Source organism: Vicia villosa, linkage group LG1 (genome assembly GCF_029867415.1).
Source record: "Vicia villosa cultivar HV-30 ecotype Madison, WI linkage group LG1, Vvil1.0, whole genome shotgun sequence".
NCBI classification, from domain to species: domain Eukaryota; kingdom Viridiplantae; phylum Streptophyta; class Magnoliopsida; order Fabales; family Fabaceae; genus Vicia; species Vicia villosa.
The window spans coordinates 185,648,009-185,713,362 of NC_081180.1; the positions used below are offsets into that span (position 1 = coordinate 185,648,009).

Below are 65,354 nucleotides of genomic sequence, written 5' to 3' on the forward strand. Positions count from 1 at the left end.
TCAATACTTCCATACATATTAATTATTGGACTGAATAATGAGTCCCTTTGAGATTCCACCCTTTTAATTATTTTTTTTTTGTTTTACAATATCTTAGCATCTGACTATAAATGAATCTCAAAAAATAAAAATTGCTCTCATTTATTTGGACGAGTTATGCTTTTGTTCCATTCCATTTGTAGTGGTTTATGCTTTTTTTTTCCTTGCCACATCATCTTATTTACATGTCCATGGTGTAAAACTAAAAAGTGATATATTTATAGGATGACTAATACATTTGATTATGAAAAAGTTTGGCTAAAATCTAACTCCCAATAGGTTACTATATCTTTTAAATCTCCAAACATTATCCCGTGAAAAATTAAACTTAGATTTTGTCGGTCATGACATTTTAGATTTTGTTAGTTATGAATTTTTTTAAGTTTGTTGTATGCTACTACACTATTTTCCCTTTAATCATGGTTTTATTTCACTGAGTTTTATGGTAAGATTTTGAATGAGGTATTTGTTGTATAACCTCTTGTCTGTTGTCTGATGTGGTGTAAATCGCATGTATACAAATCACGTCAGAGTATACAAAAGATTATCGTTCCCACATAGATCAAATGTCAATCTATCGATTTCTATTGTTAAGGTGTTTATCTAAGGCAAATCAAATCAATATTTGAATGCATAAAAAGAAAGCAGGTAAAAAGGTGTGAAAATACAAGTAAAAGAATAGGCTCGAATGTAATTCACAACAGTCGGACAATACTCCTTTAGTCTCTAATAGAATTACTTATGGGGTAATATTTTCTACTCTTGAAAATGAATCAACTTAATGGGAACTTGTCGCTTTCGCGTACTAAGAACCAAACTCAGTCTCTAATTAATGTCTTTATTTGTCACTTATAAAAGGTGTGTATTGCGTTAAAGTAGTAAGTCTAATTTTAAGAAATTGATTTCCTAACTTAGTAGAAATTTATGTTAACTTGGAATATTTAACTTAAAAGAGGTTCATGACTTTTGCTAAGTGAATCGGATTTCAAACCCACAAATGCGTCCGAAAATAGTTTCAAAATCGTTTTCTAAAAGTGTTAAAGATTCCTAAGTAACTAGCCAAAATACTCTCTCTTTTTGAAAAGTCAAAGATAACCAAGTTTAACTTTAAAGGTTGGACGACTTTCGATCTTATCCAAAACGATTTAGTACAAAAAACTTGTGTTAAAAGTTAAAACAACCCCTAAAGTATTTCTACAGATACATTGACCGGAGTATCAACGTGACGATGATCCTTACATCCTAACCTTTAAAATTTTAGCCACACATGTAAACAGAAATAAGCATGTTAAAGTTCAACATATCAAATTAGCAATAAAAGCGATAAGAAAATAAATTAGAACTTAGAATAAGACAGATAACAAGTAAAATGTGAAAACAAACTTAAATATAAAAACCTGCTCCGAATGGAGACTTGAATCTTGTACAACTGAAAGTAAATTCAACTGGAATGAAAATGGCGGCAAGATTAAAAGTGCTCCAACCTAATCAACAACTAAATGTGCAACAATCCTTTGACGTGAAGAATTATTGCTTTTACAGATGGTAAGTATAGGCTTAGTGTTGTGAACTAAGTTGAATCCTCAACAAATGAAACTAAAACTCCTATTTATAGATGTTCTTCAAGTCGTGCTTTTACAGGAGTGCCCTCCAACTCCTTTTGGGCGGGAGTTGGATTTGTGAAGACGGTGGCCGCCAAGGGGGGTCCGCGCCCGCCATGTGTGAAAAATGAAAGATCGTGGAGGACATGGGAGTTATCTCTTGGGTGAAAGCAGACACGTCATGACCTCTCCTAAAGCGGCCGCCAAGCTGAACTCCATGAGTACAGTTTCACTTAAAAATTCAATTTATGGGCCTTTAAGCTCTGTTTCTTCAAGGAGAGGTTCAAATGATCATGGCACCTAAAAGTAAGATGAAAACAATCATAACACGAGAAAATAATACTAAAAACTATAAGAAACAGGTGCAATCCGAGTCAAATACATAGTGTGTTTCAACGTTATCAAATTCTCCCAAACTTAAACCCTTGGTTGTACTCAAGCAAAACTCTTAGTAGTAGATGAAAGAGAAACAATGTTTACAAGATTTGAGTAAAAAGGGCTTCTAAGTTCAAGTAAGGATGATTTTATAGGTACTAACTAATCGAACTAAGGATATTGTGATAACACTTTCCGCACAAAATGCGGGCATAAACTTCATTCCTTGAAAAACTAATCCATATTAGTCCACTATGCCTAAGCTTCCTTTTTGTAAGGTCGTTTTTCATTCATGCGCAATCACATTAAGCTCGTTATCCGTACGTACTCATAGTAGAGTGACCGATTAGTGACTCTGATCTCAAGCATGGGATTCTGGTACATGAATTGGTGTAACCCCTTTATTTACCCAATTGTGGTTGTGAGGGATCGAACCGTAATCTGCCCTACCAAGTCCAGCACCAAATACCTTTGAACCAACAAACAATGGGCATAAACCTTCTATTTACTTTGTTTCTTTTGCAAATTTTTACAACAATTTGAGTTACGTGACCGTGTGAGAGTCACCTAACCCGGAGTTGCATTTTTCATTTAAATAGCAGAAACAAAGATCATTCACTTATTTTCATCGGTCCCCTACGTAGAGCATGCTTAGGCCGGAGCCGACTGCTAGGATAAACTACTAAAAGACCTTGTTACAATAAATAAAGGCACATCATAGGGGTAACAGGATCATTTTTCATATTTACAAAGTTTATGGTGCTAAAACGATATCTATTTTTCAAAAAGAATTCCTAAGTCAAACACATCCTATCTTGAACCTGTCTTATAACTCAAATTTTTAAAACACACTGTTTTCTTTAACACGATTTTTTTTTTTGGTATGGCTAAAAGTGGTGGGGAAATGAGGCCACACTACACAAAATGACTCGTCAAGCACATGATTTTTATTTAAAGCAACAAAATAAAGTACTAGAAAGCAAACAAAGGAAAAACAATAAACATCTCCTCCCACACTTAAACCGGACAATGTCCCCAATGTTCTGATAAAAGATGGGTCAGAGGAACCTGGATGAAGCTAGTGCGGGCCATTGGTACCCTCGCCATCCTGGGTGGGATTCCCTGGGTGATGACTCCTGCTACGATGACGACCCTCCCGAGAAAGCTTAAGTCGCTCAACTCTAGCAGATAATGTGTTGTTTCCTTCCTGCAATTGTTTGGAGCGACCAAGTAGGGAGACTTGAGTGACTTCCATCAAGGTGAAATACCTCTGGAAGTAGGCCTCCTGACGCTGCTGAGCAGATGTGATCGCATGTTGTGACTCCATGATAGTACGCAAGGAGCGGGCATTTTGTTGTTGAGACGCCTGCATATAAGCCATGTTGTCCCATATCTGTCTTTGCATGGAGGTAAGGAGGGTATCCCGCCTTTCCTCTCAAGCCAGATGGTCTCGCCACATCTCCTCCGTGATATTGTACATGGAGCTTTAGCAGATGGTGGTGTGTGTAACGCCCGTATAATTTTAATATTAATTTAATTTTATTATTGAATTAATAATTAGAATTATTAAAGAAATTGTGGAAATAATGATTAAATAAGGTTTTTGGTTTTTAGGCCATATGTGGAAATAGTAAAAGAAGGGGGGGTGATTCTGTAAACCTTTTACTAATTTTATTATTATTTCATAACATTGGGAATTGGGAACAAAGAAAGAGCGTGAAAGAAAGAAGTCTGAGGAATGAGGAACGTGAAGGAGAACGGTAGAGGGAGAGACCAAGAATCAAGAATTGTCTAAGGTAAGGGGGGACTTGTCTGATTATCATCTATTATCGGGTTAGGGGTTGATAATGCTGAATAGATGTAGAATTCGGATCGATTTGGTCATATGATAGGTTTAGGGATTGTGTCAATTGTATGATGTTGTGATCTCTATGTGTGAATCTATGATGTTTGTGTTGTTATAGTCTCAATTGATGCGTAATTGATGCATTGTGAGACGTAATTTGTGTTGTTTTGGGCAATCTATGTATCTATGTTCGCACTGGTATGTCTTGGGGGTGTTTGGAATGCATAGAATGCTGTTTTCTGCAGGTTGGGGTTTCTGAAATCGCCGGTTCGCGCCGCGTACATAGGGTTGGTGCCGCGAACATGAAGGCAGAATGTTAGGAAGTGGTGATATGCTCAGGTCGCGCCGCGAAGGCGTAACTTTTTCTTGTTTCGCGTCGCGTGTGGATGTGTGCGCCGCGAACTGCTTGGCAGAGAGCCAATGAATTTTTGGGACGCTCAGTTCGCGACGCGAACTGGAGATAGCGCCGCGTGCTGTTGGTGTTTTTGAGATATTTTCTAAAAAGTTCAAAGATGCATAACTTTTTAACCGTTGGTCCGTTTAATGTGCCGTTTTGAGCTAAACGAACCTTATAGGATAATCTATATGATGATGATTGATTGTTTTTAGAATGATGATGATACATGTGTGCTATTTCTTATTGGTGATGATGATTGGTGCAGATACATGTATGTTTTCTATATGATGATGATAGAATTGTGATTGAATGGTGTTAATATATATGAACATACTTGATGATGATGATGATATTGATGATAATGATGATGATGGTATAAGTATGTTATATATGTTGCATTCATTCACATTCATTGATGATACTGTATCCATAAGGGTGTGTTGGATCAGTGAAGGGCATGATTCCCATTGTGTGGAATCTGTGCTGGCAGGGCCGTATCTTGATGATGTTGGATCGGTCATGGGTTATTCCCATTGGATGATGTTGGTACCACATGCATAGTGTCAGTCCATTCATATGCATAATTTATAACATGATTGGAGGTATTCCAGTGTTGTAAATGTTGATGATGTGTTGGTTGTTATTTGATTTGTTTTGATTGTCTGTTTATGAAACAATTGGGTGAATGATGCAACTGTGACGTGTTATTGCTTTATAACCTTATAACATTTGTTAATTATGACGAGACTCACCCTTACATGTTGTCATTTTCAGATTGAGGATAGCAGCTGTTCGACTCGGTGAGGATTAGCTCATGAGTCAGTGTTTTAGTTAGCGTCAGGTGTCATGCTCTGATAGTTGTAACACTGGGAACGCTTGTTTGTAGTTTGATTGTAACTCTATATTTATTTGTTTTGGTTGAAGTCTGATACATTAGTGATAATGTTGACTTGATGAAGTATTTCCGCTGCGTAGAACATGGTTTTGATTAATGAATGATGATTTCAGGTGTTTTCAGTAATGCATGACTTATACTGACGTGTGTTTTCATTATTTATGAATTGTGATGCCTCTCTACATGTTACTCTGATTTAATAATTGTTTATTTACCGCGGGTTATTAGAGGGGTGTTACAATAGTGGTATCAGAGCATAGTCGGTCGTTGTGACCAGAGTCTTAGTGTCAGTGTCGGTCTTTCTGTGTATACGACTAATACGAGTTATTTGTCGATACTTTTGTTCTGACTGGATTGTTGTATTTAAGCAGAACAAATGGCTGGAATAGGAGGAAGAAACGATGATGCTCTTGCTGAGGCTCTGGGCATGATTGCTGGTGTGCTTGGAGGAGGGACTGTAGGAGCAGGGATTGGTGCTGATAGGCAACTGGGGAATTTTCAGAGGAACAATCCTCCATTGTTCAAAGGCACGCACGATCCTGAGGGTGCTCAAAAATGGCTCAAGGAGATCGAGAGGATTTTCCGAGTCATGGATTGTGCTGAGAATCTCAAGGTGAGGTTTGGTACTCACATGTTGTCTGAAGAGGCTGATGACTGGTGGTTGACAACCAAAGCTGAACTGGATGCCGGCGGTACAACGGTTACTTGGGCTATATTCAAAAGGGAATTTCTGAGGAGGTATTTTCCTGAGGATGTCAGGGGCAGAAAAGAAGTGGAATTTTTGGAGTTGGTTCAAGGTAACATGACTGTACCAGAGTATGCTGCCAAGTTTGTGGAACTGGCAAAGTACTATGTGCACTACAACAACGACGAAGCCAGTGAATTCTCGAAATGTGTCAAGTTTGAGAATGGTCTTCGTAATGAGATTAAACAGGGTATCAGGTACCAGAGAATCCGGAGATTTGTTGACCTGGTGGATTGTAGCAGGATTTTTGAGGAAGATAGCATCAAGCTGAAGTCATCCCACTCTCGCGAGTTGGTTGACAGAAAAGGGAAGAAGCCTATGGACAGAGGTAAACCATATGGTAGAGGTAAACCGGTTGATTGGAAGAAACCCAGTGGGGGAGATTCCAGTGCTCGCATCAGATGCTACAATTGTGGTGAGATGGGACATCGTAGGAATGAGTGTAAGCTGAACCAGAAGAAGTGCTTCAAGTGTGAGGAAGTGGGTCATGTTGCGGCTGATTGTAAGAAGAGGGTTGTGACTTGTTACAACTGTGGTGAAGAGGGTCACATCAGTCCTAATTGTCCTAAGCCAAAGAAGAACCAATCGGGAGGAAAAGTTTTTGCTTTGACCGGGTCAGAGACTACTCCAGAGGACAGATTGATTAAAGGTACGTGTTTCATTCATGGCACACCTTTAGTTGCGATTATTGATACTGGAGCAACTCATTCTTTTATTTCTTTGGACTGTGCTACGAGGTTAAATCTTGAGATATCTGACATAAATGGAAGTATGATTATTGACACTCCTGCGTCGGGTTCAGTAACTACTTCGTCTGCATGCTTGAATTGTCCGGTTGACATTTTTGGTAGAGAATTCGGAATGGACTTAGTGTGCCTTCCGTTGAAAGAACTTGATGTAATCCTGGGAATGAACTGGTTGGAGTTCAACCGTGTTCATATCAACTATTTTGAGAAGACGGTAATTTTTCCTGAAGAGGTTAGTGCTGATAATCTAGAAATGACAGCTAGGCAGGTGAATGAGGCTATCGGAGATGATGCAACAGTATTTATGTTGTTCGCATTGATGAATGTGAAAGAAAAAGTGGCGAGTAGCGAATTACCTGTGGTGTGTGAATTTCCAGAAGTTTTTCCCGAAGATGTGAATGAATTACCACCGGAAAGAGAAGTGGAGTTTTCTATTGATTTAATTCCGAGAACTAGTCCAGTGTCGATGGCACCGTACCGTATGTCGCCGTCTGAGTTGGCCGAACTGAAGAAGCAGTTAGAAGAATTGCTGGAGAAGAAATTTATTCGTCCTAGTGTTTCTCCGTGGGGTGCGCCTGTGTTACTAGTAAAGAAGAAAGAGGGTTCGATGAGGCTGTGCGTAGATTACAGACAATTGAACAAGGTTACTATCAAGAATCGGTATCCATTGCCGAGGATTGATGATTTGATGGATCAGTTGGTTGGAGCGCGGGTATTTAGTAAAATTGATCTGAGGTCTGGGTATCACCAGATACGTGTGAAAGATGATGACATTCAGAAGACTACTTTTCGAACAAGGTATGGACATTATGAGTATTCTGTAATTCCGTTTGGAGTTACTAACGCACCGGATGTTTTTATGGAGTATATGAACAGAATATTTCATCCTTATCTCGACAAGTTTGTGGTGGTATTTATAGACGATATCCTGATATATTCTAAGAATGAGGGAGAACATGCCGAACACCTCAGAACTGTGTTAGAACTGTTGAAAGAGAAGCAGCTTTTTGCCAAACTGTCGAAGTGTGAATTCTGGTTAGAAGAAGTTAGTTTTCTTGGACATGTGATTTCTAAGAATGGTATTGTTGTTGATCCTACAAAGATAGAAGCTGTATCTCAGTGGGAAGCTCTGAAGTCAGTGTCAGAGATTCGTAGTTTTCTTGGCCTTGCAGGTTATTACAGGAAGTTTATTGAAGGATTTGCAAAGTTAGCATTGCCATTAACTAAACTAACCAGGAAGGGACAAGCTTTTATTTGGGATGCAAAGTGTGAAGAAGGATTCCAAGATCTGAAGAGAAGGTTGACTAGTGCTCCTATCTTGATTTTGCCGAATCCGACAGAATCATTTGTGATTTATTGTGATGCGTCACTAATGGGTTTAGGTGGTGTATTAATGCAAAATCAACAAGTAGTTGCTTATGCGTCGAGACAACTTAAAGTACATGAGAGGAATTATCCGACTCATGATTTGGAGTTGGCAGCTGTAGTCTTTGTTTTGAAGTTGTGGCGACACTATTTGTATGGTTCGAGGTTTGAGGTATTCAGTGATCATAAGAGCCTGAAGTATCTCTTTGACCAGAAATAGTTGAATATGAGGCAGAGAAGATGGTTAGAATTCCTGAAAGATTATGATTTTGGTTTGAACTACCATCCGGGTAAGGCAAACGTTGTTGCTGATGCATTGAGTAGGAAAACCTTGCATATGTCTATGCTAATGGTGAAGGAATTGGATTTGATTGAACAATTCAGAGACTTGAGTTTGGTATGTGAAGGTACTCCTACTAGTGTCAAATTGGGTATGTTGAAGCTGACTAGTGGCATTCTTGAAGAGATCAGAGAGGGTCAGAAAGATGATGTTGAGTTAATAGATAAGTTGACTTTGATTAATCAAGGCAAGGGTGGTGAATTTAGAATTGATGGAAATGGTATACTAAGGTTTGGTGACCGAGTTTGTGTCCCTGATATTACTGAACTCCGGAAACGCATTTTAGAGGAAGGACACCGTAGCGGATTGAGTATTCATCCTGGTGCTACTAAGATGTATCATGATTTGAAAAAGTTGTTTTGGTGGCCGAGAATGAAGAAAGAAATTGCCGAGTTTGCGTACTCATGTTTAATTTGCCAGAAGTCAAAGATTGAGCATCAGAAACCGTCTGGGTTTATGCAACCGATGTTTATTCCTAAGTGGAAGTGGGATAGCATATCAATAGATTTTGTGTCGGGTTTGCCGAGGACTGGCAAGAATTGTGAAGCTATCTGGGTCGTGGTAGACAGATTGACGAAGTCTGCACATTTTATACCGGTGAGAATGGATTATCCGATGGAGAAGCTAGCTGAGTTGTATATCGAGAAGATAGTTAGTCTTCATGGTATTCCTTCAAGTATCGTGTCAGACAGAGATCCGAGGTTTACGTCTAAGTTCTGGGAAGGTTTGCAGAAGGCTTTAGGTACTAGACTGAGGTTGAGTTCTGCTTATCATCCGCAGACGGATGGACAGACTGAGAGGACAATTCAGTCGTTAGAAGATTTGTTACGTGCTTGTGTGTTGGAAAAAGGAGGTACTTGGGATAGCTATCTGCCTTTGATCGAGTTTACCTATAACAATAGTTATCATTCGAGTATTGGTATGGCTCCGTTTGAGGCTTTGTATGGTAGGAGATGTAGGACGCCGTTGTGTTGGTATGAATCTGGTGAGAGTGCTGTGATTGGACCAGAAATAGTACAACAGACTACGGAGAAGATTAAGATGATTCAGGAGAAGATGAGAGCTTCTCAGAGTCGTCAGAAGAGTTACTATGATAAAAGAAGGAAGACACTTGAGTTCCAAGAGGGAGATCATGTGTTTATGAGAGTTACTCCTATGCCAGGAATTGGTCGGGCATTGAAGTCAAGGAAGTTGACTCCGCGTTTTATTGGACCGTTCCAAATTTCTGAAAAGGTGGGAGAATTGGCATATCGTATCGCTTTGCCGCCGATGCTTGCAAACTTGCACGACGTGTTCCATGTGTCTCAATTGAGGAAGTACATTTCAGATCCGTCTCATGTGATCCAAGTAGATGATGTACAGGTAAAAGACAACTTAACGGTTGAAACATTGCCTGTGAGGATTGAGGATAGAAGACTGAAGCAATTGCGTGGCAAAGAAATAGCTTTAGTCAGAGTAGCTTGGGGAGGACCGGCTGAAGGAAATGTTACCTGGGAGCTAGAGAGCCAGATGAAAGATTCCTATCCGGAACTCTTTGCTTAAGGTATGTTTTCGAGGACGAAAACTCTTTTAGTGGGGGAGAGTTGTAACGCCCGTATAATTTTAATATTAATTTAATTTTATTATTGAATTAATAATTAGAATTATTAAAGAAATTGTGGAAATAATGAATAAATAAGGTTTTTGGTTTTTAGGCCATATGTGGAAATAGTAAAAGAAGGGGGAGTGATTCTGTAAACCTTTTACTAATTTTATTATTATTTCATAACATTGGGAATTGGGAACAAAGAAAGAGCGTGAAAGAAAGAAGTCTGAGGAACGAGGAACGTGAAGGAGAACGGTAGAGGGAGAGACCAAGAATCAAGAATTGTCTAAGGTAAGGGGGGACTTGTCTGATTATCATCTATTATCGGGTTAGGGGTTGATAATGCTGAATAGATGTAGAATTCGGATCGATTGAGTCATATGATAGGTTTAGGGATTGTGTCAATTGTATGATGTTGTGATCTCTATGTGTGAATCTATGATGTTTGTGTTGTTATAGTCTCAATTGATGCGTAATTGATGCATTGCGAGACGTAATTTGTGTTGTTTTGGGCAATCTATGTATCTATGTTCGCACTGGTATGTCTTGGGGGTGTTTGGAATGCATAGAATGTTGTTTTCTGCAGGTTGGGGTTTCTGAAATCACTGGTTCGCGCCGCGTACATAGGGTTGGCGCCGCGAACATGAAGGCAGAATGTTAGGAAGTGGTGATACGCTCAGGTCGCGCCGCGTACCTGTGTTCGCGCCGCGAAGGCGTAACTTTTTCTCGTTCTGCGCCGCATGTGGATGTGTGCGCCGCGAACTGCTTGGCAGAGAGCCAATGAATTTTTGGGACGCTCAGTTCGCGACGCGAACTGGAGATAGCGCCGCGTGCTGTTGGTGTTTTTGAGATATTTTCTAAAAAGTTCAAAGATGCATAACTTTTTAACCGTTGGTCCGTTTAATGTGCCGTTTTGAGCTAAACGAACCTTATAGGATAATCTATATGATGATGATTGATTGTTTTTAGAATGATGATGATACATGTGTGCTATTTCTTATTGGTGATGATGATTGGTGCAGATACATGTATGTTTTCTATATGATGATGATAGAATTGTGATTGAATGGTGTTAATATATATGAACATACTTGATGATGATGATGATATTGATGATAATGATGATGATGGTATAAGTATGTTATATATGTTGCATTCATTCACATTCATTGATGATACTGTATCCATAAGGGTGTGTTGGATCAGTGAAGGGCATGATTCCCATTGTGTGGAATCTGTGCTGGCAGGGCCGTATCTTGATGATGTTGGATCGGTCATGGGTTATTCCCATTGGATGATGTTGGTACCACATGCATAGTGTCAGTCCATTCATATGCATAATTTATAACATGATTGGAGGTATTCCAGTGTTGTAAATGTTGATGATGTGTTGGTTGTTATTTGATTTGTTTTGATTGTCTGTTTATGAAACAATTGGGTGAATGATGCAACTGTGACGTGTTATTGCTTTATAACCTTATAACATTTGTTAATTATGACGAGACTCACCCTTACATGTTGTCATTTTCAGATTGAGGATAGCGGCTGTTCGACTCGGTGAGGATTAGCTCATGAGTCAGTGTTTTAGTTAGCGTCAGGTGTCATGCTCTGATAGTTGTAACACTGGGAACGCTTGTTTGTAGTTTGATTGTAACTCTATATTTATTTGTTTTGGTTGAAGTCTGATACATTAGTGATAATGTTGACTTGATGAAGTATTTCCGCTGCGTAGAACATGGTTTTGATTAATGAATGATGATTTCAGGTGTTTTCAGTAATGCATGACTTATACTGACGTGTGTTTTCATTATTTATGAATTGTGATGCCTCTCTACATGTTACTCTGATTTAATAATTGTTTATTTACCGTGGCTTCAAGCGGCTAAGAGCTTTGAGATGTTATGTGGAGAAACTTCTCCTTATGCCTCAGAACTTGTGTTATGGTCATATGAAGAAACAATGTCATTCATTAACTGTTTTGACAAATTTGTTAAATGCACAACAGAAGTTAGTGTTGGGTTGTCCTCCGCCATAAAGGCTGCGAAGTTTGCGTTTTCATATTGCTCTTTACTAGGGAAAAATCAGAAACTAGTGCTGCTGCCATACCTGGTAGAGCATCTCTACCCTTGCATGGAAGAGGTTTTGAATACACACATAAACCACTCTAAGAAAGTGATTCCTATATTCTCAGTAAGTGATTCTTGGATTTTAGAGAATTACATTGTGTCTCGAGTGTTTGATGGAGATGGATCTTTGACAGAACAACCTGATTATTGCATGCTAACTTCCAGTGGCAGGAAGGTTCAGACACTATTGCAGGTTTGTTCAATGACCATATATTATGTAACTAACATAAATTCTTTTGAAAAATGTATCCTCGTGCATTGCACGTGTTCACAATACTAGTATTAGTACATAACACATTTGAGTGTCTCTAATCAGGCGATTGCAGAGGATATTTCTCCTTTAGTTACCCTTGAAATGGAAAATCTCGTCACTAGTGGACTCAAGAACCTCTTCACTGAGTATATTATCATACTTGAAAGCGCCCTTACTTATGAAACAAATAAAATGGAGCAAGATAGTCCTAGAATCAAGTTAGCTGAGTCACTGACACAACAGGTTTCTATATTGGCCAATTTGTCAACATTAGTGCAGTTTCTCTCTACTATGGTTAAAGGTATCTTTAGCAGCAGAAGCAGTAATCACATGGATTCACAAGTAGTGAAGAACCATTCAATTGTTCATCGGCATCAAGAACTTGATGATTTCCTGTTTTTTATCGAAGAGAGCTCCATTAAGTTGAGAAATGTGTTCTGCCAGCAATTAATTCTCAGAATGCTGTCTACTTACAGCAACCATGAAATATTTTCAGCTATTCACTACAATGACCAGTTTGATGCTAACTCAATCCACAATCCAATGCCCTCTGCAATATTTCAGGTATAGTTTCCACAAATAAAAAGATGGAGCAAATACCTGTGAGCAAATAGTTGCTTCTGATTTTGCATCCATATATGCTTCTGATTTTCTCTGTCATGGACAGGTTTTATTTCTAGAACTGAGGAAAATTGAAAAACTTGAAGAAGAAAATGTGCTTGAAGTGAATTGGTTGATGGAATTACTGAGGGAGGTGATGGTGTGTATGTTTATTTTGGTTTCGAAGAAAAAAGAGATCGATGAAACACCAGAAGAGTATGTTATCTTACAAACTAATGAGGCCAAACAGGTTTCTAATTTTCCTCCCGTCTGTCTATTCTTTTGGCCTTCATTATGACAGATTAAAAGCAACATTGCAACTAATTTGCACAATGTGTGATCAAATTCATATAGCTAAATGATTTGGTGCCAATATTCATGATTTTATCTATCTAAAGTGATTCTGTATCTTTATTCCTTGAGCAGTTTATTTTGGATGTGCAATTCCTAGTGGAAATTGGAATGTATGGCGGATACCTCTCCACTGATCCTTTGCTCCTTCTAACAGTCATGAAATCAACATTTAACTCAGCTGGACTTGACCCTTTCAAGTAATGCATAATATGCTTTCTAATTTCAGAATTTGTTTTTATTCTTGGTATTGTTTTAAGAACCGAACTGGCAAGTCTTGATTCTTAAACCGTTCGGTTTGGTTTTTAAAATCACGAGTCGTAGTTCTGTTAACAGTTTGATCATAATCTCAAAGCTATTCTACATGACTAATTTCAGAGATGCAGATAGTGATGATTGGGCTATAGATGTTGCTACAAAAACAATTCAAAATCTGTTGGAGATTGAGGAAACAAGTTTACACCCAAAAGAGCCTATACATACCATCAAAGACGAGTTGCATGAACACGAAGACCAAATTAAGCAATCCACATATGAGTGTAATTTTTCAGAGGTAGATGATAAAAATTCTTTGGAGGATAAAGTAGAGTCGGAGGAGCATGAGTCAGAAGTTGCTATTGATGCAGAAACAGATTATTCATCAACATTTAGTTCTAGGGAGGGATCCTTAGCAGAAAGAGATTGTGTTGATATAGAGAAAGTAAATATGAGACAACTTAGTATCAGCTATGTGCAATTAGAGAATACTGATGTTGAAAAGATAACAGATGCAGGAAATGATGAATTGACTCTCATGCCTTCATTGGGTGTGGTAGGACAGAACTCTGATCAAACTGATTCAAAATCATAGAAGTGACCTATAATTGTGTATATATATAATATTAGATTTCAGCTACTTTTTAAAGTTAAATCTAGTTTTTCACTTTGGTTTAAAGCCTATTTGATATATTTTATGCCTTCGTGCTAATAAAGATATGTGCATCACATCTAATCTCACAACTCAATACCTCTAGCAGGACAAGGACAAGTCTAACACACCCCAAAATAATTGTTACAGAATTTTGACTTGTATTTTCAGTACTTGAAAGTATCATAATGCAATTTACAAACATATATTTCCAACAACAATTTCTAAAACGACAGTGTAAATGGTGTTGTGCACCTCAAAATAAAGGTATCCCTAATCTTCAAATAGCCGCAGAAAAGCTTTACCCCTGCTTAGTTATTGATGCTGAACTATGGGGTGTCTTTAACAGTTAAAGTATTGCTTAGAGTAGAGGATTTCAAAACATTCAGGTTTACTGATTCTTCCACATGTAGCACCAGCTTTTTTCTGTTTCAGTTTCTAAAATATTAATAGGAAGCTTTCATCATGCTGCAAAGTTAAATAAAGCTTGCATAAACAATCCATTGAACTGTAATATTGTCTCAACCACTTCTCATGTTCATATTTCTTAGTAATTAAAAGTCTTCAGGGAGTTATCTGTGAAAATAAGTAATACCTGAATATACAGCCAAAGGAACACGAGGTTTGAGGATTATTGACTTTAAAAGCATGGGCTATGATGTTGTGCTTTCCAACCTGCAGAAATTACAAGAACCGCCTATTTTGTTGCTGAGACGCCTGCATATAAGCCATGTTGTCGCATATCTGTCTTTGCATGGAGGTAAAGAGGGTATCCCGCCTCTCCTCTCGAGCCAGATGGTCTCGCCACATCTCCTCCGTCATATTGTACATGGAGCATTAGCAGATGGTGGTGTGAATCTAATGTTAACTCTTCCATTGGAAGATCTGTGCATCTCTAGACTAACTTATGTGTTAAATGATTATTATACTTTTTTAATTCTATAGATATTCAATTCTATAGATATTCAGTATGCATAGGTGACAGAATGCAAGTATTCTGCATCAGTACCAACTTGTTACTACTACTAGGGTATAGTATATTGTTCCCTTTTTTCCCTTAAATTTTTGTTTTGTTATTACTTATGTTCAATCGAGTTGTAACTTTCCAGCAACCATGAGAATGATGATTAGTGTAGTGAATGAAGATACTAATTCTTAATTTGAACAGCTTATGTTTGGGGCTTTCATTTTGAACTCACTCAAGTTGCCTGATTCTATTTAATCAAATGAAAGTCAGTATAACTATATCTATAATTATCAGCCGTATGATAATGCCAAACTTGATATTGAATCCATCACTGGAAGGGTACATACTTTCATTATATATTTTCATGATTATCATCACTGCAACATGTTTCATGATATGACACCCCTCATCTCTCTATCTGTCTACTAATACTCCCTCTCATTAACTAACTTCCATTGGCCCCATATTCTTCTAGCGTGTCCTATCATACACCTTTGGATATACACTTTTTTTTCTCAATCTCCAACAGCTTTTGAACTATGAAAAATAAACAGCAGTTTAGATAGGTATAAATCATGTGATAAACACATATGCCTCGTATTTTAGGAGGATTTTACAGCCAATAAGAATAGCAGAAAATTAAATACAATGGTAAGATTTATGTGTACTATTGCATGATGAATATTGCCAATGTTGCTAATTAGCTGCAATGTTGCTTTTACTCTCTGAATATGAACCCGAAAGAATAAACAGAAGGGAGGGAAATCAGAAACCTGTTTGACCTCATCAGCTTGTAAGCTGACCTGTTGCATTGATCTCTTTGTTCTTTGAAACCCAAATAAACATAAACACCATTACCTCTATCAGAAATCACACCAACCAATTCAATTCAAGAAATGATAAAATCTGCCCATGATGGAGATAAAACTTTACATTAAATATAAAATCTTGCATAGGCATTACAGGAAGCAAAATCTGAAGTAACTATTTATCCATATGTATTTGCAGTTTTGCACCAACTTTTTTCTGTGACAGTTTCTAAAATATTAATAGGAGGCTTTAATCATGATGCGCAGTTAAATAAAACTTGAGCATAAACAATCCAAAGGAGAACACCAGCTTTGAGTATTATTGGCTTTAAAATCTCGGGCTATGATGTTGTGCTTTCCAACCTGCGGAAAAAACAAGGAACGCCTATTTGGCAATAATTAGACAACTTTCACTGATGTTAACAAAAAGATGACATGAAATCTTCAGAGGAGAATTAGTCAGAAGTTGCTATTGATGCATAAACGGGTATTATCAAGCACAAGCAGGAACAGACTAAAAAATCTGGAGACTAGAGTCCAAACTCAAGCCATCCTTTGCTAAACTATTAGCTACCTAGTTAGCCTCTCTGTGTATAGTGTCCGCAAAACTCACCAACAGAAATCAAATTGATGAACACGCTAAATCTCTTTAATGTAATGATAATACTTCCCCACCAGCTGGACTGTGGATGTCTGAGAGACAAAGCTTAGGGACTGGTGATTTGACTTTGCAGAAGTTGGACGTAGGTTTGTGGAAAGTAAAGCGGAAATCTTCAAATAGAAAATGGAGCCATTCCCGCTCACAAGTAAGGTTTGTTCATGAAAATTATTGATCTTCTGGACTTTATCTAGAGAGCATAGATTGCTTCAATTATTTCAAGGAGATTAGATATGGTCCAATAAAGGTACAGTAGCCAGTATAAGACTTTCTAAAAGTAGGGACAGTAGCCCAATTAAAATCTGCAACAACAGAAAATATATAATCTTTACGCGAGAGTGGCGTATTGAACTACGAGGTTCATTCATAACCTCTTCTAAATTATAGTTACTGTTGAAATTTGAAGTGAAAGTTATGTAATTATGTATGTATTGTGCAGGAAGCTAGAGCGCTGTTAGGGAGATATGAGTATCAGAAAGGAAATCTAGTAGCTGCTTTACATGTATTTGAGGGAATAGATATAGCTGTTGTGACTCCGAAGATCAAAATCGCGCTTTCGAGAAATGGAGAACGGCGAAAGAGGCATTCTCATAATCATGGTGAACCGGAAATGTCTATACATTCTGTTGGATTATTGTTGGAAGCACTTTTCCTAAAAACTAAATCTTTGCAGGCTCTTGAGAGGTTTAAAGGTAACCTTTTTGGTTGTTTGATTCTTAGTTTTGCGCTTAATTTCGCAACATTTTTAGCCTGTGCAATGGTAGATCTTTCACCTGTGATCCACATTATTTTACAAGTATAATTAGAGTCTGTTTGGATTGACTTATTTGAACTTGTATGCTAAGGCAAACGCCTGGGACACTGTTTGGAAGAGCTTATGGAATCATTGTATGACATATCCATAAATTGTTTTCAGTATTTTCATAAGCTCTCCAAGGTAGATTATAAAAACAACTTATAACTTATGTGAAAACATATTGACTTTATTTATCGTTTTTTAATTATACATAAGCACTTACAGGATAAGTGCTTATGCTATAATAACTTAGCTAAGTTGTTTGTCCAAACAAACCCTTAGTATATGTATTTGATTTCAACTGCTATGTGTCTTTAGGTTATGAAATTTCTTTTGAATACTATCTATTTTGTTGCATAAGACCAGCGCAGAAAAGTATGCATAAGTTATTATAAAATTGGTTTCAATTACAGTAGGACATTAGTCAAAGTGTAATCTAATAGTTCCAATCATTCTTGCAGAAGCTGCTCAATCTTGCAAAGTTATTATGGACATAGTGGAATCTTCATTACCTGAAGGCTTGCCTGATAACTTTGGTGCTGAATGTAAATTGCAGGAGACCGTGAGCAAGGCAGTCGAGCTGCTTCCGGAGTTGTGGAAGCTTGCTGATTGTCCGCGCGAAGCTACTTTGTCTTACCGGAGAGCACTCCTTTATCAATGGAATCTTGATGCAGGGACTACAGCTAAGATTCAAAAGGAATTTGTTGTTTTTCTTCTATATAGTGGAGGAGAAGTAATGCCCCCTAATCTGCGTTCCCAAATGGACGGCTCGTTTGTACCAGGAAACAACATAGAAGAGGCCATACTTCTTTTAATGATTTTGCTAAGAAAAGTCTCTCTCAATAGAATTGAGTGGGATCCTTCAATTTTGGACCACCTTTCGTTTGCACTGTCTATTTCGGGAGGCCTATCAAGTTTAGCCGATCATTTGGAAGAATTGCTCCCCGGGACTATTCATCGAAGTGAAAGATTCTATGATCTAGCTCTTTGTTATTATGGGGCAGATAAGGACACAACGGCACTTGATCTACTAGGAAAATTGTTGCATGGTAGAGAAAGGCCAAAACATGTTCCTGGTTTGTTAATGGCTTCTAAGATTTGTTGTGAGAATCCTCCGCTTGCAGAAGAAGGGGTAAGCTTTGCTCAGAGAGCGGTCGAGAGCTTAGATGGAAAATGTACGCAGTTAGAAAATGTTGCCAAATTATATCTTGGTGTTTCATTATCGGCACATTCGAAATTGGCCGTTTCTGATTCTGAGAAGTTTGAGAGGCAATCTGAGGCACTTCAAGCCTTGGAAACTGCTGGTAGAATGACCAGAATGATAGACCCGTTAGTACTATACCATCTTAGCCTAGAATATGCAGAACAAAGGAAGTTGGATGACGCGCTTCATTATGCAAAGTACGTCGTAAAACTGGAAGGTGGTTCTAATGTTAAAGGATGGTTACTATTGGCACGGATATTATCTGCTAAAAAACAGTTCTTGGATGCGGAATCTATTATTAACGCTGCTTTGGATCAGACTGGGAAATGGGATCAAGGTGATTTGTTGCGAACAAAAGCTAAAATTCAAATTGCACAGAACCAGTTAAAGAATGCCATTGAGACATATACTCAGCTTCTTGCAGTTCTTCAAATTCAAAGAAAGAGTTTTGGTTCTTGGAAGAAGTTATATAAGGTTTGTTGTTCTAACCACCTCGTCTTATTCCTGGAAGAAGTTATATAATCGTTAAAGGTATTATTTTTTGTGTTCTAGTACTTACGCTTTTATTAATACTATTTGTGATAGGACAACCGAGATCGTGCTAGGAACTTGGAAGTGGAAATATGGCATGATCTTGCTCATGTATATATCAGTCTGTCCCAATGGCATGATGCAGAGACATGTCTTTCAAAATCTAAGGCCATCAAACCATACTCTGCTTCTAGATGTCATGCTCTAGGTAAACATATACTCCATTTAATTTTTCTTTTTGAGATTGAAATGATACTAACAGATTATTATCACTTGAAATAATTGGCCGCTTAATATAGAAACCATTCTTAATGTTTAATTACTTTTTCGGTCTCTTAACCGTTCTCTTCAAATTATACAGGTATAATGTATGAAGCAAAGGGCCTTTACAAAGAAGCTCTAAAAGCTTTTGGTGATGCTTTAAACATTGACCCTGGCCATGTTCTGAGCTTAATCTCCACTGCTAAAGTACTTCGACATTGCAGTAATAAATCAAATCCCGCAGTCAGAAGTTTTTTGACGGATGCACTACGACACGATAGATTGAATGCTTCTGCTTGGTATAATCTTGGTCTCTTTCACAAAGCTGAGGGTACAATATCATCATTGGTTGAAGCTGCAGAATGTTTTCAAGCAGCACAGTCTCTTGAAGAATCTGCTCCACTTGAACCTTTCAGATGACAGATTCTAAAAAACCTCAAGGTGGATTAAACAAGCAGTTTTGTGATGTCACCATTTAATTTACATCAAGTATATTCATGTATAATTATCAAAAGTCAATCTAGAAAACAAAAAAAAAGGAGAAAAATAATAAGGTGGTCCACCATAGCATTTGTCAAATATTTTTAAGCAAACAATTTTATATAAGTGCCAAAGAAATATAAAATTTTGTTTGTGGAATATTTAAAGTAATAGAAAAGCAAATTGCAACTATAACTTTCCATCAAAATTGCATGATTGTGGTCCCATTACATGATATCAAGGTAAACTAAAGGCTTCAAAGGTGGCATGAAAGAGAAGTATTACCAATTAACAATGACAAGTTTAACTATTTATTTGATGGAAGACAGAGCAAACTTGAAATAATTTAATAAGTGAAGAAAAGTAGGTACTCATTAAAATTTTTAGCAAGAAAAAATATATTCATATAAAAAATGTGCTCCTATTTTCATGCATTTCTCATAAATATTGGAACAATTACAGAGTTTTAGGTCCACATGGCTTATATGGACCATACAGTATGACTGTTCTGTGATGAATTTTCCAGAACTACTTTTCCCTACTCTAATGTTTTCCCCCCTTGAACTTACCATCAAGCATAAAGTGAAATTAATATTTTAATAATTATACAATTTGTGTCCTTTTTTTCAAACTCATGTCGGTTAAGATGCGAATTCTATGATATTTCACTTATTCATTTTGAAATGATAAAATCCGATCATTATACTATTAAACAAAAAAATTAAACTTCTAGAATTGTTTCATTTTCATTTTCAAATATAAAAAAGTGTCTTACTTTACAATATATTTGGCATTAAGACAATGGTAGAAGTCTATTGTGACCATGATGAAGTTTGATTGATTTATTACTTTATCTGTTGAATCAAGAATATACTCAGTAGTGCGAATAATATCACTCGGAACAATTTCAGGCCAAAACAAATGCAAAGTTGATTTTTCTTCTTACAATATGAATAGTGATGTGACAAAAGAAGCAAAGGGAAAAAGAAGACAGGGTGTGGTTTTTGGATTATTAAGAATATGTTTTGACATTCTTGTATTTTTATTTATAATAATTGTTCTTTTGTACGGAAACAATCTCTTCCAAGAGTTTGAAGATTCCTGGTGTGTTTTGAAAAAACTATTCCATATAGAAAAAGAATAAAATCTTATTTTAGATTCTTCAAAACAATTGAATGTATAACTTACGTTTGAAATTTGTTTTGTAGAGAATCAAAAAATAATATACTTTGAGATCGGTTCTTGAAAGGTAAGGATCCGTGAACTTTGAGCAGGAAGAAAATAGCACCTTTTATCGCTTGCACTTCTAACCTTATCACTACGCCACTAATGCTGTCAGTTGCCACCACATACACGACATAATCAACCATAAATATCAATTAAACAGGAAAAACAAATGATGTTGTCTATGGTCTATTTTGGATATGAGATATGATATAGAATGTACTATTTTTTAAAATTATTACTCAAATATTCTTGTAAGTTAAATGGGAGAGAGATGGTAAAATGAGTAATGATGAGAATATACATATAAACGTTAAGTAATGTATAAGAATTGCAGATAGAACCACCTAATGCTTATTGTTTCACGTCATGCGATGCGGGGACCGTCTGATTATATGTAACAATGGGCGATCATCTAGATGAAAAGATTGGATGGAGGTCTCATGATTGCAGGTGTACGGGATCTTTAGCACCTTAATGGGTGCACTACAAAACTGGATCTTCTTGTGATTGAGCATCTCCTTCATTGGGCCTATAACCGGTCTACGGTCTAGAACAATTGTCCCCAAATTCTTTAATTACATAGTAATGTGAAGATTTTAGAGTACGAGGTCGCTACCGCGGTCTTCACGACAAACTCTTGCTTTGTAGAAGTGGAAGAGGTTTGGCGAAAGGGAGTAAGTGACCTTGAAAATTAGCACTTAAGCACCCTAAAGTGCAACCTCACACCCTACCTAGGATCATTCTTACATCTGGTTTTAGGTAGGATGTGAGGTTGCACTTTAGGGTGCTTAAGTGCACTCGAGTGTCGCTGTGATCTCTAGGTGAATTCATTTGTCGACTTTTCGTCTTCCTACCTTTCTTTGTTTTGGACCGTCGATTTCCCTACCATGCTCCATTATATAAAAGTTATTTCTTCTTTCAGGTTGCATTTTCACTCTTTGTACAGAGTGTCTATTCTCTCTCTCTCTCTCTCACCAAGTGTCTATTCTCTCTCTCTCTCTCTCTCTCTCTCTCTCTCTCTCTCTCTCTCTCTCTCTCTCTCTCTCTCTCTCTCTCTCTCTCTCTCTCTCTGTCTCACCAACTCCGATCTTCCTTCCACGAGCTTCGAGGATATCTTGTTCTACTAGTTTGTTTTCTTTTCCAAAATTTTCAATTCACTTGATCTCTCGCGTTTTTTAGTGATATTTCATCATATCCTCCTTATCTTTATATCTCAAGTTTTTCTAGATACCATTTCTATCTCTCTTGTTTACTGGTGTTGTTTCCTTCTCTTTCTTCTTCAAAATGGCCAACTTAGGAGATGGATATGCAAATTTTATAGATATATCCAATGGCAACATTGTAGGCGACGTCTTATCTCACACAAAGATAGTAGACTATAATTATTGAATGTCATTCATTCCTTTGGTAGTTATCTGCATCCTGCAAATCTCATAGTGCTCAGTGAGAACTCTGAATCTAAGGGAAGTTCCATATTAAATGGCGGTGATCCCATGAACCTCAGTTTGGGTTGAAATGTGGTGTTTCCCTCTCTTATTATCCTGAAGCATTGGTCCCGTTGGTGCTTTCGACTCTTGCGGACTCACCAACAGTGGTATCAGAGTCGTGGTTCAGCTTGGTGAGGGAGCGGGAGCTGGATCCGGTGTTGGATCCTATTTTGGTGGACTAGTCCGACTGAGATATGAATAAAGATATTGATTTCGGAAAGTCAACTTTGGGCTACTTGATTAAATTTGCATGGGAATTATGAGATGAAAATCAAGGTTTCATAGTGGTCCCAAACAAATTGATATAAGATATCATTGGATACATGATGTATTGGATGCTAAGTTATTGGCGTGAGCTTAAATTCATAGCGAGGATAATGGTTTTGTTATGATGACTAAAGCGCTACCAAAAGTGAATTTGAAACTTGTTGTGATATCACCGTTTTAGTGATTACCTTCGCATAGGTGTGACAGAGAGCTCCCTTCCTATGTAAATAAAGATCTAAATTTGTTAGCTCATATGTGTCTCACTTATCCTAAATAAAGAGTCATTCTCTCTGTGTGGAGAGAGAGAACCAATTACTAGTGAAAAAATTCATTCTTGTTTTTCTCAAAATAGCCTAAGAAAAATAAATATTCCAAATTTGTTAATCGTTGGATCAGACTAATGTTTATGCTTGAGATTCTTAAGACATGGTGCTACATTTTCACCATTGCATTCGTCGAGATAAGGTCTAAGAATAAAGATATTACATTCGCATTGCATCAGATTTTTGAGAATTTTTTGTTTTCTCATTCTTTTCCTGCTCTTTGTTGTTTTGTATGATTGTTGACACTATTTTCTGTTGGGACAATTTGAGAGGATCAACACGAGGAAGCCTTTTAATTTGAGGTATCTTTTTTTAAGAGCAACATATTTTGTGAGAGACACACCAGATACTGACCCAAAATTTTACGGTGATAGGTGTGTGAGTTCTCTCATTTATAATTACTAAGTTTCCACGTTTTTAACTAATACGGGACTTTCTCACACTATTCACACTTGTAATTCTTTTTCAATTTTAACCTCATAATAAAACTATTTCTTTTGTCTTGATGACCGAATTTTTTTATCATTAGTTCCAAAGGTTCCTGGCAGTAATAATTTATTGTTTTTACAAGCTTTCAATTGCTAAATTTTGCTGCGTATTAGTTGTTACTCAAAGATTTTTTTTTTTTTGTAAGTTCAGATATTTCTATCCCCTATAAGTGATTTGATTTTTTTTTTTAAAAAAATCTTAGGTGTGTAATGAATGAGAATAATTTAAAATTGGGTTAATACCTATTTCTCCTTGTCATATAGGGCTCTTTTGAAAAATCTGCTCGTTTGAAAATCTCCTGCAAAAAAAAGTTGCATGAATTTCTTTACCATTTGAAGAATTTCTCGTTTTAAACCTTATAAAAAATTTGTTTTTAAAACCAATCTTGCCATTTGAAGATTTGGTCATTTTAAACCCTATAAACTTGAAGATTATGTCATTTTAAACCTTCTGCAATATGACGGGCAATGTTGGTTTTACTAAAATAATAATTTACATGGTTCAAAATGTTAGAGTCTTTCAAGTGTCAAGGTTGGTTTTGAAAATAAAAATTTTACAAAATTTAATATGAGGAAATTCATGCAACCTTTTTTTATACAGGAAGATTTTTCAAACGAGTCTTATATGACTGGAAAAATAGGTATTAACCCTTTAAAATTTTCACAACTATCTAGGACGGATAAGTTAATTTACGAACTAACACCACAAATTTACAAGGAAAAAAAGTTGATATTTTGTTGGTAAACGACAAAAATGCTGATTTACTCTAGCAGAAAATCTTCTGAAGTTTCTTCGGACTAACTTATCAAACATTCCATATATCCTCATGCAGACAAACAATGAGACAGACGCATGACTAGAGTACAAAATGCAACGTAAAATAAAACAAAGAACAATAACAGTGGTAGAGGCCGAAGCAGATTCTGTGGAATCAAAAAACAAAAACACAGTTTATTGGCGAACATATCAATGAAGCAGGTTTCACAACCATTGTTCTAGATGAATAAACGACTAAGCCTCAGCGGAAATTCCCATGTCCAAAACAACCTAGTATCATAAAAAAAACTATATATTAATGAATGAACAAATTTGTTTCATCACTTCATTACCAATATGCAAATGGAATCTTCTTCTGCTACCAAGTTCCGTTTCCGAGACCACTCACTCCCGGTCTCTCGAAACTCGATACACTCTTCCGAGCCGAGCTCAGACGACGTTGTTTCCGTCGTCTCACTCTCTAATTCTATCATCTCCAATCAGCCGGACGAGAATGCAAAACTTGATATTGAATCCATCACTGGAAGGGTACTTCCATTCACACACTCTCTTCAATTCATTTTATATTTTCATGACATTCATCACTGCAACATGTTTCATCATATGTTTTGACTTCATGATATGATAGGGCATCAAACATTTGTGTGATGAACTTCAAGAACTCAAGGAAGCAGCAAATTTGGATTTACACAAAAATATATGTGCTAACTATTCATCATTCCTTAGGTAAGGTAATTTATTAAGTTCTATAATCTATTTTTACAAAATTTAGCTTATTATTTTCTCCCTCATATGTGTAGAATACTAGAGGAAGTGACAGGAGTGGAAAATGAGCTTCTGCAACTAGAAAACCACTTTTTATCACATCAAATGTTGGTCAAGGATCTTAAAGATCGCATATATCCTAAGATATTGTCTATAAACTTAACCATGGAAGAATCTTTAGATTTTGTTGTACCATCCCCGCCGAGCGAGTTAGAAGCTCATATCAATGATGTTTCAGAAAAGCTGGATATTCTTATGTCAGAAAACAAAGTAGATGAAGCCCTTAAAGTTCTAGAATCTGTATATGAAGATGAAGCCCTCTCTAATAGTTATGATGAGATACAGTTATATAACACGATGATTTCGGAGAAAAAGTCCGTGATTATACAAGAGTTGATACAGATAGTTGAGAATAAAAGAATAGAAGGGCCCGAACTAAAAAGTGCACTAACTACACTTTGCAGGCTTGGTGATACTCAACTTGCTATTCATCTATTGCTTAAATATTACCATCTGCGTATTGTAACTGGAACAAATAATCTGCAGTGGTCAACTTCATTGTTAAATGAGATATATATCAGAAAGCTAGCAAAGTTTGTGTTTTCGATGATCTCACAAGCGGCTAAGAGCTTTGAGATGTTATGCGGAGAAACTTCTCCTTATGCCTCAGAACTTGTGTTATGGTCATATGAAGAAACAATGTCATTTATTAACTGTTTTGATAAATTTGTTAAATGCACATCAGAAGCTAGTGTTGGATTGTCCTCCGCCATAAAGGCTGCGAAATTTGCATTTTCGTATTGTTCTTTACTCGGTAAAAACCAGAAACTAGTGCTGCTGCCATACCTGGTAGAGCATCTCTACCCTTGCATGGAAGAGGTTTTGAATACACACATAAACCACTTTAAGAAAGTGATTCCTATATTCTCAGTAAATGATTCTTGGATTTTAGAGAATTACATTGTGTCTCGAGTGTTTGGTGGAGATGGATCTTCGACAGAACAACCTGATTATTGCATGCTAACTTCCAGTGGCAGGAAGGTTCAGACACTATTGCAGGTTTGTTCAATGACCATATATTGTGTAACTAACATAAATTCTTTTGAAAAATGTATCCTCGTGCATTGCACGTGTTCACAATACTAGTATTAGTACATAACACATTTGAGTGTCTCTAATCAGGCGATTGCAGAGGATATTTCTCCATTAGTTACCCTTGAAATGGAAAATCTCGTCACTAGTGGACTCAAGAACCTCTTCACTGAGTATATTATCATACTTGAAAGCGCCCTTACTTATGAAACAAATGAAATGGAGCAAGATAGTCCTAGAATCAAGTTAGCTGAGTCACTGACACAACAGGTTTCTATATTGGCTAATTTGTCAACATTAGTGCAGTTTCTCTCTACTATGGTTAAAGGTATCTTTAGCAGCAGAAGCAGTAACCACATGGATCCACAAGTAGTGAAGAACCATTCAGGTGTTCATCGGCATCAAGAACTTGATGATTTCCTGTTATTTATCGAAGAGAGCTCCATTAAGTTAAGAAATGTGTTCTGCCAGCAATTAATTCTCAGAATGCTGTCTACTTACAGCAACCATGAAATATTTTCAGCTATTCACTACAATGACCAGTTTGATGCTAACACAATCCACAATCCAATGCCCTCTGCAATATTTCAGGTATAGTTTCCACAAATAAAAAGATGGAGCAAATACCTGTGAGCAAATAGTTGCTTCTGATTTTGCATCCATATATGCTTCTGATTTTCTCTGTCATGGACAGGTTTTATTTCTAGAACTGAGGAAAATTGAAAAACTTGAAGAAGAAAATGTGCTTGAAGTGAATTGGTTGATGGAATTACTGAGGGAGGTGATGGTGTGTATGTTTATTTTGGTTTCGAAGAACAAAGAGATCGATGAAACACCAGAAGAGCATGTTCTCTTACAAACTAATGAGGCCAAACAGGTTTCTAATTTTCCGAACGTCTGTCTATTCTTTTGGCCTTCATTATGACAGATTAAAAGCAACATTGCAACTAATTTGCACAATGTGTGATCAAATTCATATAGCTAAATGATTTGGTGCAAATATTCATGATTTTATCTATCTAAAGTGATTCTGTATCTTTATTCCTTGAGCAGTTTATTTTGGATGTGCAATTCCTAGTGGAAATTGGAATGTATGGCGGATACTTCTCCACTGATCCTTTGCTCCTTCTAACTGTCATGAAATCAACCTTTAACTCAGCTGGACTTGACCCTTTCAAGTAATGCATAATACGCTTTCTAATTTCAGAATTTCTTTTTATTCTTAGTATTGTTTTAAGAACCGAACTGGCAAGTCTTGGTTCTTAAACCGTCCGGTTTGGTTTTTAAAATCATGAGTCTTAGTTCTGTTAACAGTTTGATCATAATCTCAAAGCATATTCTACATGACTAATTTCAGAGATGCAGATAGTGATGATTGGGCTATAGATATTGCTACAAAAACAATTCAAAATCTATTGGAGACTGAGGAAACAAGTTTACACCCAAAAGAGCCTATACATACCATCAAAGACGAGTTGCATGAACACAAAGACCAAATTAAGCAATCCACATATGAGTGTAATTTTTCAGAGGTAGATGATAAAAATTCTTTGGAGGATAAAGTAGAGTCGGAGGAGCATGAGTCAGAAGTTGCTATTGATGCAGAAACAGATTATTCATCAACATTTAGTTCTAGGGAGGGATCCTTAGCAGAAAGAGATTGTGTTGATATAGAGAAAGTAAATATGAGACAACTTAGTATCAGCTATGTGCAATTAGAGAATACTGATGTTGAAAAGATAACAGATGCAGGAAATGATGAATTGACTCTCATGCCTTCATTGGGTGTGGTAGGACAGAATTCTGATCAAACTGATTCAAAATCATAGAAGTGACCTATAATTGTGTATATATATATATATATATATATATATATATATATATATATATATATATATATATATATATATATAATATTAGATTTCAGCTACTTTTTAAAGTTAAATCTAGTTTTTCACTTTGGTTTAAAGCCTATTTGATATATTTTATGCCTTCGTGCTAATAAAGATATGTGCATCACATCTAATCTCACAACTCAATACCTCTGGCAGAACAAGGACTAGTCTAACACAAGCCAAAATAATTGTTAGAAAACTTTGACTTGTATTTTCAGCATTTGAAAGTATCATAATCTTACTTACAAACATATATTTCCATCAACAATCTCTTAAATGACAGTGTTAATGGTGTTGTGCACCTCAAAATAAAGGTATCCCTAGACTTCAAATAGCTGCCGAAAAGCTTTACCCCTGCTTAGTTATTGATACTGAATTATGGGGTGTCTCTAACAGTTTAAGTATTGCTTAGAGTAGAGGATTTCAAAACACTCAGGTTTACCGATTCTTCCACATGTAGCACCAACTTTTTTCTGTGTCAGTTTCTAAAATATTAATAGGAGGCTTTCATCATGCTGCAAAGTTAAATAAAACTTGCATAAAGAATCCATTGAACTGTAATATTGTCTCAACCGCTTCTTGTGTTCATATTTCATAGTAATCAAAAGTCTTCAGGGAGTTATCTGTGAAAATAAGCAATACCTGAATATACAGCCAAAGGAACACCAGCTTTGAGGATTATTGACATTAAAAGATTGGCTATGATGTTGTGCTTTCCAACATGTGGAATATACACGAAACGCCTATTTGATGAGAATTGGACAACTTTCACTGAGGTATCAAAAAGATGACATGAAATCTTCAAAGGATAACATAGACATGGAGGAGAATTAGTCAGAAGTTGCCATTCATGCAGAAACAGGTATTATCAAGCAGAATCAGGAACAAACTAAAAAATATTTGAGACTAGAGTCCAAACCCAAGCCATGCTTTGCTAAACTATTAGCTACCTGGTTAGCCTCTCTGTATAGTGTCCACAAAATCAAGAATCTGGTGTGGATGTGTGTTAACGCATATGTCCTAGATATAGACTAATTTGGATGTAAACTTGTTTTCTTAATCTCCAACAGCTTTTGAATAGTTGTAGTAGTGGCTAACATCAATGATCCAATCATATCACCATCTATAAAGTAGAAACCTGTTGTGATAGTGACTGAGCTAACTTGATTCTAAGACTATCTATCTTGCTCCATGTTAATGCATCTGTTTCATAATTTAAGTAAGGGCTCTTTCAAGTATGATAGTATACTCAATGAAGAGGCCATTGAGTCAACTAATGACTAGACTTCCCATTTCAAGGGAAACTAAAGAAGAACTATCTTCTATAATGGCCTGCTTAGAGTTAGAGACATATGTTATACATGTATTAAGAATATCACAATGAAAAAACCTCTGTCAATGAACACACTTGTAATAGTGTGAAATCCGTCCGGCCACGGCCACTGAAAGTCTGCTGGAAATAATCAGGTTGTTCTGATGAAGAACCAGATTCACCAAACACATCCTCAGTTTCTTTAGATCACGCTTATGTATGTATCAGTTGGTTTTAGTTAAAACTAAGTTTGACTCAAAATAAAGCCGCAAGCACTTCCTAATCAAATTTGTGATAAAATATTCAGTGGTGTTATTAAGCACAGAGCTGGAGAGAACATTACAAAGGAGAAAAGAAGAATGATAACCAAAACACACCAACAGAAATCAAATTGATTACCATGCTAAATCTCTTTTATCTAATGATAATACTTCCCCACAAGCTGGACTGTGGATGTCTGAGAGATAAAGCTTGGAGACTGGTGATTTGGTGTCGCAGAAGTTGGAGGTAGGTTTGTCGAAAGTAATGCGGAAATCTCCAAATAGAAATTGGAGCCATTCGAGTTGACAAGTTTTGAGCTTCTTTAACTTTATCTAGAGAGTGTAGATTACTTCAATGGTTTCAAGGAGATTAGATATGATCCAATAAAGGTACAGTAGCCAGTATAAGACTTTCTAAAAGTAGGGACAGTAGCCCAATTAAAATCTGCAACAACAGAAAATATATAATCAGAAGATGCAGGATATAAAAGGCCTTTGGCGAGAGAGTTTTTAAGATGCTGCAGTATTCTAATTGCGAATAGGTAGTGAGCTAGATGAGGTTTGGAGAGATGTTGACTCAATTATTGAATCATGTACAGGATATGGAGAAACACTACTAGTCAGTGAAATATGGTGTACAAAGAAATCAAATGAAATGCAGATAGAAGTGGCAATGATCACATTTCTGATTCTATACACAAATTTCGTTTCAGCTCAAGCCACCGCCAATTGGGTTATTTATCAATCTGCATCCATGAATTCCATCCCTTGTAATCTTATGTGTAAGAACGCTACAAGATGGGCGAACCACATTCATTGCTCACAGTCTTAAAAATATGTCAAGTTTGGAGTAGGTTACAACCGACCTTATACCTAATAATGCAACAATTTCAGATATTGTGTTAATGACTTGTTGTGTTGTTCATAGTTTTTGGTAATCAAAAGTTTTTAGGGAGTTAGTTATCTGCGATAAAAAAGAAGAAGTAATAATACCTGAAAGAAAGATTGAAAGAGCATTGGAGTGTGGATTATGGTGGCATCAATCTGGTTTATATTGGGCATGCCAAAGCATAGATGAAAAGTAACACAAGGTTTGAGGATTATTGGCTTTAAAAGCTGAGAGGACTTGAAGATGATGATGTGCTTTCGAACCTGCAGAAAAACAAGCTACAGCTATTAAATCAGGTAAAGGATATGCAGAAGCACTAGTAAGTAACTAGTGAGAGAAACAAACATGGAGAAAGGAAAACACAAAAGTGTATAATGAAATGCAGTGATCACGAAATAAATTACTGAGAGTAAAGTTTTCAGTGCATACAACCTTAGTATACCTAATGATTACAAGACTAGTCACAAAAAAAAGTTATCAATTATTTGGGATAATTACATTACCTTCCAAACAAACTTTGCAACCAACCTAAACCTAAACCTAATGTTAAGCAAATAAATACATAAGTTTTCAGAATTTGATCAACCCTAAACCTAATGTTACCTTCCACATATAAGCAAGCTTGAAGAGTGACAAAAATTCACAGAATAGACAAATCAATACCTGCAGCGAAAAGAATCATCACATGAAAGGAAGAAGGTAAAACGAAAACGAAGAATCAAAAAAAATTTGGACCATTTCTCGATTTGTGCGTGTCATCCTTGCGCAGGGGCCATGCTAATCTTCTCTGTATCGTTCCAATTTTATCGGATGTCCCCGAAGGGACAATAAAAAGTGGATTGTGTGTGTTATATAAACACTAAAGAACTTGCAAATGTAACCGGTGTGGGACTTCTGATACAACTCAAGTGCAATGCATTGCCATCACAATCACTAACTATACCCAAAAACCAATAAAAAATTAAAGTTTTGTTTCTTCCTCACTCTTTTATTTTTTTATTTTTATTTATAAACTATCTCTATTTTACTTATTAAACTATCAACATTTTTTTTAACAATTAATTAGAATGCACTCAAGTGTAAAGTGTAAATAAGTTTTACACAATCAATTAATCACAGTCGTTAATAAATAGTAATGTTTGACTTTAATTTATTTATTTTTTAAATGTATATACTTGAATGATCATATGCAGTGATGGTGTAAAACTTTTTACATTGATAGTGCATAGCAATTAAACTCTTTTTTTTAATTGGTTAAAATCTAAATCAACAAACATTTAATTTCGTGACATTCATTTCAACTCTCCACTCTTTAATTTTAATTCTATACTAACAAAACAAAACTGTAAGTAAACAAAATATAAAAAATTAAAGAAATGCAATTTATGAAGACCAATACACTAAATATATGGCAATTATCATTTAAATATTCATATTTCTTATTCTTAAAATTTATACTAAATCAATAACACTTTTAAAATAAAATGTTCATTAAAAATTATTATAAATTTTAGTGGTATAAATGAAAGAGGTCTCTAGGGCGGGCGAAAAGCACACTCCAAGCCCTCCACCCTTCTCAAGTCGCATTTTTCATTAGTTCGAGTGTCCCTCTCTCGGATCGAACGCTCGTTGTTCTAATATTTCGCCTTAATTTTAACGTATCCGCTCATAGCATGCGGTCGTGCGTGAAATGTGTTGGAACGATTTAACCTCACTTCCTAGATTTCAAGGAATCAACCACTCATTCCTACAATGGTTGCTACATTCTTGGAATACTTTGTTTAATACTCTTAGAACTATAAATACATCAGTATAATGATACTGAGAGTACAATTAGCGTCCACCGTGGTTCCCCGGTAAAACTGGCATCGGCCACCCTCACAATGTTCAACCAGATTATTGTCTTTGCACTCATCCCACGTCATGATGAACAAGAATACGACTACTCTGGCCAACAAATAATATAACAACGAGGAAAGTTTCTTACTAGAGATGCTCGCTGCTATGGACGACATTCGTCGCCATAACCGAACCTTGAAAGATAATGTTCTTCATATTCAGCAACGCTAGTAGGAAACAGATATGGTGGATGAAATGGAAGTATTGGATTCCCGACCCACTATCAGACGATATATGGGAGGTGCGCATCCGAGAGAACTTTAAGTTGACATTGTTGGCTAAGTTTGATTAGTGCAACGATCCACATAAGCATGTGGCCTCCATCAACATTCAGGTTGGCCATCATTAGTTGGGCACCTGAGTCCCTGAAGTGCAAGCGCTTTTCCGACACCTTTAGGAATGCAACCTTAGTACGGTACGTGGGTATCCCCAGACTCCCCATCGCCAGTTATCAAGATCTGGTGAAGAAGCTGGTCCGTTAATTCGGCGCAAGAAAGCACCAGAAGCTGATTGCCACCAATTTGTTCAATATATGGTAGGGCCCATCAGAGTTATTGAGGGAGTATCTCGCCCGCTTCAACGAAGCAACAATCCAGGTAGTACATATAAACAAGGAAATATTAATATCAACATTTTAGAACGGGCTCGGGGAAGGACACTTCAACGAATCTTTCGCCCAAAGAATAGTGACGTCCTTAGCTAAAGTAGTAAGACGAGCATAATGTTATATCAAGAGAGAGGAAAGTAATGATGAGAAGAAGGCCCGTGGTGCAAAGAAGCACACTCTCGATGCAGACAGTTTGCAAAGGAACCAATATGTGTCATGATAACACGAAACTGCATCGCATATTCGACTCTACTTGCATGATTTATGTTACCGTTTTTAGTTCTTTGTGTTATATTATGTTGGTATTTCTAGTGTGTTTCAGGTATTTCCATTCCACTAAGCATGCATGAGAAAAGAATAGGAATTGGCGAAGAAATGAGAAAAAATTGGATTCTGGCAGAAAAGATAAGAAATTTTCGATACAGAAGACTATGGCCCTCGCCACTACTTTTGTGGCCCTCGCCTTGTATAAAAGTAAGTGTGGCCCTCGCCACACATGTTGTGGCCACCGCCACAACTTTGTTCTCCAGAATTCTGTTTTTACACGTAAGCCAGTTCGTTCAAGCTTAAGTCCACGAAGCCTAGTTCCCCTAGATTATCTCCAGTCAGCTGAGACTTCCCGAATAATTCTCTATGAAGCCACGACTCCTTATTTCTCTCTATGAAAGTTACAACAAGGGCTACAAAAAGGAAGTATAGTAATGAAACAAGTGGTATGCTGACTCATCTAAGTAGATGCACTACTTATGATCATGATAAAACCCAAGCAACCCTAGCAACCAAAAAGAGAAAAACCATTACATAAGGGCAAGTAGTTTGTTCGCCAAGCTATTCTAAATTTGATCAAGAGAAATTTCGAGCGCTACTTGTGAAAAAATTTGTGTGTGCTGAGCTTCCATTTTGTTTTGTGGAGAATGAAATGTTTACAAAGCTATTAATCACCTTGCAGCCTCGGTTTTTTTTCTCAAGTCGCATTTTTCATTAGTTCGAGTGTCCCTCTCTCGGATCGAACGCTCGTTGTTCTAATATTTCGCCTTAATTTTAACGTATCCGCTCATAGCATGCGGTCGTGCGTGAAATGTGTTGGAACGATTTAACCTCACTTCCTAGATTTCAAGGAATCAACCACTCATTCCTATAATGGTTGCTACATTCTTGGAATACTTTGTTTAATACTCTTAGAACTATAAATACATCAGTATAATGATACTGAGAGTACAATTAGCGTCCACCGTGGTTCCCCGGTAAAACTGGCATCGGCCACCCTCACAATGTTCAACCAGATTATTGTCTTTGCACTCATCCCACGTCATGATGAACAAGAATACGACTACTCTGGCCAACAAATAATATAACAACGAGGAAAGTTTCTTACTAGAGATGCTCGCTGCTATGGACGACATTCGTCGCCATAACCGAACCTTGAAAGATAATGTTCTTCATATTCAGCAACGCTAGTAGGAAACAGATATGGTGGATGAAATGGAAGTATTGGAATCCCGACCCACTATCAGACGATGTCTGGGAGGTGCGCATCCGAGAGAACTTTAAGTTGTCATTGTTGGCTAAGTTTGATTAGTGCAACGATCCACATAAGACTGTGGCCTCCATCAACATTCAGGTTGGCCATCATTAGTTGGGCACTTGAGTCCCTGAAGTGCAAGCGCTTTTCCAACACCTTTAGGAATGCAACCTTAATACGGTATGTGGGTGTCCCCAGACTCCTCATCGCCAATTATCAAGATCTGGTGAGTTTAACCGTACATTTTGTGGACAGTGAATGGAAGATGCATAAAAAATAATCAACTTTTGTTAAATCACAGGGTACTCGGGACACTTGATTGGGAAATATGTTGATGATTACTTAAGAAGTTAGGGGTTGAGTCAAATCTTGTCTATAACGGTTGACAATGCTTCAGCAAACACCACTATGATTAAGTATCTCAACATAAGGATGGGGTTTTGGAGTAATTTTGTTTTGAATGGGGAATTTGTCCACATGCGTTGTTGCACGTATATCTTGAATTTAATCGTAAAATCGAAATTGAAAAAGGATAAAAGTTGCATAAAAAATCCGTCTTGTGGTTAAATATGTCAAGTCTTCTCCAAGTAGACTAGCCAAATTTATGGAATGTGCAGTGTAGGAAAAAGTTACATACAAAGGAGTTGTTATCCTTGATGTTGAAACCAGATGGAATTTAACCTATTCAATGTTGAAGGCTGCCTTACAGTATCAAAAAGCTTTTGACTTGCTCTATGCACATGATAAGACATTTCACGAAGAAATGGACACAACAAACCAAGGAGTTAAGAAAGAGGATTGGACATATGTTGCATCAGTGCTTCCCTTGCTTGAGATGTTTTATAAATCTACAAACGGTTTATCTGGATCATTATATGTCACCAGTGCTTCATATATGGTAGAGGTATTCACCATTGGAAAAGGGGTCAATAAGCATTTAAAGAGTAACAACGAGCACATCAAAAACACGACGAATAAGATGAAAGGTAAATTCAACAAATATTAGGGAAAACCTGACACAATAAACATATTACTATTGATTGCTTTTGTTCTTGATCCAAGGGTGAAATTGACTATTGCGGAGTTTTATATTGGTCTTTTATATGCTGACACTGGAAAAGTTAATGATTTAAAGAAAAATTGAAGTCTTCTCTTTCAGAATTGTATGTTCAATATCGAGGTTTTGATGATTCTCAATCTAGCCAACTAGACACACCATTGAATGAGGATGATGATAATGATAATATTTTCCTCCACTGTAGTCAAGAAACTGAGCATAAGTCCGATCATAAGACTAAAATTGAATCATATCTACAAGAAACACAAGTACCATATGTTAAAGCAGTTGAGTTTGACATCTTAGGTTGATGGAAAGTCAACTCAACTAGATATCCTATTTTGGCAAGAATATCTCAAGAAGTGTTGGCTATTCCCGCCTCTATTGTAGCTTCATAATCTGCTTTCAGCACTGGTGGAAGGGTTGTTAGTGATTCTCGCACTTGTATAACACTTAAAATGGTGGAAGCGTTTGTTTGCACGCAAGATTGGTTGAAAGGAAAATCCATCTCCTTATTTTTTGAGGAGGACATTCATGAGATCCATCAATTAGAGCAAAGGTAAATCAATTTTCTAACCTTTTTTATATTTATAATTTTCACCACTCTTTTTCTTTTAACACAATGTGTACTTGTTTATGAGATGTACTCTAATTTAAATCAATTATGTCAGTTTCAGAACATTTTTGGTTACAATATATTATAGCTACACACATTTACACCCTTAAAAGTAGTCTTTCTCAGAATGAATGACAAAATATTGTTGCACTCACTTTCTTCTTTGGTTTGCTTATTTATCATATTCCTGCCACGTAGCTTTTTACACCCTTAAAAGTAGCTTTTTATGAAAGGGTATATGATTTATTTGGTTGTTGATCTGTTTAAATGTTGATGCATGTAGTGATGTTTTCCTATTGATTATTTGAACTTATGTAAAATGAGAATTTTTTGCTTTTTGTAATTTAAATTTGTGATTTGCAGTTAATATGTGGGTTTGAGTCTATAAGTAGTAGATTATAATATATGTTGTTTGGTGGAAGCCTTTGTGTTAGGCCATTGACTTAGAACTTTGATTTAGATTGAAGTTCGAAAATGATTAATACTTGTAGTTTATTCTCAAATCCTAATATATTTAAGTGCTAATTTTGGAAGATATATTGGTTATGGTTATATTGATATCTTACTTGTTTGTCATCGTAATTTATATGGTTGTTGCTAATTTTTTATTTTGTTTTGTAGAGATAACATCTTCGACGTCGGTTAATCTTGATGATGATGAAGAATTTGCAAATTAAAAGAGTTTCGGAACACCCTAGTTTAATTTTAGTTGTTTTTGGTTTAAAAAATGGTTCAATGGATTTTTGTGTGAAAGTTGTAATTAGATACTAGGATTGACTTCATCGAAACAACTTATCACATTTCTTATAAGCTTTTTTTTAGCTTATTTTTATAAGTTCTCCAAGATATCTTATGAGAACAACTTATAACACATATAAAAATCATTTAAATTTATTTTAGTTTTTGCTATAAAAATGGCTTATACAAACTTATTCATAAGTGCTTATTTTTATAAGCACTTGTGTTATAAGCTGCAAATAAGCTGTTTATTCAAACAGTCCTGAATATTATAAAAGTTGACTAATTTGTGATTTTTTGAATGAGTTTTGCAATTTTGAATTAATTTGAATTTTTATTTTGAATGTAGATAAAAATTATATAAAATAGTAGATTAAAAAAGTTTATACAAAAATGCTAAAACTAAATTTAAATCAATTTTTCATTAAAAAAATTTTTAAACTAAGTATAACGGTTCGGTTAGGAAAATTGTCTTCTAATGGTTTGGTACGGTTCGAAAGTCCGAACCGTTATGCCAAATTAAAACTTTTGGTTCAGTTCGGTTTAAAAAAAATTGAAACGGTTCGGTACGGTTCGGATGCCCTTATATAATGGTTCGTTGAGTTTTCTGACAGAACCAAACCATGAATAACCCTACTTTTACCTATGGCAATGCTATAGCCCATGTTTAGGTTGATAGCCTAATAGGCTTTATGCTCTAACTCTACCAAAATATGGAAGAACTTCCCATAGACAAGGTTTACAGATGTGGTTCATGTAGGTGTTTTGTAGGCAGTCTTATAGGCCCAAAGTGCATCATTTTGCTTTGTGGACCAGTCCTTTCTTGAGGTGGAAGTTGTTTTCTCACAAATTTGCTTTATTTCTCTGTTGGAGATTTTCACCTATTTTTTTATTTACGGATGATAATGGGTAACCACTTTGTGTTTTAGTCCATACTTCTTTAACATATTTTTGAATAATTTCGAGATGAAGTGAGATTCGCCATCACTTATGATAAGTCTAGGAACACCGAATCTTGGAAAGATGACATTTTGAACATTTTTATCAATACATGAGCATCATTAGAGGGAGAAGCAATTGTCTCAATCCACTTCGACACGAAGTCAACAACAACAACAAGTATGAATTTTCGGCTCAAATAAATATTTAAGAAAACAAACCTTGAACCCATAAATCTTTCTGCTCTTGCAATCCATCATAGAGAACTTTTTCAAGCGTTAGGTTTCAAGCGCTTCATATGTGTTATTTAGGTTAGCTTTTCAATATTCAGCATGCTTTTATAATGGACGTCTCTTAGGTTTCACGTGAATCACTAATAGCGTGTCTTGAGTATTGATAATCATTAAATAGAAGACAAATATTTATTAAGGCCGGTGTATATAGTATAGAAAAATGCTTAACTATCACCTCTGTCATGACAAATCAGCGAGGTGAATGCACAATTTTTTTTATTGCATTGTTTCCACAGAATATTAAAAATACATTGTATGCAATAAATCTTCGACGATATCAAGATTTATATGCTAGAGGTCTCATGCAAGATACTATAGATCTATTTTCAGGGCCAATGAGAATTTTTATTTTATGCACTTGCAATACATCCCAGAGACATGTTGTAGCGGTGGTAAATTTTTCCTCTCTTTAGGGCAACTTCATATTATTAAGGATTAGGGTAAAATCTGTTTAATGAGTGATTTATAGTAAAATATGATTATTATATCCCTCGATTTAACTATAAAATAGAGATAAATTATCATCTTCTTTAAACTATCACCTCGATTTTGGATTAAAACCGAGGTAAATAATTCTTTTTTCAATATTACATTGTTTATACAGAATATTAAGATAAACTGTTTATAACATATCTTTTCAAAGGTTAAGCTTGCTTCTTTGTGTAAGCTGAAGCTCCCTTCCCTATTTAAGTTCCAACTTATAAAAGAATGATACTTGAATGTCATAACTTTGCATTCAAATTCACCATTTTTTAGCAATCTGTTTGTCTGAAAAGATAGGATTATACAAAAAAATTCTTATTATTTATTTGATTGGAAATGTACAATAAATATTTGAATCAAGATTGATTTTCTGCACTTGCAATCTATCAAATGAGCAAAAATACAACAACATCAACACCATTATGTGAGATAGATTGCAAGGGCAAAAAAATATTTTGTTCTAGATAGAAGAACATTGAAGATTTTTTTGTCTTGCAATTCATCCCAAAGAATGATGCATGCGAGTTTGGGGCGACTTCATATAAGTAAGGATTAGGTTAAAATCTGTTTGATGAGTGCTTTTATAGTGAAATCTGATTATTTGATCCCTCGGTTATATCAAAAACCCTAAGGGTTAGTTCATTTAGTTTACACTTTTAAATAATTAAAAACATAAATTGCAAAATCTGGGATTCGAAGTGTGTTCTGATTTATTTTTCCCTAGGGAATATGTTGTTTTTATTATTATACAAAAATAAAACATGGCATGCCTAGGCATAATACCTCTTTTTTTTTTTGCTGTAAAGCTTCGTCATGAAATGTATTATTTGTAATAGTGAGATAGACCTCAGGCAAGCGACACTCCCAACTTCGGCGATCCTCTAACGGACTAGTGGCTTTAGGGCTTAGCCCTACGCGCCTTTGTCAGAGTCTCACCCTTATCTTTTTTTCATTTTTTTAATTCGTTGTCCGCCTTTAGGTCTTTAATCAATAATATTCTAGTAACTTGTATATTTATATTGTAGAGAGTCTACAAATGTTTATTTTTGGGGTGAAGGTATCCTTATGGAGATTCCCTTATTATTCTAGAAGCTTTAGAGGGTTTACCTTAAGGGATTATTCTAGCAGTGTAGGCTTCTTTGCAGGTATTCAGTATACTTTCCTTGAAGGGTGATAAGGATTCCTAAAAGAGGATCCAATATGTAATCACTTCGAGGGGAGGAAAAGATTCCTTCGTGGGGATCCACAATGTAATTGCCTCGGGGGGCGGAAAGGATTCCTTTGTGTGGATCCAACATGTAATAGCCTCGAGGGGCAGCAAGGATTCCTTCATGAGGATCCAACATGTAATCGCCTCGAGGGGTAATCTTGGTGACATTCTTTCACTCAATGCTAACTTGCATGTAAATCAACAATAGTCTTAAAACTTGAATAAAGTGAGGGTCTCATTAAAAAGCATGTGCCACTTTAATAACACGGGAAAAAAGTACCCTCATGAAAACATCATTATCCATACCCAAACGGTTGGGAATATCAATCGCCTAAAATACCCATCAAACAATTTTAAACTAAATGAGACCCATTGTCTTGACTAAAGCTTCTCGGAGGGGAATCCTCATTCCCATCCTTCACGTTTTCCTCTTTTGGAATGACAAAGCCTTATTCTTTAGGAGCCTCTTATGAGGGGTTACCTTTACGTATATGATGTTCACCCCTATGGTTCTTATTTTCTCCAACTTCAAGCTTTCCACATAACATTTTTTTGAAATTGTCTAGCCCCCTAGATAATACTTACTTGCATATCTGGGAGCGGGTACTTCATATATAGATACAAGAAATATATGTGGACCTATTATCATAGTACACAATGAGGGTGTGTCGTTGACTAAATATCTCACTTTGATCTGCTTGGCGTTTTCTTCTGTCTCAGAGATGATCATTTAGTGTTGTATAACCCTTCACTTACACCAGCTCGCATGAGAACCCTACCAAAGATCCCTAAAAGGGTTTGAGGTTATCGAGATCTAAGTGAAACCTCTCAAATTCATCCTATTAAAGGATGTCAGCAAAGCTCCTTTGATCAATTATGACTATTTAATCTCCCATTTGTTACATTGAACAGAGTTCACTATGTGTTCATCATTATGAGGGTGAATATCGGCTCCATCTATCACTGAGAAGGTGGTATTGGCCTTTGGAGATGTTGATTTGCTTCCTTTGAAGTCAACAGGGGACTATCGACGACCAATATTTGACATATGTATCTTTTCTGCATCAGACTGGTTTCACCGCCTCCAGTGAATCCTCATACGATGGCGTTGAGCGTGTGGCAGACTATCCTTTCACATTTCTTTCTGCTCAAGTATTCTCCCTAAATGGTTCTAGAAAGCCCAGGGCAGTCTCTCCCCTAGGGATAAGATTCCCCTGATCCTCTATAGGGGCTGCTCTTAAAATACTTCTTTAAGTGTCCCTCATGGATCAAGCGTTCTATCTCTTTTTTGAGATGTAAATAATCCTTTTTGTGATGCCCCTTGATCTTGTGGAACTTACAGCAACTGTTAGGTTCCGACCATGACACCCCTTTGTGGTTGATGTATGAGGAATTTTATACATGTGATGAACCTCTCTCCATATTTGTTCTCGGTGAGTGTTCAAATATGTGAAGCCATCCACAGGTTTTCCACTTCACTTGAATGTTGTTTTGTCTCTCATGAACGACACGTATTAGTTTATTCGTTAACTGTCTGCATCAAGAGTGTGCTCATTTGTATCATGGGCCTTCTTCTCATCATTACTTTCCTCTCTCTTGATATAACATTATGCTAGTGTTACTACTTTAGCTAAGGACGTCGATAGTCTTTGGGCGAGAGATTTGTTGAAATGTCTTGTCTTGTGCCAGTTCTGAAATGCTCCTACGAACATTTCCTTATTTAAACGTACTACCTGGATTGTTGCTTTATTAGAGTGGGAGGGATACTCCTTTAACAACTATGATGGCCCCTGCCATATATTGAATAGATTGGTGGCGATCAGCTTCGAGCGCTTGCTTGTGGCGAATTGGAGGACTAGCTTCTTCGACAGATCTTGATATCTCGTGATAGGAAGTTTGGGGAAACCCATATACCCTCTTAAGGCTGCTGTAGCAACCTGCCTAAAAATTGTACTTAGAGAGTCGCCACCTATTCTACCAAGGCGAATAGGAAACCTATGCAATTAAGAGATCAGGGTAAGATACTATATTCAGGTCGAGGGAAGGTGTTAGGCACCCTCAACCCTTTCCTAAAGGCTAACATTTCAAAGATGAAGGTTTATGGCTAGACATAAAGAAAAATGACAGACAGTAAATAGAGTTAAAGGCTAATTATTGAACATGATTAGAGTTGGAAGAGGGGGACTCGCCTTGTGGCCAAGTGCCTACGTACCTCCTTATGGAGGATCAGAGTCTACGTAGTTCGGGGGACGGGTTGTACGCCCTTAAGGTTTGAAATTTGATTATGGAGGTTTGAAGGCTTTTTGAATGGCCTATCGTAGTTTTGAATAAGGATGAAGATCCGTAGTTTGATTTGAAGTGTTTTGAATGTTTTTTTAGATGTTTGGGCGTACAACCCTGATTTGGCACAATTAACCGCAATGATCAATGGGTTTGATCACCATAGTCAAAAGATTAGGGGTTTTGCACCATTACCAATTCAAATCGATTGATTCGATTATCACTAATAATGACTTAATGTGTTTTATTATTTTTGTGAATTTTATTTTGTATTTGTTACCCCTCATAACCGGTTAACACGATTATAAATAATAACAAATTGGAATTTAGAAAGTAGGAAAGTTAATCATCACAACTAATAAAATAGTTGCAACCATTTAACTAAATAGAAATTATTTGTATTTTATTTTAATTAAATAAACATTTTAATTAAAATCATTATTGCCCATAGCGATTAATCGATTTAATCGGCACGAACAATAAATTGTATTTTAATATAAATATCATATAATAATTGATTTATAAAAATAATAATTATTATTAACCAATATATCAAAATAATTTAATTAAAACAATTATATTAATTAAAATTAAGTGTTTATTAGGGTTTTGATTCAGTATGATTGTTAATATGGTACATGGTATGAGGACCAATTGCTGGGCGTTAGATCTAAGCTGGGGGGAGATCTAAGGGTCTAGATCAGAGAGTATATGGTGGGCCATAGGGCTGCGCATGCATTGAATTGAGAGAGGCTTATTAATAAAAATATAACGTTGGAGGAGGGACTCGAACCCACGTCCCTTCCCTCACAAGCGTATGAGTTAACCATCAGACCAAACACACTGTTTTGTTTAGGAAACGCTTCCATAATATAATATATGAAACAAGAAAACCTGGACTGATACGCGCGCGAGAATTTAAACGGGCCAGTGCCATGGAGACACATCATCATCTTCTCCACTGAACTCATAAAAAACCTGCAACGTTTTGCTACGAAATTGCTTCAAAATTGCTCGTAGCAGACACGTCTACCAAAATAGCGAACTGCACATACGTGTTAATAAATTGTTCGCGACCATGGGGATCCCTTCGTCCAGTCCCCCTAAACCTAACGGCACCCAAGATTTGCCCCAATTTCCCCCAAAACGAAAAACCCCAAATCAAGCTTACTAACCTAACAATGGTGGATCACCCTACAACCACGCAAGCACTAAACCGATTACCCAGAAACGATCAAAACATTATCACAAACCATAATAGGCAACCAAAATCCAGTATAGATGCGTGAATCAATGCAATCAACCTTAAATTCAAAGTGACACACCGTGGGCTTTTGGAGGTCGTTCTGGGGGTGTTGAAGTCGTGCGAGTATCCAGACACGTCCTAAATTCTCCAAAGAAGCTTTTGCAACATTCAAATTGGATTGAAACGCCCTAATTCTCTGAAACCGGTTTTCAATTTCTTTGAGTGTTCTTGAGTTTTTGTAACTATGCCTCTGCTCCGAAAATTCTCTCTTATTTTGTTGCTAGGTATTGTATACTTATAGGACAATAGAATTAGGTTAAAAAACAAAGCCCAAAGCATTTGCATCCCATCTTGCCATATTTGTGGGAATTTGATTTGCTTCTTGATTCCAAACCTTCTATTTTGGCCAGAATTTGTATAAATCTTTCCCCATTAGGTTATGCACGAAAATTGAAATATATTTTACCATTAATATTAATTGGAAATCACAAAAATATGTTTTCCAACAAAATATTTGATTTTCTTTTAATTAACTTATTTTAAATCATTAAAAAATGAAATAAAATTATATATTAATTAAATAGAAAGTAAAATTTGTGGCATGGGGTTTGGGTAACTCGTGGATCAAGTTTGAGTTGTAAAACATGGGCCCATTTGTAAAATTTCTCAATTTGAAACTTCTTTTTTCACATTTGGTCCTCAAAAATCACCCGACTTTGATCGATCACATCTCACTCAATTTTTAAGCTATGAGGGAGTTCTAATACTTTTTGGAAACCTCAAGAGGTCCTCTACAAGCCACTTTGGAACATATTTTTCATTTGGGGCTTTTATCTTGATCATATCCCCTTTGACAAAAAACTGCTTTTGGAGGATGCCTGAAAAGGACCTGTAATCTTTTGCACTGTATCTCTCAAATGAATCATTTCTAGCCCTGGCTTGTGAGAGACAAATTTGTAGGTAATCCAATTTCCTTCAACATAGGCTTTGAGTGGGGAATTTTTGATGTTCCATGTGAAAGTTACGACCAGTCAAAGTTGGGTTGACTTTCTTCTAAGAAACCCTAATTTGAACCTTTTTGTATTTGTTCATCTCTGAGTTTCTATTAATGGAATCATGATCAATCCTTGATCAAATGATAGTTATACTTCACATACTTGATGTTGACCAAAATTGGGAAGCTTTGACTATGGATCATCTTGGACTTCGGAGTGAGTGATCTTTGGGACTGAACCTTGAGCTTTGCATCATTGTGAATGGAATATGGGAGGGAAAATTTTGGGGTATGACAGCTGCCCCTGTTCAATCTTCTTGAACCTGAAGAGGTGGAAGACGATTGGACACTAAAATGCCCTAAAATTTGCTTGCATCGGAAAGGAGATCTGTGGGAGATGGGCTTATAGATGCCATCCATTCGCCTGGTAAGGTACTTGTCTAAAGCATATGCTTTTCAGTCCTGGATTATTTGATTGTATCTTGAGGAGAGAGAGTAATGTCTTACATAAGAATACCTGAAGAGATTCCTGAATAGGATGTATTGAAGGTTTACGCGGAGAAGCTTAGGCTTTGAACAATGCTTAGGAAGAATGCCTTGGAGAAGACTAATTGAGGAGTTCTATAAAAGAACTAGGTGCATCTTAGAAAAGATTGGATAAATATTTTAAGAAAGCTACCTAGAAAGGCATGATATGTCTTAAATAAGACTCACCTAGAAAGGCTCCTAAAAAGATATGAGACACCTTAAACAAGATTCACATAGAGAGGTTCTTTTTATAGAAAGGATATGGAATGTCTTAAAGAGGACTACCCTAAAAAGGTCCCTGGAAAGGATATGGGAATGTTTTGAACCAGATTACCTATACAGGTTATAACATGTCATAAACAAGATTGCCTATTATGATACGTCTTAAACAAGATTACCTAGAAAGGTTCCTAGAGAGGGTGAGGAGAGATTGGATACATGTTTTGAAAAGATTACCTAAAAAGGTATGATACATCTTAAACAAGACTAACCTATAAAAGTATTTGGAAAGGGTGTGATACGTCTTAGACAAGACTGACCTGGAGAGGCTCTTAGACAGGATATGATACGTTTTAAACAAAACTACCTATAAAGGTTCCTATAGAGGATACGGTATGTTTTTAAGCAAAAACTACCTATAAAGGTTCCTATAAAGGACACGACATGTTTTAAACAGAACTATCTAGAAAGGTTCCTATAAAGGATGCGATATGTTTTAAACAAAACTACCTCGAAAGGTTCCTATGAAGGATATGAGATATTTTAAACAAAACTGCCTAGAAAGGTTCCTATAAAGGACGTGACATGTTTTAAACAAAACTACCTAGAAAGGTTCCTATAAAGGGAATGATATGTTTTAAACAAAACTACCTATAAAGGTTCCTATAAAGGATATGACATGTTTTAAACAAAACTACCTAGAAAGGTTCCTATAAAGGATACGATATATTTTAAACAAAACTACCTCGAAAGGTTCCTATGAAGGATATGAGATATTTTAAACAAAACTGCCTAGAAAGGTTCCTATAAAGGACGTGACATGTTTTAAACAAAACTACCTAGAAAGGTTCCTATAAAGGGAATGATATGTTTTAAACAAAACTACCTATAAAGGTTCCTATAAAGGATATGACATGTTTTAAACAAAACTACCTAGAAAGGTTCCTATAAAGGATACGATATATTTTAAACAAAACTATCTAGAAAGATTCCTATAGAGAGCGTGGAATGTTTTAAACAAAACTACCTAGAAAGGTTCCTATAAAGGATACGAAGCATTTTAAACAAAACTATCTAGAAAGATTCCTATAGAGGGCGTGGAATGTTTTAAACAAAACTACCTAGAAAGGTTAGGATATGTCTTAAACAAGACTGCTTGGAAAGATTAGGATAATTGTCTTTGACAAGACTACCTAGAGAGGTAAGAAGTTCTTTGATTGCTTTTGGATTTGTCTTTTAAGAAAGACTCGGAATGAGGTATTGGACTTGTATCTATGTGCGTTGAGATTGAATCGTGGATACGATCGCATCTGTACTGTAATTGGATGATAACATCCTTTTGAATTATGGAATGACCTGAAAAGGCAGCATTAGTTTTATGCAATGTCATGATGCATGTGTCATGTAATGAGATTCTCAATGAGAATTATGCATGTACGCCTATCCCACACTGCGGGATGTGAATAGTACAGGCGTGAGAAGATCAAATATGCAACAATGCTCTTTGTATGATGCTAGTGTGACTTCCCGAATATTGGAAATTTTGAGAGACGTGCCCCTTAATCTGAAGGAGGGACCTTTCGAGGGAACTCGAATTTCACCATGTCTTGCCTGATATGCATTGCCCCAGTGTTTGAATTCTTGAAAGATATGCCCCCCAGTCAATAGGATTTTGGATTGTATGCCCCTGTTCTAGGAAAACCCTCTGAACGTGGTTTCCCCATCTAAGGGTTTTTATCAGGAATGATCGTCTTTGATTAGACCAATTTAGAGGTCTCCTTGATGTTAAGTGTTGGTTTAAATATGAAGCAGATGCTGAGTCATGCGTTTCGGTCGCGCCTGACAGATAGTGATTTGCTGGGTACTCAGAATGAGATGATGTCTTTTATAAGATTACCTGAAGAGGTCCTTGGAAAGAAACGTGAACTTGTCTTAAATAAGACTGAGCTTTAAACAAAGCTCGAAGGGATGTGTTGTGTAAAGGGTCAGAAATATTCCTATAGAGGATAAAGACTGTTTTTAGGAACGCGAGGTTTTGAACAAAACTCAGGGAAAACATCTTGAAGAAGACTACTCTAGAAAGAATGGTGAACTGTCTTAGAAAAGACTCTGTACTTTAAATAAAGTTTGACAAGGTTTTTGGAAGCGTAAGAGAAGTTTGAATATGTCTTGAAAGACTAACTGAAAACAGTTAAGAAACGTCTTACAGAAGACTACCTAGAAAAGGTTCTTGGAAATGAATATATCTTAGAGAAGACTGTCTGAAAGGGTTTGAAAATAGAAAGGATAAGAAGGCGGGTCTTTAAAAGACTGTTTGGAAAAGGTTCCTAGAAAGGGTAAGAAGTATTTGAACACGTCTTAAAGAAGACTATATGGACAGATTGAAAAGTACCCTATAAATGTTCCTGAAAAGGATGTGAGAGTGGCATTGACATCATCTGATACTGAGCGACCTTTGCAACGTGCCCCCAGGTAATGGGCTTGCCCCATGGGCTATTCAGCTTCCTTGAGAGATTCCATGGATCTTGATTTGATTGCCCCATGTAAATGGGATAAATGACGAGTTATGCCCTGTGTGCACTTCAACTATCTCAGTCATGTGTGAGAGATGCTTCTTCTTTTGACAAGCTTTTAAAAGCTACTTCGTCAGTCAGTAGGATTTTTAGACATTAACCATGCCCCATGCAACTTCTCCCTGATGTTAACATTTAAATCTATATAGACAAGTGTACTTTATAATGAAATGCAAATGCATACGTCTGTCTTGAAAGTTTGAAAACATTTTTTTTGAGTAAAACAGAGTTTTTTTTGTAAGAAAGTGATATCAACTCAAGAGTTATAGTAGACCTTAAGGAGTCAGGATACCTTTAGTAACGCTATGCTTTCGAACTAACCATGCTTCAGTTAGGACTTTTAAAGGTTGTAACGTGGCCTGGTTCACGGTTTAAAGAAACAAAAGATAAAGGCTCAAAGTTTATTTGTACCCATCCCAATCTTCGTGATGTTCTCCGGTCTTATGCTCAGTTAGCTATGCGTTTAGTCTCCAAAAGAATTTTGGAATTGTGACATTGACATTTATGATGGTTCAAAAACCAAAGGTTTATCTGCAAAGGCAGTCATCCTCCTTTTTTTTGTAGTATTTTCCTTTTGCCGAAGGTACATAGTAACTTTTTCGACTTTGTTATCCCTAACTTTTTCTGAACTGTTTGTTTTAAAACTACAGTTAGCGGGATGCCCCAATTTTGCCTAAGTCTCCTTAATAGGTTTTGACTTAGCAGGCTCTTGCATTGCTTTCTTTTTCTTTGAGGACATTGACTGCCGGTCTTAATGATGATGGGGAACCATCGGTGATTACGTTCAAAGGAACAACTTGGAATAATTAAGTTAACTGAGCAGCTACCCTACCCCAGGTTATATATTGAGGGCTTTATTTCATATGAAGGAAAACTCCTACTTCTTTAGGCTCAAAGGGGTTGACAAGGGATTAACATCCTTATATCTCCATTTTTAGGGATTTGAACAAATGCTTGTACATCGTCAACACGGTCTGTTCGAAAGCATAGTGCATGAAATTGTGGTATCATTATCGTCATTCTCCCTCTAAAGGTGTAAAACTTTCAGCGAGAGTTGAATATCACAAAGAAGAAAACCAAGTAAAAACACAGTTTTAAATATAGTGAGAACACTAGGAATGAATCAAGACAAACGTAAGCAATGCATTAATGATTTTTTTGAAAAGTACATAGCATATGTCATAAGACTAATGTTTAAACAAACGGAAAGAAATTGCGAATGGAAACAAAACTAATGATCTAAGAAATCCTCCTTCTAGCCACCTATGGTGTTAGACTTGCTAGGATCTTCGAACTCAATGAGCCCTTCTTCAATCAAATCTTGGATCTTGTGCTTCAACGACCCACAATCCTCTGTATCATGACCAGGACTATCTGAATGATAAGCGCACCTAGCATGATGCTTGTATCCGGGAGCGGGGTTAGCCGGAGCTGAGTATGGAGGTAGCAGAGTTATCAGGTTCTGACTGAGCAGACGTTGCAAAGCTTGAGCCAATGGCATGTACAACGGAGTGAATGATCGTTTTGGCTTAGGCCTCCAGGTGCGTTGGCCACCCTGTTGTTTTTGCTGATCCCGTTGATGTGACACTGGAGTCTGATTACCCATGACTGCCCCCACAATGTTGGATTCCTTCTTTGCGTCATATGACTTCTTTGGAGGGTAGGAACCTGAGGGTGCCCCTTGTATCTTCCCATTCTTGATTCCATTTTCAATTCTCTCACCAATGACTACCAAGTCCGAGAACCCTGAAGATATGCTTCCGACCATCTTGTCGTAGTATGGTCCTTGCAAGGTGCTCATAAATATGTCCACCAGTTCTTTTTCCATTAGGGGAGGTTGGACTCGAGAAGCCATTTCCCTCCACCTTTGGGCATACTCCTTGAATGATTCATCCTTCTTCTGTGACATGTTTTGTAATTGCATCCGATTGGGTGCCATGTCCAAGTTGTACTTGTATTGCTTCAAGAATGTGTTAGCCAGATCATTCCAGCTTCGGACAGAAGACTTCTCTAATTGCATGTACCAGTCAATAGACGCTCCGCTTAAGCTTTCTTGAAAGAAATGTATCATTAGCTTTTGATCGTGGGCGTAAGCAGCCATTTTCCGCACATACATGCGCAAGTGATTCCTCGGGCACGTGAGCCCTTTGTATTTCTCAAAGTCGGGAATCTTGAATTTGTGTGGGATAGTCAAGTCTGAGACCAAACTCATTTCGAAGGTATTCACGTCAAAGACATCGTATCCTTCTACCACCTTTAGTCTCTCTTCTAGCGCCTTGATTTTTTCACTACCCTTGGAGTCTTCCTTAGAGTTAGGAATAGACTGTTGTGTCTGAGGTACTTGGTCTGAGTTGTCCACCTCTTGCACTCCGTATTGTAGATCCAGGTAATCATCGTCCTTAGGGACATTGCTAGCAGGAATGCGCACTGTGCGGGTTGTCCCTTTTATTTGTGGAGTGGGGACAAATCCTTCTTGGGAGGCCTCTCCTTTCTCTTGGAATTGGATAGCCCTTCTGACAGATCGGGCCTGAGATTTGTCCTTATCCGGGCCAAAGCCTGAAACAAATCCTAGCAGCGGGTTTTTGTCGTTAGGGATCTCATCCTGAACCAGGGTATCCCCAGACTGAACCTCTTTTGCCTTGTCTTGTTTGTCTAGGAGGGCCTTCATGAATTCTAGCATCTGAGCCATACCTCCTTTAACCTCTTCCACGCTGACCTTCAGTTGATCTACTTCCTCACGAAGGGCGGCTTGATTCTGTTCCAACTGATCCATTGATTTCTTCTGTTGAAATCTTGTTTGATAGTATGGTCGGGATGTCAGGTTATCCTTCCCAATGGTCCATTGCTCTGGAGATAGAAGAGGAATCTTCTCTTAATGTCATGAAAATGATGTGTATGCCATGCATGATATGTATGATATCCTTTTTTCTCTTTTTTTTTTTGAATAAAATATGATGCAAGAATGCACCTGATGTATGATGAATGAAAAAAGAAATAATAAAAATAATGATCAACACAATATATACATATAGCACAAATCACATAAGTTCATAGGTTCGACGTAGCGGCTCTTGGGAGCCAACCTTTTAATAGGGGGTGTTCTAGAAGGTCTCATGGGGTCGTTCGTAGCCTCCGAGACTTTTTGTCTCTTCGGATTTTGGAACAACTCATTTTATCCATGAGGTTCGAATTTTTGGGGTAGGTTCCCGGAGAGATCAGCTAAGTATCCAGTCCAGCCCTCCACAAAGTCAAGCTTCGTTTCGGACCTTTCCAAATACCTAACCCACTCCGAGTGGAGTTATCAGTGAGACTCGTAAGGCGATTCATGTCCCCTTTTGGTCTTAAAGTTAACCCCCACACTTAAGGTTTTAACACTACATAATAGATCCAGCAGTATATAAAAATATAATAGTCAATAAAAAATATAAATATATTCACATAAGTGATCAGATATAAACATATCCTGAATAATTAAATATTTTTAAATAAAAATAAATAAATAAACAAATTTTAAAAAAAAATAAGAAATAAAAAATAATTACAAACCCTGAAAAAGGCGCGTTAGCCAAACCCTAAAAAGTTGCCAAACCTAAACCCTGCCAAAGCCTAAAGCCTATAGGAGCATAGTAATTCACCGTTATAGTTGTCCCCAGCAGAGTCGCCAGCTGTAGCAACCTGCCTAAAAATTGTACTTAGAGAGTCGCCACCTATTCTACCAAGGCGAATAGGAAACCTATGCAATTAAGAGATCAGGGTAAGATACTATATTCAGGTCGAGGGAAGGTGTTAGGCACCCTCAACCCTTTCCTAAAGGCTAACATTTCAAAGATGAAGGTTTATGGCTAGACATAAAGAAAAATGACAGACAGTAAATAGAGTTAAAGGCTAATTATTGAACATGATTAGAGTTGGAAGAGGGGGACTCGCCTTGTTGCCAAGTGCCTACGTACCTCCTTATGGAGGATCAGAGTCTACGTAGTTCGGGGAACGGGTTGTACGCCCTTAAGGTTTGAAATTTGATTATGGAGGTTTGAAGGCTTTTTGAATGGCCTATCGTAGTTTTGAATAAGGATGAAGATCCATAGTTTGATTTGAAGTGTTTTGAATGTTTTAATAGATGTTTGGGCGTACAACCCTGATTTGGCACAATTAACCGCAATGATCAATGGGTTTGATCACCATAGTCAAAAGATTAGGGGTTTTGCACCATTACCAATTCAAATCGATTGATTCGATTATCACTAATAATAACTTAATGTGTTTTATTATTTTTGTGAATTTTATTTTGTATTTGTTACCCCTCATAACCGGTTAACACGATTATAAATAATAACAAATTGGAATTTAGAAAGTAGGAAAGTTAATAATCACAACTAATAAAATAGTTGCAACCATTTAACTAAATAGAAATTATTTGTATTTTATTTTAATTAAATAAACATTTTAATTAAAATCATTATTGCCCATAGCGATTAATCGATTTAATCGGCACGAACAATAAATTGTATTTTAATATAAATATCATATAATAATTGATTTATAAAAATAATAATTATTATTAACAAATATATCAAAATAATTTAATTAAAACAATTATATTAATTAAAATTAAGTGTTTATTAGGGTTTTGATTCAGTATGATTGTTAATATGGTACATGGTATGAGGACCAATTGCTGGGCGTTAGATCTAAGCTGGGGGGAGATCTAAGGGTCTAGATCAGAGAGTATATGGTGGGCCATAGGGCTGCGCATGCATTGAATTGAGAGAGGCTTATTAATAAAAATATAACGTTGGAGGAGGGACTCGAACCCACGTCCCTTCCCTCACAAGCGTATGAGTTAACCATCAGACCAAACACACTGTTTTGTTTAGGAAACGCTTCCATAATATAATATATGAAACAAGAAAACCTGGACTGATACGCGCGCGAGAATTTAAACGGGCCAGTGCCATGGAGACACATCATCATCTTCTCCACTGAACTCATAAAAAACCTGCAACGTTTTGCTACGAAATTGCTTCAAAATTGCTCGTAGCAGACACGTCTACCAAAATAGCGAACTGCACATACGTGTTAATAAATTGTTCGCGACCATGGGGATCCCTTCGTCCAGTCCCCCTAAACCTAACGGCACCCAAGATTTGCCCCAATTTCCCCCAAAACGAAAAACCCCAAATCAAGCTTACTAACCTAACAATGGTGGATCACCCTACAACCACGCAAGCACTAAACCGATTACCCAGAAACGATCAAAACATTATCACAAACCATAATAGGCAACCAAAATCCAGTATAGATGCGTGAATCAATGCAATCAACCTTAAATTCAAAGTGACACACCGTGGGCTTTTGGAGGTCGTTCTGGGGGTGTTGAAGTCGTGCGAGTATCCAGACACGTCCTAAATTCTCCAAAGAAGCTTTTGCAACATTCAAATTGGATTGAAACGCCCTAATTCTCTGAAACCGGTTTTCAATTTCTTTGAGTGTTCTTGAGTTTTTGTAACTATGCCTCTGCTCCGAAAATTCTCTCTTATTTTGTTGCTAGGTATTGTATACTTATAGGACAATAGAATTAGGTTAAAAAACAAAGCCCAAAGCATTTGCATCCCATCTTGCCATATTTGTGAAAATTTGATTTGCTTCTTGATTCCAAACCTTCTATTTTGGCCAAAATTTGTATAAATCTTTCCCCATTAGGTTATGCACGAAAATTGAAATATATTTTACCATTAATATTAATTGGAAATCACAAAAATATGTTTTCCAACAAAATATTTGATTTTCTTTTAATTAACTTATTTTAAATCATTAAAAAATGAAATAAAATTATATATTAATTAAATAGAAAGTAAAATTTGTGGCATGGGGTTTGGGTAACTCGTGGATCAAGTTTGAGTTGTAAAACATGGGCCCATTTGTAAAATTTCTCAATTTGAAACTTCTTTTTTCACATTTGGTCCTCAAAAATCACCCGACTTTGATCGATCACATCTCACTCAATTTTTAAGCTATGAGGGAGTTCTAATACTTTTTGGAAACCTCAAGAGGTCCTCTACAAGCCACTTTGGAACATATTTTTCATTTGGGGCTTTTATCTTGATCATATCCCCTTTGACAAAAAACTGCTTTTGGAGGATGCCTGAAAAGGACCTGTAATCTTTTGCACTGTATCTCTCAAATGAATCATTTCTAGCCCTGGCTTGTGAGAGACAAATTTGTAGGTAATCCAATTTCCTTCAACATAGGCTTTGAGTGGGGAATTTTTGATGTTCCATGTGAAAGTTACGCCCAGTCAAAGTTGGGTTGACTTTCTCCTAAGAAACCCTAATTTGAACCTTTTTGTATTTGTTCATCTCTGAGTTTCTATTAATGGAATCATGATCAATCCTTGATCAAATGATAGTTATACTTCACATACTTGATGTTGACCAAAATTGGGAAGCTTTGACTATGGATCATCTTGGACTTCGGAGTGAGTGATCTTTGGGACTGAACCTTGAGCTTTGCATCATTGTGAATGGAATATGGGAGGGCAAATTTTGGGGTATGACAGCTGCCCCTGTTCAATCTTCTTGAACCTGAAGAGGTGGAAGACGATTGGACACTAAAATGCCCTAAAATTTGCTTGCATCGGAAAGGAGATCTGTGGGAGATGGGCTTATAGATGCCATCCATTCGCCTGGTAAGGTACTTGTCTAAAGCATATGCTTTTCAGTCCTGGATTATTTGATTGTATCTTGAGGAGAGAGAGTAATGTCTTACATAAGAATACCTGAAGAGATTCCTGAATAGGATGTATTGAAGGTTGACGTGGAGAAGCTTAGGCTTTGAACAATGCTTTGGAAGAATGCCTTGGAGAAGACTAATTGAGGAGTTCTATAAAAGAACTAGGTGCATCTTAGAAAAGATTGGATAAATATTTTAAGAAAGCTACCTAGAAAGGCATGATATGTCTTAAATAAGACTCACCTAGAAAGGCTCCTAAAAAGATATGAGACACCTTAAACAAGATTCACATAGAGAGGTTCTTTTTATAGAAAGGATATGGAATGTCTTAAAGAGGACTAACCTAAAAAGGTCCCTGGAAAGGATATGGGAATGTTTTGAACCAGATTACCTATACAGGTTATAACATGTCATAAACAAGATTGCCTATTATGATACGTCTTAAACAAGATTACCTAGAAAGGTTCCTAGAGAGGGTGAGGAGGGATTGGATACATGTTTTGAAAAGATTACCTAAAAAGGTATGATACATCTTAAACAAGACTAACCTATAAAAGTATTTGGAAAGGGTGTGATACGTCTTAGACAAGACTGACCTGGAGAGGCTCTTAGACAGGATATGATACGTTTTAAACAAAACTACCTATAAAGGTTCCTATAGAGGATACGGTATGTTTTTAAGCAAAAACTACCTATAAAGGTTCCTATAAAGGACACGACATGTTTTAAACAGAACTATCTAGAAAGGTTCCTATAAAGGATGCGATATGTTTTAAACAAAACTACCTCGAAAGGTTCCTATGAAGGATATGAGATATTTTAAACAAAACTGCCTAGAAAGGTTCCTATAAAGGACGTGACATGTTTTAAACAAAACTACCTAGAAAGGTTCCTATAAAGGGAATGATATGTTTTAAACAAAACTACCTATAAAGGTTCCTATAAAGGATATGACATGTTTTAAACAAAACTACCTAGAAAGGTTCCTATAAAGGATACGATATATTTTAAACAAAACTACCTCGAAAGGTTCCTATGAAGGATATGAGATATTTAAAACAAAACTGCCTAGAAAGGTTCCTATAAAGGACGTGACATGTTTTAAACAAAACTACCTAGAAAGGTTCCTATAAAGGGAATGATATGTTTTAAACAAAACTACCTATAAAGGTTCCTATAAAGGATATGACATGTTTTAAACAAAACTACCTAGAAAGGTTCCTATAAAGGATACGATATATTTTAAACAAAACTATCTAGAAAGATTCCTATAGAGAGCGTGGAATGTTTTAAACAAAACTACCTAGAAAGGTTCCTATAAAGGATACGAAGCATTTTAAACAAAACTATCTAGAAAGATTCCTATAGAGGGCGTGGAATGTTTTAAACAAAACTACCTAGAAAGGTTAGGATATGTCTTAAACAAGACTGCTTGGAAAGATTAGGATAATTGTCTTTGACAAGACTACCTAGAGAGGTAAGAAGTTCTTTGATTGCTTTTGGATTTGTCTTTTAAGAAAGACTCGGAATGAGGTATTGGACTTGTATCTATGTGCGTTGAGATTGAATCGTGGATACGATCGCATCTGTACTGTAATTGGATGATAACATCCTTTTGAATTATGGAATGACCTGAAAAGGCAGCATTAGTTTTATGCAATGTCATGATGCATGTGTCATGTAATGAGATTCTCAATGAGAATTATGCATGTACGCCTATCCCACACTGCGGGATGTGAATAGTACAGGCGTGAGAAGATCAAATATGCAACAATGCTCTTTGTATGATGCTAGTGTGACTTCCCGAATATTGGAAATTTTGAGAGACGTGCCCCTTAATCTGAAGGAGGGACCTTTCGAGGGAACTCGAATTTCACCATGTCTTGCCTGATATGCATTGCCCCAGTGTTTGAATTCTTGAAAGATATGCCCCCCAGTCAATAGGATTTTGGATTGTATGCCCCTGTTCTAGGAAAACCCTCTGAACGTGGTTTCCCCATCTAAGGGTTTTTATCAGGAATGATCGTCTTTGATTCGACCAATTTAGAGGTCTCCTTGATGTTAAGTGTTGGTTTGAATATGAAGCAGATGCTGAGTCATGCGTTTCGGTCGCGCCTGACAGATAGTGATTTGCTGGGTACTCAGAATGAGATGATGTCTTTTATAAGATTACCTGAAGAGGTCCTTGGAAAGAAACGTGAACTTGTCTTAAATAAGACTGAGCTTTAAACAAAGCTCGAAGGGATGTGTTGTGTAAAGGGTCAGAAATATTCCTATAGAGGATAAAGACTGTTTTTAGGAACGCGAGGTTTTGAACAAAACTCAGGGAAAACATCTTGAAGAAGACTACTCTAGAAAGAATGGTGAACTGTCTTAGAAAAGACTCTGTACTTTAAATAAAGTTTGACAAGGTTTTTGGAAGCGTAAGAGAAGTTTGAATATGTCTTGAAAGACTAACTGAAAACAGTTAAGAAACGTCTTACAGAAGACTACCTAGAAAAGGTTCTTGGAAATGAATATATCTTAGAGAAGACTGTCTGAAAGGGTTTGAAAATAGAAAGGATAAGAAGGCGGGTCTTTAAAAGACTGTTTGGAAAAGGTTCCTAGAAAGGGTAAGAAGTATTTGAACACGTCTTAAAGAAGACTATATGGACAGATTGAAAAGTACCCTATAAATGTTCCTGAAAAGGATGTGAGAGTGGCATTGACATCATCTGATACTGAGCGACCTTTGCAACGTGCCCCCAGGTAATGGGCTTGCCCCATGGGCTATTCAGCGTCCTTGAGAGATTCCATGGATCTTGATTTGATTGCCCCATGTAAATGGGATAAATGACGAGTTATGCCCCGTGTGCACTTCAACTATCTCAGTCATGTGTGAGAGATGCTTCTTCTTTTGACAAGCTTTTAAAAGCTACTTCGTCAGTCAGTAGGATTTTTAGACATTAACCATGCCCCATGCAACTTCTCCCTGATGTTAACATTTAAATCTATATAGACAAGTGTACTTTATAATGAAATGCAAATGCATACGTCTGTCTTGAAAGTTTGAAAACATTTTTTTTGAGTAAAACAGAGTTTTTTTTGTAAGAAAGTGATATCAACTCAAGAGTTATAGTAGACCTTAAGGAGTCAGGATACCTTTAGTAACGCTATGCTTTCGAATTAACCATGCTTCAGTTAGGACTTTTAAAGGTTGTAACGTGGCCTGGTTCACGGTTTAAAGAAACAAAAGATAAAGGCTCAAAGTTTATTTGTACCCATCCCAATCTTCGTGATGTTCTCCGGTCTTATGCTCAGTTAGCTATGCGTTTAGTCTCCAAAAGAATTTGGGAATTGTGACATTGACATTTATGATGGTTCAAAAACCAAAGGTTTATCTGCAAAGGCAGTCATCCTCCTTTTTTTTGTAGTATTTTCCTTTTGCCGAAGGTACATAGTAACTTTTTCGACTTTGTTATCCCTAACTTTTTCTGAACTGTTTGTTTTAAAACTACAGTTAGCGGGATGCCCCAATTTTGCCTAAGTCTCCTTAATAGGTTTTGACTTAGCAGGCTCTTGCATTGCTTTCTTTTTCTTTGAGGACATTGACTGCCGGTCTTAATGATGATGGGGAACCATCGGTGATTACGTTCAAAGGAACAACTTGGAATAATTAAGTTAACTGAGCAGCTACCCTACCCCAGGTTATATATTGAGGGCTTTATTTCATATGAAGGAAAACTCCTACTTCTTTAGGCTCAAAGGGGTTGACAAGGGATTAACATCCTTATATCTCCATTTTTAGGGATTTGAACAAATGCCTGTACATCGTCAACACGGTCTGTTCGAAAGCATAGTGCATGAAATTGTGGTATCATTATCGTCATTCTCCCTCTAAAGGTGTAAAACTTTCAGCGAGAGTTGAATATCACAAAGAAGAAAACCAAGTAAAAACACAGTTTTAAATATAGTGAGAACACTAGGAATGAATCAAGACAAACGTAAGCAATGCATTAATGATTTTTTTGAAAAGTACATAGCATATGTCATAAGACTAATGTTTAAACAAACGGAAAGAAATTGCGAATGGAAACAAAACTAATGATCTAAGAAATCCTCCTTCTAGCCACCTATGGTGTTAGACTTGCTAGGATCTTCGAACTCAATGAGCCCTTCTTCAATCAAATCTTGGATCTTGTGCTTCAACGGCCCACAATCCTCTGTATCATGACCAGGACTATCTGAATGATAAGCGCACCTAGCATGATGCTTGTATCCGGGAGCGGGGTTAGCCGGAGCTGAGTATGGAGGTAGCAGAGTTATCAGGTTCTGACTGAGCAGACGTTGCAAAGCTTGAGCCAATGGCATGTACAACGGAGTGAATGATCGTTTTGGCTTATGCCTCCAGGTGCGTTGGCCACCCTGTTGTTTTTGCTGATCCCGTTGATGTGACACTGGAGTCTGATTACCCATGACTGCCCCCACAATGTTGGATTCCTTCTTTGCGTCATATGACTTCTTTGGAGGGTAGGAACCTGAGGGTGCCCCTTGTATCTTCCCATTCTTGATTCCATTTTCAATTCTCTCACCAATGACTACCAAGTCCGAGAACCCTGAAGATATGCTTCCGACCATCTTGTCGTAGTATGGTCCTTGCAAGGTGCTCATAAATATGTCCACCAGTTCTTTTTCCATTAGGGGAGGTTGGACTCGAGAAGCCATTTCCCTCCACCTTTGGGCATACTCCTTGAATGATTCATCCTTCTTCTGTGACATGTTTTGTAATTGCATCCGATTGGGTGCCATGTCCAAGTTGTACTTGTATTGCTTCAAGAATGTGTTAGCCAGATCATTCCAGCTTCGGACAGAAGACTTCTCTAATTGCATGTACCAGTCAATAGACGCTCCGCTTAAGCTTTCTTGAAAGAAATGTATCATTAGCTTTTGATCGTGGGCGTAAGCAGCCATTTTCCGCACATACATGCGCAAGTGATTCCTCGGGCACGTGAGCCCTTTGTATTTCTCAAAGTCGGGAATCTTGAATTTGTGTGGGATAGTCAAGTCTGAGACCAAACTCATTTCGAAGGTATTCACGTCAAAGACATCGTATCCTTCTACCACCTTTAGTCTCTCTTCTAGCGCCTTGATTTGTTCACTACCCTTGGAGTCTTCCTTAGAGTTAGGAATAGACTGTTGTGTCTGAGGTACTTGGTCTGAGTTGTCCACCTCTTGCACTCCGTATTGTAGATCCAGGTAATCATCGTCCTTAGGGACATTGCTAGCAGGAATGCGCACTGTGCGGGTTGTCCCTTTTATTTGTGGAGTGGGGACAAATCCTTCTTGGGAGGCCTCTCCTTTCTCTTGGAATTGGATAGCCCTTCTGACAGATCGGGCCTGAGATTTGTCCTTATCCGGGCCAAAGCCTGAAACAAATCCTAGCAGCGGGTTTTTGTCGTTAGGGATCTCATCCTGAACCAGGGTATCCCCAGACTGAACCTCTTTTGCCTTGTCTTGTTTGTCTAGGAGGGCCTTCATGAATTCTAGCATCTGAGCCATACCTCCTTTAACCTCTTCCACGCTGACCTTCAGTTGATCTACTTCCTCACGAAGGGCGGCTTGATTCTGTTCCAACTGATCCATTGATTTCTTCTGCTGAAATCTTGTTTGATAGTATGGTCGGGATGTCAGGTTATCCTTCCTAATGGTCCCTTGCTCTGGAGATAGAAGAGGAATCTTCTCTTAATGTCATGAAAATGATGTGTATGCCATGCATGATATGTATGATATCTTTTTTTCTCTTTTTTTTTTTTGAATAAAATATGATGCAAGAATGCACCTGATGTATGATGAATGAAAAAAGAAATAATAAAAATAATGATCAACACAATATATACATATAGCACAAATCACATAAGTTCATAGGTTCGACGTAGCGGCTCTTGGGAGCCAACCTTTTAATAGGGGGTGTTCTAGAAGGTCTCATGGGGTCGTTCGTAGCCTCCGAGACTTTTTGTCTCTTCGGATTTTGGAACAACTCATTTTATCCATGAGGTTCGAATTTTTGGGGTAGGTTCCCGGAGAGATCAGCTAAGTATCCAGTCTAGCCCTCCACAAAGTCAAGCTTCGTTTCGGACCTTTCCAAATACCTAACCCACTCCGAGTGGAGTTATCAGTGAGACTCGTAAGGCGATTCATGTCCCCTTTTGGTCTCAAAGTTAACCCCCACACTTAAGGTTTTAACACTACATAATAGATCCAGCAGTATATAAAAATATAATAGACAATAAAAAATATAAATATATTCACATAAGTGATCAGATATAAACATATCCTGAATAATTAAATATTTTTAAATAAAAATAAATAAATAAACAAATTTAAAAAAAAATAAGAAATAAAAAATAATTACAAACCCTGAAAAAGGCGCGTTAGCCAAACCCTAAAAAGTTGCCAAACCTAAACCCTGCCAAAGCCTAAAGCCTATAGGAGCATAGTAATTCACCGTTATAGTTGTCCCCAGCAGAGTCGCCAGCTGTAGCAACCTGCCTAAAAATTGTACTTAGAGAGTCGCCACCTATTCTACCAAGGCGAATAGGAAACCTATGCAATTAAGAGATCAGGGTAAGATACTATATTCAGGTCGAGGGAAGGTGTTAGGCACCCTCAACCCTTTCCTAAAGGCTAACATTTCAAAGATGAAGGTTTATGGCTAGACATAAAGAAAAATGACAGACAGTAAATAGAGTTAAAGGCTAATTATTGAACATGATTAGAGTTGGAAGAGGGGGACTCGCCTTGTTGCCAAGTGCCTACGTACCTCCTTATGGAGGATCAGAGTCTACGTAGTTCGGGGGACGGGTTGTACGCCCTTAAGGTTTGAAATTTGATTATGGAGGTTTGAAGGCTTTTTGAATGGCCTATCGTAGTTTTGAATAAGGATGAAGATCCGTAGTTTGATTTGAAGTGTTTTGAATGTTTTTTTAGATGTTTGGGCGTACAACCCTGATTTGGCACAATTAACCGCAATGATCAATGGGTTTGATCACCATAGTCAAAAGATTAGGGGTTTTGCACCATTACCAATTCAAATCGATTGATTCGATTATCACTAATAATGACTTAATGTGTTTTATTATTTTTGTGAATTTTATTTTGTATTTGTTACCCCTCATAACCGGTTAACACGATTATAAATAATAACAAATTGGAATTTAGAAAGTAGGAAAGTTAATCATCACAACTAATAAAATAGTTGCAACCATTTAACTAAATAGAAATTATTTGTATTTTATTTTAATTAAATAAACATTTTAATTAAAATCATTATTGCCCATAGCGATTAATCGATTTAATCGGCACGAACAATAAATTGTATTTTAATATAAATATCATATAATAATTGATTTATAAAAATAATAATTATTATTAACAAATATATCAAAATAATTTAATTAAAACAATTATATTAATTAAAATTAAGTGTTTATTAGGGTTTTGATTCAGTATGATTGTTAATATGGTACATGGTATGAGGACCAATTGCTGGGCGTTAGATCTAAGCTGGGGGGAGATCTAAGGGTCTAGATCAGAGAGTATATGGTGGGCCATAGGGCTGCGCATGCATTGAATTGAGAGAGGCTTATTAATAAAAATATAACGTTGGAGGAGGGACTCGAACCCACGTCCCTTCCCTCACAAGCGTATGAGTTAACCATCAGACCAAACACACTGTTTTGTTTAGGAAACGCTTCCATAATATAATATATGAAACAAGAAAACCTGGACTGATACGCGCGCGAGAATTTAAACGGGCCAGTGCCATGGAGACACATCATCATCTTCTCCACTGAACTCATAAAAAACCTGCAACGTTTTTCTACGAAATTGCTTCAAAATTGCTCGTAGCAGACACGTCTACCAAAATAGCGAACTGCACATACGTGTTAATAAATTGTTCGCGACCATGGGGATCCCTTCGTCCAGTCCCCCTAAACCTAACGGCACCCAAGATTTGCCCCAATTTCCCCCAAAACGAAAAACCCCAAATCAAGCTTACTAACCTAACAATGGTGGATCACCCTACAACCACGCAAGCACTAAACCGATTACCCAGAAACGATCAAAACATTATCACAAACCATAATAGGCAACCAAAATCCAGTATAGATGCGTGAATCAATGCAATCAACCTTAAATTCAAAGTGACATACCGTGGGCTTTTGGAGGTCGTTCTGGGGGTGTTGAAGTCGTGCGAGTATCCAGACACGTCCTAAATTCTCCAAAGAAGCTTTTGCAACATTCAAATTTGATTGAAACGCCCTAATTCTCTGAAACCGGTTTTCAATTTCTTTGAGTGTTCTTGAGTTTTTGTAACTATGCCTCTGCTCCGAAAATTCTCTCTTATTTTGTTGCTAGGTATTGTATACTTATAGGACAATAGAATTAGGTTAAAAAACAAAGCCCAAAGCATTTGCATCCCATCTTGCCATATTTGTGGAAATTTGATTTGCTTCTTGATTCCAAACCTTCTATTTTGGCCAAAATTTGTATAAATCTTTCCCCATTAGGTTATGCACGAAAATTGAAATATATTTTACCATTAATATTAATTGGAAATCACAAAAATATGTTTTCCAACAAAATATTTGATTTTCTTTTAATTAACTTATTTTAAATCATTAAAAAATGAAATAAAATTATATATTAATTAAATAGAAAGTAAAATTTGTGGCATGGGGTTTGGGTAACTCGTGGATCAAGTTTGAGTTGTAAAACATGGGCCCATTTGTAAAATTTCTCAATTTGAAACTTCTTTTTTCACATTTGGTCCTCAAAAATCACCCGACTTTGATCGATCACATCTCACTCAATTTTTAAGCTATGAGGGAGTTCTAATACTTTTTGGAAACCTCGAGAGGTCCTCTGTAACATCCCGATTTTTATTAATATTTTTATTAATTAAATTAGTAATTATATTATTTGGTGTTTTTAATAATTACTTATTTATTTAGTTATTATGTGATATAATAATTATTTAAGTATTTAATTATGTGAGTGTTTGTATTTGACTCAATTGAGTTATTAGAGAGATATAACTAAATGGGCCTAAGTGATAGAAACATAATGGATGGATTGGTGGGTCAAGCCCAATTGACATAAGTGAGATAGTAAGAGAAGGTTAGGGTTTTAGAGGTTACTATTTTCATTTGGGGGAAAAAATAGGAAGAAGAGAAAAGAGGCAAAAGGGAAGAGAACAATGGTGGAAGAGAAAGCTAGAAGAAACCTCATTTTTCGCAGCAAGTTTCAGCATTGAGTCACCTTAACAAAACGGATGTATCTCTCAATCCAACCGTTGGATCGTCGCGTGGTTTTGACACAACGTTCCTGACTCATAGAGGTAAGTTCTGACCGGAGCGATTTTGATTTTGAGGATATTAAGTTCGTCTGATAAGCTGATTTCCGAACTGGTTTTTAGGTGTGTCTCCAAATTATGTTTGAAGGATTTATTTTGGAGAAAAGTTTAGAGCTATGGTGAAAGATTTCATATTTGCCAAGGTAAGGGTGGGGTTCTTTCATGCTAAAGGGTTGTATGATAGTATGTTATAGTGGGTTTAATTCTATACTTTGATATCCATGTTCTTCTATGTTGCAATTTTGGGTATTTGATGATTGTTGGAATGTGATGATATAAATGTGATAAGTTATGTGCAATTGATAATCTATGTGTATTAGATTGTTATGTTTGTTGTGAGTAAACCATTGATAGTGAAATAATGGGTTTTGTTATAGAATTGGAAAATAATGGAATAGAAATATAATAGTTGAATTGAAATTAATATAGTTTAATTATTAATTGGATAGTTAAATTATTAGTTGAATTGATTCCAATAAGTCTATGTGATTGGAATATACTTGAACTTGGACCAATTATTCGGTTTATCGGTAAATTACGGTATTTTGAGAAATTGTTTGTAATTGTGTTTTGGCTTGAATATGTATGTTGAGAAATATATATTGTCATGCCAATGATGTTGTTTTGATATTGATTCTTTATGGTTAGTTGGTTAGCATTAATTCTAATGACTAATTGCTTGATGTTGAAAATGTGTGTTCATGTATAATTGACAAAAATGAGAATTAACATGAGATAGTATGATTACTAGTGTTAATTGGATTGTGTGAATCGTAATTGATTAATTGTCCTCTCATATGTGAATGATGTGTGTGTGTTGTGAATGTTGTGTACAATTGGTGGATAATTCATAGAGTTGAATTGTTGTGATATGTGGAAAGTTAAGATGGTAGAGATGATCTTAATTGCATATATTTGTGAGATTGTACATACATTCATATCATAGTGTGCCTTGAAACATAGGTGGAATTTCTTTGAAACACAAGCGTGGCTTGGATTCTAGAGTGAATCGGAAAGCGGTAAACTATATGTTTACATTTGGTGGCTTTGGTCTTGTCCGGATCTGAAGCGTGGCTAGATTCTATATGAATCGGAAGCGGTGGAACTTTGGGTCCATATTGGGTACCACATGCATAGAGTCACATGTCTTGCATTGAGTTACATTGGAGTTATGTGATGTTTGAATATATGTAATTATGTGATTAGGTGATTGTTATGTGTGCATGAGATGTGATAATTAAATTTGGTTATGTTTGATACATGATTTTGGTGATATATGTAAATGAAACGTATATGATGAGAATGCAAATATATATATATGTATTAATGATATATGTATATATGTGGAATATATGAACCATGTTTTG

The 65,354-nt window shown here is 36.6% G+C and overlaps 2 protein-coding genes, 1 non-coding gene and 1 pseudogene across 3 annotated transcripts; 3 read left to right on the forward strand and 1 right to left on the reverse strand.

The window, feature by feature from the left end:
* Nucleotides 1-14,819: 14,819 nt before the first annotated feature.
* On the forward strand, nt 14,820-20,252 carry LOC131661091 (protein NPGR2-like). Its single transcript, XM_058930509.1, has 8 exons — nt 14,820-15,021; nt 15,117-15,163; nt 15,433-15,477; nt 16,934-16,963; nt 17,045-17,297; nt 17,863-19,079; nt 19,191-19,344; nt 19,498-20,252. Exons 1-8 carry the CDS (start codon nt 14,820-14,822, stop codon nt 19,815-19,817), a joined length of 2,268 nt encoding a protein of 755 aa, XP_058786492.1. The 3' UTR covers nt 19,818-20,252.
* Nucleotides 20,253-24,524: 4,272 nt separating this feature from the next.
* LOC131644733 (exocyst complex component EXO84B-like) lies at nt 24,525-28,145 on the forward strand. The gene is made up of 7 exons (XM_058915307.1): nt 24,525-24,975; nt 25,076-25,173; nt 25,248-26,271; nt 26,395-26,895; nt 26,999-27,181; nt 27,358-27,482; nt 27,662-28,145. The coding sequence occupies exons 1-7, from the start codon at nt 24,784-24,786 to the stop codon at nt 28,131-28,133; spliced, it is 2,595 nt and encodes an 864-aa protein (XP_058771290.1). The 5' UTR covers nt 24,525-24,783; the 3' UTR covers nt 28,134-28,145.
* Nucleotides 28,146-31,383: 3,238 nt separating this feature from the next.
* Nucleotides 31,384-31,486, reverse strand: LOC131645294 (U6 spliceosomal RNA). Its single transcript, XR_009296925.1, has one exon. It is a non-coding gene; the product is annotated as a U6 spliceosomal RNA (small nuclear RNA).
* A 3,197-nt stretch (nt 31,487-34,683) lies between these two features.
* LOC131661098 (zinc finger BED domain-containing protein RICESLEEPER 2-like) lies at nt 34,684-36,056 on the forward strand (annotated as a pseudogene).
* Nucleotides 36,057-65,354: the final 29,298 nt, after the last annotated feature.

What these genes read in the sequence shown, in the direction of transcription:
- LOC131661091 (XM_058930509.1), top strand. Translation starts at nt 14,820, where the DNA reads ATGGGCTATGATGTTGTGCTTTCCAACCTGCAGAAATTACAAGAACCG. An exon ending in GTGGCGTATTGAACTACGAG is followed by an intron (nt 16,964 to 17,044) that starts GTTCATTCATAA and finishes TGTATTGTGCAG; the next exon opens with GAAGCTAGAGCGCTGTTAGG. An exon ending in TTCTAGATGTCATGCTCTAG is followed by an intron (nt 19,345 to 19,497) that starts GTAAACATATAC and finishes CAAATTATACAG; the next exon opens with GTATAATGTATGAAGCAAAG.
- LOC131644733 (XM_058915307.1), top strand. Translation starts at nt 24,784, where the DNA reads ATGCAAATGGAATCTTCTTCTGCTACCAAGTTCCGTTTCCGAGACCAC. An exon ending in AGGTTCAGACACTATTGCAG is followed by an intron (nt 26,272 to 26,394) that starts GTTTGTTCAATG and finishes GTCTCTAATCAG; the next exon opens with GCGATTGCAGAGGATATTTC. An exon ending in AAACTAATGAGGCCAAACAG is followed by an intron (nt 27,182 to 27,357) that starts GTTTCTAATTTT and finishes TTCCTTGAGCAG; the next exon opens with TTTATTTTGGATGTGCAATT.